Source organism: Lathamus discolor, chromosome 1 (genome assembly GCF_037157495.1).
Source record: "Lathamus discolor isolate bLatDis1 chromosome 1, bLatDis1.hap1, whole genome shotgun sequence".
NCBI classification, from domain to species: Eukaryota; Metazoa; Chordata; class Aves; order Psittaciformes; family Psittacidae; genus Lathamus; species Lathamus discolor.
In genome coordinates this window covers 54,164,461-54,235,855 of record NC_088884.1, presented here as the reverse complement: position 1 = coordinate 54,235,855, position 71,395 = coordinate 54,164,461, and the positions used below count along the sequence as shown (strand labels likewise).

Below are 71,395 nucleotides of genomic sequence, written 5' to 3'. Positions count from 1 at the left end.
GATGGGATATGAAAACCACAGTGGTTTAAGATACCTTAAGATATGGGTACAGGCAGTGGTCTAAATAAGTTATAGTTTAAATGCTTTAGTTTATTGAAATAATCTTTGTCTGAATGTTACAAAGGCAGTTATATTAAGATGAATATTCCTAACCAAAGAGAGTCAGTGTAAATGCTTCACAATGAAAGAATGCTTCTGTTTGTTCTGATGTACTCTTCAACATGAGAAGCAGCACTTGCTAGTCTGAGTACAGGAACACAGACGTGGAAACAAAAGTATCATTCTATGCACCTTTTCAAATTTAAGCCTTACATGACTTTCCATTCAGTACAGCCAGCCTTTCTTTTACAATCTGTCATTATCAAAGAGGTTAATTTCAGGATTAAAAAAACTTATTTGAGAAGCAAGATTATCCAAGAATGCCAACTGATGACCCCAAAACAGTACACTGTACGTGGCTCTACTAAACCCTGAAAGACAAAGTTCCTACTTAGATGGGAGAGCCTCCTGCACTACCTATGTTAAAACCAGCATAAGCTAGAAATATCTTTCCAGAAATCTTGCTTTTATTAAGTAAATCACTGCATCAGTGGATGCTGTTTTTAGGGTATACAATGCAGTAATCATACAAATGTTGTTGTTTTCCCCTTAATTTCTAAGCTTTCTGAAGAAATACTTGATCCTTGGTCTTTGCTATAACTTATGTGCCTATGTGTCACAAGTAATGTAGGCATTCATTGCTGGTTCTAATCACTGTTTTGGCTTAGGTAAAAAAACAGTGTCTAAAAAGAAAAGTCCTGTTGCTCTTAAGGCAACTCAGAAGTACCTTGTGTAATCAGTAAAAGGAGCAAAGCCTTTAAAGGACTGATTGAAACAGCAGGATATGACATTATTCCTTGGACTATTTCAGAGGAACATAAGTCTTGTGGGCACTTATGGAAATAACAGGTTGAATACAGAATACCACTTCATGCAAGCCACAAGAACTGAAAATGACACAGTAGCGATTCAATTCTAATCCATCTTTAAAAACCTAAGTTCTCAGGGTTTTGCCACACTGTCAGGATATTTCTCTAGATGCAAACTAAGTATCAGTTGTGGAAATGATAAAGGGTCAGTTACGTACCAATTCAACATACAATGCAGGAGATGGGGGAAGGGGGGGGAACAAACACCCAATCTCCTACAGTGAGTTTTCATTAACAACATTCAAGCGAGTAAAAAAAAACAAGAACACCTGGGACTCCTGGGTTTGTTCATTAGCAGAAACCACGTCACTCCTTAGCAGGCAATGATTTGCTATCAGATTTCTTCTACTTATTAAAAACAAACAAAAGGGGGCGGGACAAGGAAGAGGGAAAGCCTCACCAACTCAGAAGATGTGTTGCAAACCTTCTGATTCAAACAAATTTGTGACAGGCTTACTACATGGCGTTGCCACTTTTATCAAGCTACGGCTTTCACACCTTTGTGGATCACATCATAACCAGGTAATGAAAATGCTGAAGTCCATAAATGCCATGTGGGATGAAGATTTCAAACCAAATTTCAATGTTTAATTTAATAAGTTAAGAATTAGTAAGATGTTTATTCCAAGTATATCCATGCAAATTCTATATAAGCAGCTATACAGTTAAAGGGAGGAAACTTGGACAAGAAGTATTTGAGGTTCATTACACTCATCAATAATCCCTTTATATACATAAACCATGTTCAGAGATATTTAACCATGTGCAGAGATATTTAACAGTTATACTTCCTTAATTTGTACTTTTTTTCCCCACAACATTTTTGTTATGGTAATAGAGACACGTTTCTCACAGTGCTGCTGTAAGGACAGCAGCAACAGCTCCTATCTTGAAACTACCAAAGAAGTGTGCCAGCTCTAGCATGGCGTTGCTAAAAATGCTATGAGAGCCATTTTATTCTCAGTTTATGTATCAGTTTATATTGGGTTCAGAACAGTGAGCAGACAGTAACATATCATTTGCCTGAATTTGAACTTGTCTGCTTTTGCCTTTGTTGAGTATCAAACCCAGTTTCTTTCCTTCATTTAACTTAATGATCAGAACAGATGAATTTGATTTTGTTGTTCTCATCACAAGCAAAACTAAGGAAAACAGAATTTCTTTTTTTTTTTCTTCATAAAAATAATAACGAAATCTAACGACTTCGTTACTTCTGGGAGGTTATAAACACTATGGTTCCATCCATAAAAGAAGAAAACCTCTGGGAAAAGCACAAAGAAAACTCATGATGAATGCCTGCCACAGTGAAGCATGCAAACATGTCTGCAGCTGTGCTCCTGGTAAACCACTTTACAAAAATGTTTTTATGTAGGTGGTAAACACAGATTCAAAACTGGGGCTGCTGAAGGCATCAAGTTCAGGTTAACTTTCAGAAATCTGTTGTTATTCACTTTTCCCTCAACAACATGTTACATATGTGTGTGTTTCAAATTAGGTCAGCCAGCTGCAAAGCACTGTAATAAGCAATGCTGCTAATACATTTCACACAGTACAGTTTTGGCTAAACATACACTTACAATACAGATCACTTTCTGCTTACTCTGCAAAGACTTAAAACTTAATATAAAAGGTAAATTGTTTTGCCAGGACCCTTTAAGAATCCAGCACTAGACATGAAGCTAATTCCTCAGTTTCACACATCCAAGCAACAAAACACTCCCAAAGTACACTGAACAGGTTGTGCTGTGCTTTATTTGCACATTAAAATACAGCTATGCAAATGAAAGATAAAACTAACCAGGTTTAAAGAAAAAAAAAAGAAAATAATATAATCAGATGGCAACACAATTAAGAAAAATGGCAAATAAATTTATGAAACCCAGTAACTGGGTCCCATGAGTAACCCAGGCTGCTGTTCTGCAGTTGATTATTTGCATTCATGTCCCCTCAAAAAGTCTTGATATGACTTAGGAGATGAAAATTTCAGAAATAGTATCATCAGTTCCTAAAAGTCTGCTTTTATGTACGGAAGTATACCCTTCAGAAGCTTCATAATTGGACATTTTTAACTTCTGCACTGCTTGCACTGTCACATTAATAGATCCTCATCTTTCAAAAGGGGGCCATTTGTACACTGTGTTCGAATCAAATTCCCCTATAAAAAAAGTCACTGTTAAGGATAATCCTTTACGGTGATCCTTTACTTTGCTGTTAGCCAGGCACTTTCAAAGAAGGAAAGGCAGTATTGAAATTTATAAATGAAAAATATCAAAGGGTTACTTAAGAAAAACCCACAACAGACTATAATTACACATACAAGGTTACAGTAATGGCAGTATTATCTTATTTTTCTCATTTTTTTTAAGTTTATAGACTTTCCACCTCCTGAGGAGGTGAGCCATATGGCTGCAGTGTTTGTCTACTGCTTCCCGCCCTGCCTCTCCATCCCCTTTTGGTCTCTGCTAGTATCTTGTGAGCCACATGTGACAGTGCAGAGACTGTCAATGGTATTAAAGTAATATACACTGTTCAAAGTTACAGTTAAGTAAGAGACACTTATGCTGTACATTAGTGTCCGCTGAAGAAGTGAGTACAAAAGGTCAGCACAACAAGGAAGCACACTTGTATCCACAAAGAGCATTAGCAATATGCTGCTTCTTGCCCAGGTGATATTTGGGGGACTTAAAAGAGAAACAGGGCCAGAAATTGAGGATGCAAATGATTAGGCAGTGAAGAACAGTTCAGAGCAAAGGTGAAATTTGATTGCTGCTGCGTAAGGCTGAGATGGTAAAGAGTGCTATTTAGGGATACAGAACTCTAAGACCAGCTTTGCTAGTTCCGCTGCTCATAAAACTTAGTTTTAAGGGTTTCTAGCTAGCAACAATTAAAACTGGGGACCTGGTGTCACTACTGCATCAATGACTCTGGAGGTACAGTTTCTAAGCAAGAGATGTTGCCAGAAGACTTCTAGTAGTCCCATCCTTCAATAGTACTAGTACAAGTGTGCAATGAGCTGGATCAAGAAAGCAAAGTGTCCAAAATGAGGGGTGGGAATAAAAACCCAAAGTCATTCAGCTGGCTGAAGTGCTTGTAACTGGTTCAGTTCTTAATTTGGCTCACCATATAAATGAGTGTCAACATAATGATGTGGCAGGAACCAGTGCAACGTGGCAGGAGTATGTGACTGGTGTAAACTGTCCCATGTGGCTTAAACCGGCATGAAACATACCTTTTTCAAAAATCACTTTTGTTGCATCCTACAAGATAAAGCCAAGTTAAATCCTTATATTTACTTACTTCTGACATATCATGCACCAATAGGAGAGGAATACTAATGGTAGTGATGTCGTGTGTGCAGCAGACTTTGAGAATGTTTCTGAGTCCCATGATTGCAGGATCCCGAGCAGTTACGTTACCGGATCTTACATTATCATCCACACAGAGGTGAAAAGCAACATGAATTTCAGAAAGGTTTGAGTGGCGTGTGATGTAGAATTCTCCTGCAGAATAATATAAACCAGGAAAGCAAGATGATATGGTAGTGATCTATACTGACATACAATTGTTAGACAATGTAAGCATACGGTCAGTTAAGACAAAAGGCAAATACAAATACATAACAGAGATGAGAACACACAAATAAGGAGAGTAAAAAAGTTAGAAACCAACTGATCTAAAAATCTCCTGCAATATCATTGTTCTATAACATATCCTACACTCACTTTCCTGCTTTGATGGATTTCACTGGCATCATGGACACCTGGTGTAATAAGACGTAACAGTGCCAGTACAGGCGGATATGATCTATATATAGTATGAAACAGAAAAACAAACACAGAGGAGGTGTAATACTCAAAATATATAATGTAAGTACTGAATTGCAGACAGATGTGGGAGGCGGAAACACCAAAAAAGGATGGGTTAAAATAAAGGATGCAAAAATTCTGCGGAAAAAGATAGCAGGTTATATAACATGTGAGATATGTCCTAGAAGACAAAGGTATCACTGATCATTAGAATTTAAAATAATTCATAGGAATGGGAAGATTAGTTAGAGTTGTTTGGAAAAAGTTACCAAGACATCTCACTGGGGTATTTTTACACTTGGTATTCATTTACCACAGGTAGAGAAAGAGTAAGGGGCAGTGAAATGCAAGTCTCCATCTTACCCTTCTGCTTGAGATCAAAAAAGTAGGTATACAACACCCCTACTGTTTCAGTCAACAGATAAACATCTTTCTTCAAAGCTATTCTCACTGGTCATTTAAGATACTACCTTTGTATTGGGACAGCTGAAGAACAGCTATGTACTCCTTTCTGACAACAGCTAAGGAGGTAGTAATCCCCAGCAATGACCCATCTAAAAGTAGAAATACACAAGCCACTGCAGCCATATTCACCCTAGTTTATCTGTTAAGGACCCAAGTTGATTTATAATCCACTTATACCAAGAAGATCCAAAACAATCATGAAAGCAGTTTTAAGCCCTCTTACTCAGCCTTGAGTTGTATGGATTTAACTCCTTCCCCCCTCCCAACTGTGTATTCATCTTCAAATGCCACAGAAACTTAATAAAAATTGCAATATATACAGAAGACACTTTGTCTGAGAGGAATGGACTCATACTTCTCAAGGTTCAAAAAATACATTCTAAAATGTTTTGCTCTATCACAACAGTGACATATATATAATTATTTAAAAAAATAATATCAGTTGGTAGTATTTAAGTTTTACCTTTTCCCATACGGAAGTTAAGTTAGTTAAGATTTGCCCCAAGTCACATGATGCAGTGGCAAAGCTGGGAATAGAAACCAGATGTCCTGACACCTAGTTCTCTGCCTTAGCCACAAGAACATCCTTCTCCTCTAATTGAGGTCAACTTGGGTTTACTTTATAATTTATGTTCTGACTTTAGAGCTAAAAATGTGCATCTATAAAACATGATTTGCTTCAAGAAGAGGGGGGAAATGCAACAGAACTCACCCGGCAAAATGTTTGACTGGTTTCGTTTTATATTCTTTAATTTATCTTCGCTTCCACTACTTTTGTTTTCTGTATATAAATATATAGCACAAACATAAAACATATCTATTAGTTACGCCTTGCCATGAAAGTCTGATGTACTAAGATGATATCTGGCTTGATTTTTACTATAAAGTTACCATAAAGTCCCCCAAAAGGAGGGAGAAGGACAGGAAATGTTTTTGCTGTCTTCAGCAGGCACTGAAGTGTATCTTACCTCAAATCATAAGCTTTCTTACTTAATCATCCTACAGTACCTCTTCATAGTATTCTCAGACGTAAAACAAAACTTTCCAAATTGTCCCACAAGTGCATAGTACCTTGCTATTGCTTTTGAAATAACATAACTATTTAAAGCAAATTTGTTCCTAGTATTACAAGAAATAAATTTAAAGATATTTACGTAAATTAGGAATATAAAACCAGCTTTCAGTATTTTGCTCAAGACTACAGCAATATGCAGGTTCCAAGAAAACTTGTTTTTCTCTAATTACTCTTAAAATCTATTCATGTTACTGATGTATTTAAATCAAATAAGTAGTTCTCTGCAAGAAAAAACAAAGTTTCATGATATACAATTACTGATTATGGTCAGAAAATTTCACAGCCATTTGTAAATGCAACTGCAAAGTAACCTGTTCACAAGGATTTGGTCAGCACTAAAAAAATATACACATTCATTTATTATTCAGTTTTTAGCACTCACTTTTAAGGAAGGGGCAAAATCATAAATCTCTTCTGCAATTTTATTTCTATTTAAATGTAAAGTCAGATAAAGTCTCTGTTGCTGCAGGCAGTTTAAACTGCAGATGACAGCACAATGCCCTGCCCCTATCACTTCCCATGCTGTTAGAGCATCATCAGAACCTAAGGATTTACCCTTGTTTTTTCGGAAGGGTATTTCTGTTATGGCAGCAAAAGACACCATGTGAACATGGTGTCTGTGAAGACAATCTCATGCAGACTTCTCAGAGTTTATCAATAAACTTGAACATTCCATTTTATAGATAAGGTAACTGAAAAAAAGGGAAATCAGCTTGCCCGGAACATAAACATTCAGCTGACCACTATTCTATTTCAAGGAAAGTAATTTTAGTTGTTACTGACCATGATGTCTTTTCGACTTACTGCTACGCTGTGCTCTGGCCTTAAGTACAACCTTCTGGACAATTTCAAGCTGTTCTTGAATTCCAGGAAAATGGAAATCCGTGCATTCTTGGCAAACAGTTGCAAAATCTAGGAAAAAAGTAAGATTAAAATCCACGTCATAAGGCTGTGCTTAGTAACATTACATAATTCTGCTCTCCTGTTCAAGCAAGGCCAGTTACAAAGCCAACCCCCCCAAAACCAGAAGCAGCCCTGCTATACTCCTCTTTAAATTCTAAAAAAATATGTGTCAGATACAAAACATGTTTGAAAGAAATTAATTGCTCTAGGAAGCAAACAAACAAAACCAATCAAGCAAAACAACTCCACACCACACACACACACAACAAAATCCCAAGAACTGTTGCATGAGTGTTGTTGCTATTCAAACAAAATCACCCAGACAAAAAAAAAACCAACCCCAAAACACCGTCAACACTATGTACTTATTATGTGCACTAAATGTAACTGTGCTCTAAAAATTATGCCTTATTACTAGCAGTCCTTCAATCTGTGGTAGTTTATTAAAAGATACATAATAGATACTTCCAACAGCAACAACAGCATTCCAGGTGCTTTCTGAAAAGTGAGAGCTATTAATGAAGTTCATAAACAGTGTATTTGGAAAGCTGAAATTACAGTTCTTTCATCTTAGTTCTCAAAACACTGACCTGAAAGCTGAAGAAAAGTGTCATCAGCCAAAAAGAACGCAAGTTCATTTTCCTAATAAGTGAGCATTATGCCAGACTTGGAAACATTATACTGATAATAAGGATCATAAAATACTGCCTCTGTAACCAGTATTCTAAGCTCCTTACCCTAATGCCCAGCCTTCTCTCCAAGCAAGTCAGTGGAGACAAAATCAGCTATTAGCAAGGAGCTAGACTACACTAAGTAATTTCTACTTCCTCTTTTGAGGTACTGAGGTACCTGTTCTAATCCTCCTTAAAGTTCTTAATGTATTTTACCTTTTTACACAAAATTGCCACCACAAAATCTATTTTCAAAATAGATTTATTAAATTGTGGTGTTCAAAACCAAGGCAGAAAGAAGCTCATATTCCAAAAGATTGCGCCTTCTGTGTTTATGGAGATAAAACAAGGTCACAAGACATTTTATTTGAAACAAAGAAATCTCTCTTGCATTTAAATTAACTTTCATTTTAGTTTATTGTTTGTCTGAGTGTTCCACACCTACTCAAAACCCAAGCAACAGCAGCCCTACAAAGACCTAATATAAGAGACTTGAGTGAGGCAATGCATGAAGTCTATGAAGAAACTATTCATCTAGCATAGAAAAAATAGTCTGAATGAAATCAGCATGTTGAAAGTTCACACCTAAGTTCAACTTTCTGTTCAAGGCTGTTTTCTAGAGATGTATACAAATGAGGTTTCAAAGGTATATTTTGCTAGTTGCCATTTACACATTGTAAGACATACAGAAAACATTGCAGTCACAGTTTTCAGTCTTGCCTCACATGGTATACAAATTGAACCATTTTTGGATAACAGATTTACCCAAGATGCAGCATCAAAATGTTTGCCAGACCTTTGAAAATCTCATCAAGATTTGAGGGAGCTTCTAGCCCCTCATAAAATAAAGCCTATTAGGTTTGTATTTTTCCCCAGCTTTAAAACAGAAGCAGAAAATTGTTTCTATGCTTTTGCAATCCAGAAATTTAGACTGCACAAGCCATGGCATCTCTACTTAAACAACAGCATTAAGGCATTATTTAGAAGTCTTCTATACAGAAATTTTATGAACCTTTGAGACCCCTAATGTATTTATTTCTTAAAGAGCCTTTTAGGAAGGGGAATTGTTGCTGGCTAGTGCAAGGAAATAGACCCTGAAGTGTTCATTCCAACATGTTCCTTACTCAAACACAAACCCTAGGAAAGAGGTGAGAGAGATCAGCATATCAGAGCACAATTCTGTTCCCCATCCTTACCCATATCTCTTTGTGCATTTGTCACCTTTTTGCAATATCATGTCCAAAACATTCAGATCTCCATTAAATTTTAATTCTACAGGAAATATTTGTTGTGACAGCAAGTTTGAGTAACATTTGTCTTCACGGACACGATACACCCAATTAGAGGACTCACCTCTTTTGATGCCACTGTATGAACTGATACGGTTATCTACCAACAAAACCAGGCCACAGAGAGAAGTTGAATAGAGAGACATTGCAGTTTGAAGTCTGTGAAGTTTTACTCCACTTCGATGATTGCGCTTATGTTTACAGAAATCTAGCATATCAGCTCTCAGTAATCTCAAGTTATGCATGGTCTTCAACTGAGCTCCTGTAGGGAATATCAATGATTTGAATACATACAGTGAAAGAGGAAAATTGGGATTGTTATTAAAATGCAAGGGATTAAAGGGCTTCCCTAAGTTTTCTGATAAGGATCTATAAGGGAAATACAATCAATAATACTCAAAGAAAATTGTAAACCATATATTCGGTTTTACATGCATACCAGCAATTTACAAAGTAAGAGTAAAAATGCATTATTTTCACAGGCTGTCACAAAGCAAGGCCTTTTTTGCTATTATAAGGCTATGGATGAAATACTAAAGCAGACAAAACAGACAGCATAAGAAGCCTCTACTGCATAAACAAAAAGCAAAAACTTTAAGTATCTATTTTTCTGTTAATTGTTCATGGGAATTGAACCTAATACTGACATTTGCTTACCAAGTATAAGAATAGTTAAAATACAATTTTTAACCACTATACGTTTTGATGTTAGTGTACCTTGCAAGGGTGGATAAAAACTTGCTTCTAGAAAGTTTGCCATTAAGTATATTTCAGGTAGCTAGATACTGTTTGATACAGCTTACAGCATACAGTCCTCCTCTTATGTAAAGAACAAATACAGTTTGGTTAGTATATATTATGCACATTCATGGTTAATAATGCATGTCATACTGTAAATAATACATGGTTTAGATACATTATTTATTAGTGTTTGTCATGATGTTTCATTTTGGTGTCAGTTTACTTACCCAAGTGAATAGTAAAACTTTCTTCTAACAGCCTCTGCTCTTCATAAATTCTTCCGTTTCCTTCTACAGATTCTCTCAGTTGGCTGGGCTGAATATTAATTTCATCACTAAAATAATGAAAAATGTACTGAAAAGTTTGCCTTAATTTTTGTTCAACCCAACAATATCTTGTGAAAGCTATCCAAAGTTTTCTTGGCTAGTCTGTAGAAGCCAAGAGACTAAACCTATTGGCATGAACTCCACTTATCTCAGCTTTTGCCTTTCTGGCATGCAATATTCTAGGTGCACACTGGCAGAAAGAGCTAACTCCACCATTAGATTTACCTAAATAATTATAAAGCATTTTGAGATTGAGAAATAAAAATTAATCACTATACCTGGTTATAAGATAATAACAGAGGAAGGAAAAAAACCCAACAAAACATTCTTCTTAGCTTATTTATCATAGCCAAAACCTTATTTATGAAGTTACAACACAAAACATTTCTGTTTTGACCCATATACAAAATAGGATGCTAAGGAAAAAGATAAAAAAAAAAATAATAAACCTAGCCAAATCAAACACTCCATTGTATTCAAACTAGCTGGAAATATTTCAGTTACCAGGTACAATGATTAAAACGCTATCACTTCACATCTATTATGAGCATCCAAGATTATGACACCAAAACATCCTCACATCCTCACTCTCTCTCAGAGGTCCTTGCCTCTGGACTTTTAGCAGTCCTTTTGCTTCAACTGTCCTACTTAAATGGCTAACCTGAAATAAAGATTATGTAAAAGTGAGTACTTTGAACTATTACAGATGGAAGTAAGCATCACAGAGGAATTAAATACCTGACTGTGCTGTTGTTGGGATTCTTCAGGTCCTGATGAAGCTTTATCACCCATTCCTGATATTCCTGCTTCTGGATGGCAGTAGACTGTTTCAATTCATTGGTCCACTTGTTCTCCAAATCCTAACAAGACGACGGTGATAATTTGAGTAGTTTGTGTTGTCTTTTTAAACTAGTATTTGCTTGACATGCCTATTCTACTTCACTGAAGTCAGTTTACCTGCTGAGATTCAAAATGCTGAGCTGCTAATGAATTTACATCTTGGTCTGTTAGCGATTTCCCTAGCTCCTGCATCACCTTATCCATTTCAGCTCCTTGTCTGAAATAGAAGCAAAAATAGATTTGCAGCAAAACAACACTCTCGTGGTTTAAGCTCAGTTGTAAATCAGCCACGCAGTCCTCGCTCACTCCCCCCACCTTTCCTCCCCCCACTCCCAGAGGTATGGGGAGGAGAACTGAAAGAATGTAACTCCCATGGGTTGAGATAAGAACAGTCCAGTAACTAAGGTATAACACAAATCACTACTGCTACCACCAATAATAATGATAAGGAAAATAACAAGGGAAGAGAATAAAATACCACCTGCTGACCGATACCCAGTCCGACCAAGCAGTGAACTAGCCCTTCTGGGTAACTCCCAGTTACATCCTGGGCATGACGTGCTGTGGTATGGAATACCTCTTTGGCTAGTTTGGGTCAGGTGTCCCACCTCTGCTTCCTCCCAGCTTCCCCTCCTCCCTGGCAGAGCATGAGACTCAGAAAGTCCTTGGTCAGACTAAACATTTGAGCAGTAACTAAAAACATCAGTGTTATCAGCGCTGTTCTCAGGCCGAAAGTCAAAAACACAGAGCTGCACAAGCTACTAAGAAGGAGAAAAGACTGCTACTGCTGAACCCAGGACAAACACCTATCATAATGTCAATGATACAATGATCAGTTGTATCAGTCAGCTGGTCAATGCTCATCACAAGCAGAGATACAACTGAATGGACAGCTGAAAGCTTTGTCATGCAGTATTTTGTCCATCTGCTCATTTTGGAATTGGAATTCATATATCTAAAGTCTACCCTCGCAGATGTTCTAAAGAAGGTACAACAGTATCTCCAGATACTCTAATATAGTATCTAATTCACTATCTTTATCATTAGAAGAGGTTTTGAAATGGACCTATTCAGTCCCTTGCCTTCCTCCTGCCCAACCACACCACAGTTGATCCAGACAAGTAAACACCAGGAAGTAGGTTAAACATAACCATTTTTAATAGTCAGATGAGCTTCCAGCTCAAACTACACTCAACATGAGGACCTGGAGTTATAGTGCTGTCCTGCTATCATTAATTCATCCAATACCTTGTCCCTCCTTAGTCTTCTTAATCCCTGGCTTCACTTAATCTTTCACATTCAGCTCTTTCTTCAGCAAGGAACTGAATTACCCTAGCACTGATTTAGTAATGAATATCCCCCAAATAAATCTGAGTTGAGGGTCAGGGATTCCAAGTCAGCTCCTGTGTAAACAACACACCTACGCTTATCTGGGATAGTCTCAGCTGCCACCAACATATGGAGTTCCTTGTTTATGACAAATGGATATGACAAATTCCACCAGAATCAAAGCACAGCTGTATCACACCAGAGCTCTGCAACATTACTGCTCTTAGGATTAACTGTCCTTTCTCCTATATACTACTTGAGAAGAGTCCAAATGGTTTGCTAACATGTTATCGGCAACATCTATTCCCAAATTAGAAGTATGTACAATTCAGCCTATAAGAAACTATAGAAACAGATATGCATTGAATAATGTGAGCTTAAACACACACAACTCAAGAGTCATACTGCCATTCTGAATGCTAAAACAGACCTACTTAGAATATCCTGGCACTTCACAAGCATCTACACTATTTAGTATCTATAGTATTGTACGTGTTCCCTCTTGTGGACAAAGCAGCCACGTGCAAGCTTATTTAGAAACGCGGGATCTCACAGAGGACTTTCCTAAATTTCAGATTCAAAATTTTCTGATTTAAAGTTGGTTCAAGTCTATGCTCATCTTTTCATATCCTTTACTTTCATAAATCATAGAGTGATTAGGGCTGGAAAGGACTCTTAAGACCATCTAGTATCAATCCCCCTGCCACAGGCCGCCTCACACTAGACCATGTCACCCGAGGCCCTGTCCAACCTGGCCTTGATTTTCTAGATATCCTAAACACTTTATGTTGCTCTACCACTTAAAATGGGGATAGAATAATGGACATCAAACTTTCTACTACTTTGACGGCCTTAGCTTTTATTACTTTCAGTGTCTGAGGAGAATGTAATATAGCAAACCCTAACAGTGTAAGGCTAAGTATTATATAACTTTAAAGAGGGAAACCTAAAACTAAATAGGGCCCTACACAGATAAATACAAGTTGACACACATTGTCCTACAAGTTGTATACACCCAGTAACATGCACCCCTATTTATTAAGGGGGGGGGGGGGGGAAGAAAAAAGAATTAAAAAAAAGGAATACCTTTCCCGAAGTTTTTTCAGTTCCACATCTCTTTCACTTATTAATTCTGAGATGCTAACAAAATAATTGTGTTCCAGGTTTAACAGCATTTCAGAAGCTGGAGAATGTATCAAATCATGATAAACATCTGCAAAATCTTCATCCCAGCTGGTTTCTTCAGGTTTTGCATATTCTAAGATTGTCTAAAATTATAAAAGGCATTTTAAAGCATATGGTACCTTTTAGGACATACAAGGATCCCTCACAATGTTGGGGCAAAACCAACTGGGCATTCACACTGTTGCTCAACCTTAAACATACAAAAATTATCAAAAAAGATAATTTTTGTTTTAATATATTATTTTAATATTCTGGTTTAGAATATAGAAAGCTCGAATTTAAAAAATGTTTTAACTTTTTTTCCCTTCCCATAATCTCTTCTCTTTCAAAGCAACTAACAACAGAAACATTAAGGTTTTGGCTACAATGAGGAACTGCCAATTTTCAGCCATCCCCAAGTTGGAAAGAACAGTATCTATAACAATATTTGCAGTTGATGAATTTCAGACTGGGTCCAAAACACCAGCTGTGCAAACAAAAATGTTTTTCTAGAAAGGCTGACTAACCTCTGACATCACTAGAATTTGATCAGCAACACTGATTTAGGAAAAGAAGGGTTTTATTGCACAAAGAATGGCCCAAAGATTCCAGTTTTTCAAGCTCTTTTTACTGGAAAACTCCTTACATATGTAATCATTTCCACCAGATTCAGATGACGAATTGAGATTATATCATTAATGTGTAGGTTAGAAATGTCAACAAATGTTCTAATTTTAACCCTTGCACTCAGGCTAACCTATTTGTAGAGACCACTAGCAGAGAAGACTGTAAAGCCTTTCAATATTCTATCACATTCCTATGCTCACCCAATACAGATTTTTGTTAAGCTAATTTAGTTTTGTTGACATTCTTTAAGGCAGATTATTTGCTTCCAAGTATCTTTATAACAGAAGAAGTTTTTGGAATTCTTCACAACATTCTTCTACACTGCATGATAAGTAAATTCAATTCCCATAAACTTTTCCTCAAATGCTGCACTTTGTCATTTTTTGGTTTTTTTTTTTTTTCCTCTTTGCTAGAACTCTTCCAGTTCTTTTGCATTCTTCTGTTTTGAAGATCACATGCGAAACTGGATGCATTACTTCAGCTAAAATGTAAAACAGTTACATGAACACAGAAAATGAGCTGAAGAGTCTCCCCCAAGTATATACTATTTCTTTGGAGACTTGATTGTCACTATTAAGATCCAGGATAGGCGTATTAATTTACTATTTCTTGCTTTGATTCTAATGCATTATAGCCATTATGCCTATTTTTGTTTGACTATCACTAGCTATTTACCTGTCAATTTCCTGTCTCTACTAAATTCAAGAAAAACCTAATTGATAACTAACAGGATGAAGACTTAATGATCACTTTCAGATAAAAAAGAAAATTGTAAGAATTGACCAGTGAATTTCAGTGTAACTTTGCATATTCACAGATGTAATTGTCTGTACATGCACACACACTCTCACAAAGCAAGTCCTGAATATTAACTTTTTAGCCTTAATCTTACCTCTTTATAAGCTTTAGCCCAAGTATCTGCCAGCTGGTTTATGTCTACTTTTCCTGATTTCACTGCTTCCAGAGCCATTTCAGCTTCTCTATCATAATCTTTTAGAGTTTCATCTTCTACAAACTTATTAAGAGATTGCTTCAGGTCTATTATAACAAGAAAAGAATGCTCCATCAACAAAACATGCCAGCAGAAGTATCAGTAATGATCTGGGAAACACAGAAATAAAGTTTTTCTGAAAACCTTTTACTTCGGCACCTTACTTGCTACTACTGACAGTAATTTAATGTTTTGTTGTCTTAAAACCAAATTTTTTAAGACTATTCTAGCAAACACCCTTCTTTGGGTTTCTTAAAGTATGTTGTAAGACACTTGTGGACATGGACATATGACATTAATTTAAGAAATCAATTCTTACCATTTTCTATAAAGCATGGCAGATTGTGCAGAAGCATTAGACGTCCATGCAAATTACTAATATTCTCTTGCACAGGGAATTTGAGAGGCACAGTAAGTACTAAATGTTGATTTCCAGCATTGAATTTGTACATATAGTCTCTCTCTCTACTGCAGATCTTTCCTTTATTAGGCTTCATCTTCTTGAGTTGATTTCCTGCGTGAGAAACAAAAATAACATGACCTAAATTCTTGTAAAAATGTAAGCAAAATTGCTAACTAAAACCGTGGCTTTGTTAACCATTAACAGCTTCTGGTAAGAAAACATAAACCCCCAAATTTTTCATACTCATCTTGACTTCCAAATACATGGGTTGGAACTGTAACATAAATAGCTGTTTACAAAACATCGAATGCTTCTAAACTGTAACTGAGTGTATCATTTTATGAATTAGATATAAAGAAGATGTAAGTTGGATAAAAGGAAGTAGTTCTTCCCTGTGAGGATGATCAGGCACTGGAACAGGTTGCCCAAAGAAGTGGTGAACATTCCATCCCTGGCAGTGTTCAAGGCCATGCTGTGGAGAGCCTTGGGTGACATGGTCAAAGGTGAGGCTTCCCTGCCCATGGTAGGGGCTTTGGAACTAGGTGATCTTAAGGTCCTTTCCAACCCTGACCATTCTATGATTCTATAATTTGGGTACTTACTCTTACAAATTACAGAATAAGCATCCTGACTTAAAGGCAGAAGCAGGACAAAAGGAACAAACAGCAAAGTAACTAAGACACTGTAACTGCTGCCATGCACATCTCAGAATCTGAAATCCCTCACTGTACATTAGGATTTTATTTCCTCCTTTCTGCAGCTGGTAGGTTTGAATTGGCAGGGGGGAGGCTGTGGAAGTTTGCAATCATTTTTAGAAAAAGCTTATTTTTTCACCTACTTCAGGACAGATTGTCATTATTTCTAAATAATATAATTGAAAATAAGGCAGGAGAAAAGCAAGGTAACTGCTTACAGAATGAAAATAGCAGATGGGATGACGTAACTATGTCACTAATTCTTCCCTCTACTCATTTGCATTCCTCCTTCTTGAACATCACCTGCGAAGCAGGACACATCACTCCAGCTGAAACCTACGCTAAAAACTATGCTCCAAGCATAATACAGAAGAAAAAAGTCTTTTCCACGGTATTTCCCACGGCAAGATTAATGGGCCAGTTCACATTTTTCGTTTGTATTTGGATTTTTTGTTTGTTTGGGGTTTGTATGCGTGTGTGACCAAACCTATATATTAAACAAATGAGTTACAAATTGCTTCACTGTAACACCGAAATCTCCGAACCCAAAGCGACCCACACCGGTCGCCCGGCCCATCAGCGAGGGATTTAAACGGCACCATTTAGAAATGCAAAACTTACGAACTTTTTTCTGCAACTTCCCGACAAAGCAAGGCTTAGCGGGGAAGACAAGTGCAGCTGAGCAGCCGATGTGCCCCACCAGAGAGGCCCAAACCCGGCGCCTGTGCCCCCAGCCACACCAAGGGCTCTGATGAGCGAGATCTGCCGCTCATGCCAAGGGAGACGACATCAGCTCCCACTGCAGAAAACACATAAGCAAAGCTAGCGGCGGGAAAGAAACACCTGCAGGACCCCATCCACCTTTACCCCGCCGGGAAGGCTCCGACACCGCAGGGTAAGCACGGCCCCACAGCTCTGAGGAGGCAGCGCCCGCGGGGACTGCAGCCGGTTCCCCCGCCGCCGAAGGCAGGACCGATACCCTCCTCCTTGTGCGCTCACCTGGGTGCCAGGCGGGCAGGTGAGGGAGCGCGGCGGCCAACACCGCCTGGGCATGGAGCGCAGCGGAGAGCTTCCGCCGCTGCGGAAGGCGGTGGCGGGCGACTCCCGCCTCCCCATGGACCCTTCGCATCCGGAGCCGCAGATTCGCCGCCCACCCTCCCGCTTTGTAGCGAATGTGCCGAGCGAGCGCCCGCTCCCGCGCCGCTGAGTGCGTTGCCGGCGCCGAGGGAGAGGCGGAGGGGGCGGGACAGTACTGTCGTTAGCGGCGGGGCGGGTGTAAGGCGCGGCCCGGAGCCGGGATGGCGCGGCCGGTGAGGAGGTGAGGGCTGCGGCAGAGCAGGCGGGACCGACGGCGGTGCGACCGGCCACGAAGCGCGCGGGGCCCTGAGTGACGGTTCCTCGAAAGCGTGGGGCGCGCGCGCGCCGCCGGTGGCCGCCGTTTCTCGATGGGGCGGGGGGGGGGGGGGGGGGGGTTGTTTCGGGTCATCTCAGCCCTGATGGAGCCCTGTGCCTCCACACCGAGCCGCTTCGTGGCCCCTTCTAGCGTTGGGCCTTGAGGAGAGGCCTGCTCTGTTTTGCCTTCCAGATGGAGAGAAGCGCTGGGCTTCTCCCTGGGACGGGCAGCGGGAGCGGCTGTCTCGCAAAGAGCAGCGGAGCCCGGTCTGAGGGGTGGGCTTGGGAGCGCCGCTTGTGGCTCCCGCTGGAGAGGATAGCGCCTCGCTGCAGCGACGGCAGTGCCGCACGGGAAACGGGCTGGAAGGTGCGCGGAAAACGCATTTCAAATGCCTAACAGCGAGCCGGGAGAGGAGTGATTGCACAGTAGCAGCTCTGAGATGCTGTGGGCGTAAGCAGAATGTAGCGCTCCCGCAACACGAACGAGAAGCGCCGTTGTTTTAGGATTTGTTAAAAATCTAGAAGCTGTTCCCAATAACCGTATTGTACACACTAGCGCTGGTTGGTTATACATACATTTAAACGTGTGTTGCTTTTCTCATGTAGAACGTGATCTGCCCAAAAAGTGTTAGCGAGTCAAGATGCTCAGTCTGAAAGGTTTAATAGTGTATGGGTTTTTTGCCACAGGAGCAAGAAAACGGTTGATTATTCACAGTTTGGGGATTTAGAAGATGACGGTAAGTAACATATTCTTGTACGTAACAAAAATGCCAAACACTAATGTAACCACCCAAAATGTCATGAGGGTGTCTTTAATGAATTAGTTCATTGAGAAGGCTGTGACTGTTTTCACTGGAAGTGATCTGGGCATGCTGCTGAATATCCTAATTCAACAAGAGTATGACGGCTGTAAGCCAGAGTATAACAACAGTATGTCAAGAAACTGGTGAATACACTGTGTCTTGTTGCAGGAAAATCAGTTTCTCTCCCTGCCTCAGTTTTGGGTGGTAATTTGTTACCCCCTGTTCTGATTATCAGTTCAAAGGGATTTCAATGAACACAAACAAATTCTGTTTGAAAAAAAAAAAAAGGAAAAAAGTAATACCTATTAGGGCTTAGAAGCAAAGGAATCTTGAAAACAAATAATCTACAATCTATTTTTCTTATCAATGTAACTTGACTGCTATGTCCTTACCCTAAACCCATCAAGACAGAGCTGCAGCTTAGATCTACATACAAAACTGTTTAATGACAGTGATTGCTATTAGAATTGATAACTCTTCAGCATATCAAAAGGTGAACTTACTGAAAATCCAGTAATATGTTGAACATTTAAGCTTTATTGCCTTATTGATAACAAAAATTGAATACAAGCATGTGCAAAAGAGGTCTTGTTAAGTTTTCATTTAAAATTCATTTAAGTAAGAATACTACAGTTCCAATTGTATCCTTTAAAAATAGAATTAGTTTTTAAAAGGTTACCTTTGGTATATTTTCAGTCTGTGGTGAAGTTGAATGACTTCTGGCCATGCAGAAGACTATAAGAAAACTCATTAAAGCTTGTTGCTGTTTCCCAAACAGATGAAGACTTCACATGTATAGCTGCACCTTCAAGCAAAAAATCCAGAACACAGCTCAAGGAACCAAAGGAGAAGAAGGAGAAGCAAAAAAAGCCACAGAAAGAATTGACTCCACCGCCAAAGCAGACACCTAGTAAAAGGTAAGAAACACTGAAGTATGGTCAACTCTGTGTAAAGCTGGATTTCAGTAATAGTTTGGTGTCATGTTGCATCCCACTCCCCAACCCCCCTAACCCCCTTGAGTTTTAAGCAGCTGAAAATACACAATAGCATATTAGCATAATAAAAATATTTCAGCTTTATTGATATAGTTGCATATCAGGGATAATGTAATTATGCATAGAGTTGGGAAAAGTTGCCTGAGTTCAGTAGTGAGCTGTGTCTGTTGTGTTACAGCTCTAAAAAGCTCCAGCAAGCAGCCTGCATAGGTGCAGAAACAGGCTTGCATGTCTTGATCATGTTTTGATATTTCTGCAGCGCATGATAACTGTAACAATTCTGAGTTACTTAAGGACTCCTAAACCTGAGAAATATAAAGGCATTTAAAAATCTACTCTTTAAAAGAGAACATACTTAAAGCTTGATATATATAAAAAAGTCAGTGTCTATGAAAAAAGGAGTCTGATGATTTTGGTAATAAAGTTGTATATAAATACTACATTTCAGTGTGTTTTTTCAAGGAAACATAACATTTTCTCTGATAATACCAGTTACTAGTTTATATATATATATATATCCATACAATATTTTGCAATCATAATACCTTTATACATAGTGTGCTTTAAACATTAGTGTGTACTTTGTCTAAATCATTTAAGGAAGTAATATTCATAATATGCTGTACATACGGAAATATTAATATCTTTGCAAGCATTTGAATTTTACGAAGTTCAGTGAGTCAGAAATAGATCTCTAACACTCATGCCATTGTTTTATTATTTAGCGTGTTTCGTTTGGTTTTTTTTTCAGGATATCTTTGGATGACAAACTTTATCAAAGAGATTTGGAAGTTGCTTTAGCCTTATCCGTCAAACAAAAGTCTGCAAATATCGCTGAGGTGCAACATTCAGAACAAGGTTATTTTACAGTTCATTGCAACACTATTTATATGTAGTCAATTTGAACATGACAATTTATTTTACAGTGAAATAGGTTGAAAGTCATGTTTTATTTCAAGAGGTCATGATTAGGAAATGAGAATTTCTAGGTAGTCTCTCTTATGTTTTAGGGTTTGGGGTTTTTTTGGGGTTTGGTTTGGTTGGTTTTTTTTTCTGTGTGGAAAAATAACTTTTCTGTAAGAACGTCCAAACATAGTTTTCTTAATATCTTAACCTTTTACAATGTGTTTTTTGTGTACTTACGTTTTATATTCTTTTTTGTTTGTTTTCTGGATGCTAAAACAGGTAAGTATTTTGAATTGGAAAATGTACAAAGGAGACCCCTTTTTTCCAACTGCAGAGTAGACAGTGAACTTTTAGGTAAGCTGTTCTCATACTCTTGTCTTTTCAGATACAGAATTTCAAGATATATTTAAGTATTTTAATGTCTTCTTGTTTCCATTGGTTTCTGGTTTTCACTTACATGGAAAAAACTCTTTATATTAAACAAAGACTGAAGGATGCAGCAACTTTTTCATACAGTCTTAAAATGGGAAGACGTGGATTGCTGAATGAGATTGTTACAGATCACTAAAAGTTTGTTGGAAAAAGAAACAGACGTGTGATGGCTTTAGTTGCTGAGTTGATTTACTTCTTCAGGAAGCTGCACTTGCCCTCAGGTCTGGAATGGGTCCATAATAGCTAAGCATCAGCTAAACATAACCAAAACATTCACTGTACTGTTGGAAACTTTTTAATTTTTCCAGTTTTATTTTTGGTCTCTTGTCCTTTTGTTAGCTGCATTACAAATAAATATTGATAACTTTCACAACCAGAATTTACAATTTGGTCACTTAAGAGAGTAAAATGTGAATCACATGAAAACAAGTGCCAATGATACACTTCTATATAGTATACTTCAAAATCACAAAAATAAACTCTGGGGGCTCAAGTACCTGCTTCTTTTTTGAGAAGAATAATAGTTCTACTGTGAATTTGAATTAAACCAAGTTCTGCTTTCTAGGTCTCAATCAAGTTATGGATAATGATGTACCTAGGGCTGATGGTATACAAAGGACAGCAGCATCTAACGTTCCTGCACATCCAGAGAAGCTACTAACTGTTGACAGTGATGACAGAAAGCATGCTACTGACTCTGAGCCAGAGTGTGTACCCAGTAAGGTCTCCTCTATAAAATCCCTTAGATGTGTTTTGAATGTAGTGCCTTAAATGTGGTTAATATTTTCAGTGAAATGCATACTGCTTCTATTGTATATTCCCCCTTGACCCCTTACTGAAGCATTACCTTTTAATACTAGTGACATCTCAGTTGCACTTTGGCACTAAACATTGGAGCTTGTTCCTGCACATTTGCCAAACTGGCAGAAGTTATCCTACTTCTCTGCATTTGCTGAAGTGTGTCAGAACAAATTCTTCTACCATCTTTGTCCAGAAAGGTTTCATATCTTTAGAGAGCCTCTTAATTTTTCCTATTGTTGTCTGGGGTTTGCATCAAAACATTGACTCTGGAGTAGTATGTGGTATTCGTGCTCCTAGTATTTGCTTTGTTTAAGCTTATTGGAAAAAAGTAAGTAGTCTTCCTTATTTCCTTGCTTCAGTCCTCAACTCTCAGAAGACAATGCTCATCCGATTGGAGGTCAGGGTAGTCTCATGCTCTGCTTCTGGTAGAAGTGTTGTATTGAATGCCGGCAGAGTATGACAGTCACCGCATTCCCCAGTGGTTAACATGTCTACCCATTCTTTTATTCCTTACTTCAAAGATTATTGCAATGTGTTTCCAGAATTGCCAGTGCAAAAGATAGATCAGGGAAATCATCCAGATACTCCTGTTGATAGAGAACTATTTTTAGGATTTGCTAATGTCTTTTTTTTTTTTTTTTTTAATAGTGAATCTATAAAATGTTTCTTGCAGCTGAAATTAGACATAGTGTTTTTCCATTTCAGTCATGACTAAGAATATGTAAAAATCAGAAGCCCTGCCAAATGACTTTAACATTTTTATCTTGCACACATGGAATATTGGTAATTCTGCTGTTAAATTATTACTGTATGCAGTTTATACCAGGGTGTTCTATTATTAAAGTTCAGAGCAAGAATTCTGTAAATACATAATGTTTTATGGAGATTATTTCTTTCTCAGTTCAGCATATAAATATGTTCAAATTTGGTTTATTGTATCTTTAAGGTAACCTGGGTTTTTATGTCCAGAGTGTGATTAGAAGGCCCTGGAGTAATATAATAGTAGATTGCATTTCATGTAGAGAGATGACATCCCTTTTTCTTGCTGTAGGTGAGGAGGAGTCAGAAGAAGATTCAGATTATAGTGAAGATGATGATGAAGACTTTGCTATGGAAAAGAAAAAAGCCAAAGGAAATAAAACCAGACAAAAGATGCCAGCAAAAAGAGAGAAGAAAACTTCCAAATCCAAGATTAATACTACAGGTAAGTTTGCATGATGAATTTGAAATAGACTTTTTTATAATGAACGTCCCTTTTATTTTCACTGAAGAAATAGATGGATCTGGCTGACAGCCTGACTGTGCAGGGTTATGATGAAAATGAACGACTATATGCAGAGTAAAAGGAGGAGAGCAGAAAAAAATCCTGAAAGAAAGAATATTCTGTAGTAAACTAATGCTTCTTACAAAGAAAAGCAGACAAAAGTGAATAGGCAATTAATTTCTATTTTTGTAACTATTGTCTAGCTTTTAAGAAAAGACGTGAGTGATCTGAGGATTATTATTTTTTTTTAAATTATAATCTCAGATCTTCCTCTTGCAGTTGCATTTATGAGTGTTTAATTCAAGGATAGCTAAACAAAGCTAGTCCTACTATCCACTTGGCGAAAACTTGTAAATAGTCATGCTCTTCAGAGTAAATTGTTCACTGTGTCATTAGTGTAATTTATTTTAAATAGCTTAAGAAATTACTTAATTGTGGTGTTAATTTTGTTCCTGACTTGGTAATGTGTTTTAGTTTCAGGCCTAAATTTAAAACATGTAATTTAGTTTAAAATTAGTTTTAGGTATAACAAAGAATGGTTTGCTTTGTGTAGCTGACAAAAGAATCTTTCGTCTTAGAAATCCAACATTTAGCAGGTCTTCAAGAAGGAGTTGTCATACTGCTTACTTTCAAACCAGGTTTGAAATTCTAGAGTATAACAAGACTGACTTTTTAAACATATACTGATAAAGATGTGACGATGTAGTAACATTATTTCACTCAGTACAGAGAGCTCATGCTGCACAATGATCAATCATCTTATGCAGTGTGGTGATTTCTCTTCCAAAGAGTATTCTTCTAAGGTTGCTTTTTTCATTTCCAACGAAGTATCATCTGTAGTTTCTCCTTTTGGGAGAACAGAACAAAAATCTGAGCGAACACAAAAGATGATGTCCAATTCTTCAGGCCCAGTTGGAAGGCCTCTACATACATCGAGTCCTGTAACAGATAAGAAGCCTAAATGGATACCACCAGGTACCTTTAAGATTGTAATTATAAACAGATAGGTTAGTTGACTTAAGCTTTTAGCAGTCTCTCTTAAAAGCAAGCAAACAATATTTCAGAAAAATGACTGACCTCTTATAATGAAAGTTATTCTTTTGAACTTATATTTAAAACAAAAGAAAAAAAAAGGCTATCTCTGTGCTTCTTTTTCCTCTTACAGCATTATTCTTAACTGCTTTATGTGGGGAGGTTAATTAAATGTTATCCAGAGTGTGGATCAAATCTTAATCCAGGATTGTTTTGTGGCCATTTCTCTCTTAGTAAGAGCTTTCTTTATCTCTGGTATGTGCTGCATTCTTATCTATTCTAAATAAATAATGCTACCAAAACGTTGGAGTGTTTTAACTGCTGTAGTAAAGCAAATGCTTTATTTTCTTAAGGTGTTTGAGCATGATTCTGCTGACTCCTGCCTCTTACTTTGATTTTCCTTCGTATTTGCTCTTCTTTCCTGTACATGTTTATTTCTGTTTGGCTCCTTTCTCTCAAGTCTTTTTTTCCCACTTGGACTTGTGTTCAGTTGTGTGATTCTCTGTGGAGCACCTCAAAATGCATAGTACTCTGGAAACAATATTTGCTTGTCCAGTGCTGCTCCAGTGTGTTGCTGGTTAATTAAATTGTACACCATACCTGCTGCACTGGCTCCCAAATAGATTGATTCGCAGACCTTTTTGCAGTATCTTTAGAATACTGTTTTTGTTCTGCTGTGACAACTATAAAAAGCAGTCATATAATATCCCTCCTCCCCACCTCCCCAAATCTCCTGAGCTTTCTTTTTGGTTTGTTTTGTTGTTTTTTTTTCAGCTGCATCAGGAAGCAGTAATAACTCTATGAGATGTGTTTCTCTTAAGTCACCTACTCAGAGTCTTAGACTCGGCCTCTCCAGACTAGCAAGAGTCAAACCACTGCATCCCAGTGCTGCCAGCAGTTAAGTGGTCAGTGACAAGGTGGCATGTGACAGAAAAGACTTTGGAAAGTGTTTTGCTTATAAATAAGCAAAAACTCCACGGCATCATCTGTGTTGGAGGACTGTTGTTTATATATGTATCTTATAATGATTTTTTATTCTGCAAAATGCTAGGCATCCTTAAGTGCTACTGCATAATAATACTATTTAATCAAGGTGACATCTGGGTCACCAGCTCTTTCATGTATTATATTCTGAGATGTGGGTTTGTGGTAATTTTAATTCTCTGATATCTAAACTCCTGGCATTAAAATAGTCTACACAGCATTATGTCAGTTATAGAATGTGATATCTTAACACAGTGAAAGTCACAGTTTAAAAAATATTTCTTGGAAGAGTTGCCACTTTCCACCCCCTTCTTGGGAAGTATGTCACCACTCTCAAAATCTGTTAATGTTTGCATATCTTACATGTGGATGTTAATTATTTTGAATGTATTATAGGTATAAATGGGAGGTTGTATATTTTAATAAAATAAAATTCTTTATATAACCAAATTAATCATATTAATTGACTTCATTAATTTTGAAAATCACTTATTGCTTCTAAATTTTTTCTGTGGTCTGGCAGATATTTTTGCCTGTGCATACTGTTAACTGGAAGTCAACAGCATTAGCCAGGCTCGGACAGTGAGACTTTTGCTCTGAGATCCTTGGTTTTCATTGAAGACCATGATACTGTGCATAGTTAGATTTTGTAAAGCATTGAATAATGAAACTGAGCTTTCAAACTTGTTATTCACAATGTAAATGATTTCCCACCTAAGCATAATGATTGTGTCAGATGACACAGCAGATGCACTTCCTCTGTATTGCTAAAGGGATCTGGTTGTGACTTAGTGAATTGCATTAACAAAGGAATATATAGCTGTATTCAGAGTAATTACACAGACAAAAGCATGGTGTTTCCTACAGTAAGATTATGGTATGACAAATTTTTAACAGTATAGTACTTACATTATTAAAATAAGATACATGCATATTTATTATATTTATCAAGAACAATGTACGGATTGCCTTATAGAAGGAATGAGAAGAAATCAGTGGATGATAATCTGTTTCTCAGAAAAAAAAGGAAACATAGGCATTGTGACATAAAATCTCCACATTTTGGATTCCTGGCATGGAATCACATAGCCCAGTGAAGTGTGATCCCGTGAGCTGGGCTAAGTGAGTTAAGGAGGGGAGGCACAGCCCTGATGTGCTCGTCTGATTCTGTCACAAGTCATCCTGGCTTGCTAAAGTGACACATTGGTAGACTAGAAGTTGACAGCGGATTGCCATCAGATGAGCTTGAAAACTGATTCCAAATGAGGGTGATGCAGGAGCACCCATAGGAGGAAAGGTAGGTATCCAAAACCAATGCTTGTGACAACCAGTATGTTGTATGTATGTTCTTTATTCCTCTCCATTCCTTTTCTTTGTGCTTACATGCACAGCCCTTTTCTGCGATGTACAGTGGATAAGTAGCTGCTACAAAACAGGAGCCTCAGGCCCAGGGTGGTTTTTTGCAGCACCCCATCCACGGCCCCCATTCATGCATCAGTCCTTTTCTTTCCACGGGAGTTGTCATGCAAAAGAACAGCTCCCTCACTGCATCAGGCCTCCTTTTGAAAGTAAATGGTCATGAGTTGTTTTGCTTTTATGGTTTTTTTTCAGGGATAGTTTTCATGTGGTTGCACGTTTTCTTGCTACAGGGAAATATATGTAATGGTGCAAAGTATTTTCTTAACTTCAGGAAAATACTTCTACAGCTGGAAGTTTTAGTAACCATATTGTCCCCCCACTCTACTTTCATCCTTTTTTCTTTTTTGTATGCACAAAACATACATTTGAGATTTGTGTTCCTCTGGTTTCCAGCTTGGCATCTTTCAAAACCGATGTAATTTTCAGCCTGGCACCTGTCCCTAAGCCCCTCCTTAAGTTTGTGTGGATTTCCCATTCATGAGGATTTTCCAGTATTTTCTGCCTTTTTTTTTTTTTTCTGAGTGAAAATTTGAACCATTCCCATATGTTCTTTCGCTGAATGCCACCTAGAAGAGATCAGCACTTCCCTCACCACTTTGCCTCCTCAGGAAGCTGCAGAGAGCACTGAGGTCCTCCCTCAGCCTCCTTTTCTCCTAACTAGACAGACCAAGAGTCCTTTAGCCACTGTTCACAGGACATGCCTTCCATCCCTTCCACCAGCTTTGTTGCCCTCCTCTGGATACATTCAAGGACCTTCACATCCTTCTTAAACCATTGTCACAGAACTGCCCACAATACTCGAGGTGAGGCAGCACTGACTCAGTACAGTGCAGCTCTTGACCCTACTGTTAACCAGCACACCCAGGTCCCTCTGCACGACTGCTCTCCAGCCACACCTGTCCCAGTTTATACTTGTGCCCAGCATTACTCCACCCCAGGTACTGAATCCAGCATTTGTTCGTGTTAAATTTCACACCACTGATGACTGCTCAGTGCTCCAATCTATTCCGATCCTTCTGCAAGGCCTCTTGAATTCAAGAGAATGAAAACCAAGCTCTTGGACCCAGTTTCCTCATTTACATTCACTGACTCTTATCCAAGCTCAAGCTCCAATGTACAATCTGCATTCATAGTCCATAGAAAAGTCACATAGTCATATTTACAGGATGCACTATCTCTAAGCAGATAAATATGAGCTGTCTTCCATGTTTGATCACTTGAGTAAAAGAACTCAACTTTCTTTTACACAACAGACTAGTAACGTGCCAGTGTAAACCACAAAGGTTAAAACCCTATGTTACCACTTCCTGTGTTCCTCTGGGCAGAAACCTGCTCTTTGCATTTTAAAACACTCCTGAAGTGTTTACACTTAAGTCCTGCTACTTCAAAGAATAACTGGTCTGTCTTCACTCATGTGTGGCATCGTTCTCTTGAGAGGAAGCCAAAAAAAAACCTGAGAAAAGCATCTTACTTAAATTGAGGCTATTTCTGCTGTGCTGAATCTTTCAGTCTTCACGCCAAATATTCACAATGCATGTGTATATTTTAAACAAAGACTTTGAGCATGTGTTATTCCCATACATTTAGGATATGTAAAATCTGAAATTTCATTTGGGTTTTTTTTGTGTGCGTGTGCCTCTGTCTTCCCCTCCATTTATTGGTTTTCTGTTTGTGGTTTGGGGTTTTTTTGGTATTTTTTATTTAATTGCCTTTAAATATAACTAATTTCTTAGAAGTTAAAGATTAGTTTTCCCTAATCTTGACTGAATAAGAGCACAAAAAGGCTTAAAGCTTGACTAATTGGCATTGTGTGTAAAAGACAGAATCTACATGTTCCTTATTTAAGCTTCTTTTTGTTTAATACTCAGGCACCACAATTACTCTCACCAAATTCCTTTTTGTAATTACAGTCCTTGGTCCAAGGCAATCATATTTATAATGTCATTAAATATTACAAGACTCTGATGAACAAAGAAATCATCTGATATATGAGACAATAGAACTGATCAAACATGAAAGACTATCTGCTTGTAGATAGACCATCTTGTGAAGTAGAGCCAAAGATGACAGATTATCTTTCTGTGTCCCTCGAACAGATGAGAGAACTCACCCATATATTTCACATTTTTTTACTTCCATCTAGTAAATCTGTGTAAATCTTGCTTTCATTCTGTTAATTTTGAGGGATTAATTAAAGTGAAGGATTCTAAAGAGTTGTTATCAAGTAGTTCTTCTAGAAATACGTGTGAACCCCATCTCAGCAGAAAAGTTGGAAGATAGGTGCATACCTTTCAGAATGCAAACAGAAGCTTGTAACTATGTAGGAAATCAAGAGCAGAGACCAGTACATTAACTTATTCCCGTACAGTAGAGCTATATGGTTGACATTTGTACTTGCAAAGTGTACACATGTCAGAGACTTGGATGATGAATGTGAGCACCAAAGGATGTAAATAGAAATAATGCACTAGAATTAAGGAAAAAAAGAGCTAAAAATGGACAATGAGACTGTTAGGTGGTAGTTGCCAGTGCCATTGGCTGTTCCTCATGTCTGCTGTAGATTTTTTTTGAAGTATATGTAGTATTTGGCAGAAGGCAAAATAAGAGTGAAGTTATTCAGATATCTGTACTGTGCTTGCATTAGTAACTTTTCAGGTATTAACAAGCTTGCATTTGATTATCTTTTGATTAGAGAAGTGAGATTCTACTCTAATTCCTACAGAAAACAAATACACACTGACATGAGGATTAATTTATAAACCTTTTCCATATTTGATGTCTCTGATTCTTTGAACACAAGTGTTTTATAAAAAAGTTCGAATAAGACTTACTAAATAAAATATTACAGTCCTAATGTACCTTGCAGCTTGAGACGCATAGTATGATTTGCCAAACAGGGAAAAAATAACAAGAAGGTATTCCAACTATCTAACTATTTCCCAGCTATTTTTTATGAATCCAAAATATCTAGAATAGAAAAACAGAAATAGAAATTTAATAAGTACTAACCTCTTACCTTTAGTCAAAATATATCAACAACACAGTTTTATTCTAATACATTTTCATACATGAGTAATGCTAGTAGGTATTTCCTGCATTATTTCATTCAGTTCTAATCTAAAAAATTTAGTTCTTTTCTGGATGTTTGCTGTAATTTTTCTAAAGCATAGTAAGTCAACCCCTATTTGGATAAAAAAATAATTTAGATGTAAGTTGTGAGCTAGTTCAGTTTCTTTGTCACCATTTCATAGGAACAAAGTTACCTACAAGTCAGAAAACAGATCTGTCATCTTCCACAGTAGAGCTAAGTTGGGAAAAGGAATGCATTCAGCACAGCCAGGAGGAGGAGAACTGCACAGAAGTTGGAGGCATGTATTTAAATTACCATTAAATTCAGAATGTCATAGTGCTTCCCTGAATTGAAATTCAGTAGCAGTTGGCAGTTATTGCCCAGGTCCAGATGGTATGTAGTCATTGAAATCCTCCTTCATTCTCTGTGCTCCTCTCACAGAGGCCAGTTGCAATTATGCACTTGAAGCAGTGCAGGGAAATCTATCTTCTTGTGCCTTAAGACAAGCCTCCCTCTAAGGAGTCGGAGAAGACCAAGGCCCCTGTGGTGGCAGGGTAGACTGGATCTTAGCTTGGCTTGCTGCTTTCGCCTTATGCATTTGACTGCTATCTCAAGAAGCCACTTCTCTCCTGTTTTGCCTGTGTAGGATGTTCGGAAGAGCATAGCAGGAATCTTTGCAGCCTGGCACCTTGTGTTCTTCAGTGCATTGCACCTTCCAGCTTCCTCTCTGACACAGCTGATGTGTTCTTGACCACCTTCCACCCTTGTTGCCCAAAACTTTCAAACGACTACATGACTGAAGGAGACCCAGAACTCCACTGACTAGGGCAACTGCTAGCTGTGGTTTCCTGGGGTGAAAACATTGATAGTAATAATGCAAGATTCTCAAATAATTCTCTTTTCCAAAATTGATAGATTTTTCTAACTCTGGATTGCAGAAAAAAAACCCAGAAAAATAAAGTTGTTGCTCTATGCTATAATTTATGTATTTTAACCTATGCTAGTAACGAACCATGTTGTGCCACGTGTTACACGTCTGGTATTATTATAAAGGGGATTGGAAAGATTGTGTTTTGCTGGAGGACCATGAGCAGAGTCATGTTGCATATGCAATATGTGGAAAGTAGTCTTTTTTAAAATTTTAAACGACAATGAAAGTGAGAGAATCAGTCACTTGAGAGATTTGTGGAGGTAGCAACAGGATCAAAATGAGAGAACAAATCAAAATAATATCTTTGTATTGCATGTTTGTTCTGATAAAATTTTGCATAAGGGATGACTTCTGTACATCAGTAGTTTCACACATGTCTAAAATGCTCAGACTACAGAATAGCTGCCTTGCTCTTACATGAACCCAAGTAATCACAGTACTTCTGATGCTGTCAATTCAGTCTCAATATTAAGTCATTAATAATTCATAGCTGATTTCATGATACTGTGATTTCTGTTGGGTGCTACTTGTGATTTTCACTTTTGCTGAATTAGTCATGTCCTGATTAATTATTCAAATTCTGATGATTTTCATCAATAGAAATAATCTATGCTTGAGTGTTGGCAATTACTCTTTTAACTATAATCAATGTTTCAGCGTAGATTTCAATATGATATTTTGGTGCTACCAGGGAAAATCAGTGATCCGAAGAACTGACTGTTGGACATATTAATGTTTATGTGGACCTTCTTATTGAATAGCTACACGTTACAGAATATGAAAGGAACAAAACATAAGAAAGAAGAAGCCAAACAAGTTCCTGCTATATATAATATGCTGTACAGTAATTTCAAAATCAAATAAGAATGAAGATTGTTAACACTGCCTCAGCTAATGTTTCACAGCTCTACAGAGCAGGGACACACACCTCTACTTTCTTCCAAACATAATCACAAGACGGATAGCACTTCAATATTTAATGTAAGTCCATTTTAAAGTAATACAGTGGTCCAGGTTTTTAGGTTGACACAGAATTCATGGCTAAGAATTATTCATAAGCTATAAGAAAGTATCTCTTTTTCCCTCCTGTCTTTCTTACCTGATATAGCTGTCTTTGAGAATATGAGCTCTTACAAATAAAAAATATTAATTATTCTACTTTTAAAAATCCCAGGAAAAGAGGCCCCAGCTTGCTGAGATATTTCTGTGCTCCATTTTAAATGTCAGACAGTAATGGCAGTGTCAAAGCACAGCAGAGATGCTACCAACAGGGTGATTCTATCAGCATGGAAAGGCATGGCATGTACCTCCCTGACCCTGATCACTTGTCCTTAGCAGCAGGGATCATTTCTGCCACTGCAGGGTGAAGTGGAAGAGGACTGATGAGGTTAAAACTAAGCTGAGTTTTCTTTGCTGGTTTAATTTTAACCTGAGTTATTTTTTGATCCAATTTATTGTAGGATTTCATGAACATTTGTGCTGGCATGAAGAAGGGGACACCTGAGGATTAAGAATAAATAGCAAAAGGAGAAGCAGACTTCTCCTCCCACCTCCCCAGTCCCCTTTTAGCAACAGTGCTGGTTTAAAATGCTCATGAAGCTATGGTGTTGTTCTCTGTCCTGCTGTGGTCTGTTTCATAGGTGAAAAGATAAATCTTGGCTATCTCCTTGTTATCAGTTGTCCTCAGTTTGGACTCATCCAGACTACTATTATTAATTCTAAATATTAGTCTGGTGTATGAAAGAGCCTTTTAAAATGTGTGTTAATTAAACTCGTGGTGGTGGGGAAAGCAGACAATGGAAATGTTGGATATATAGTTTCTTCTGTGTAGGGCATTTTAACTGCGATAACATGTCACAGTAGGAGAAGTGGTATGTGGGGGATATCTACCAATTACCTACACTTTATCCTTGCAGAATATGACACTGAGTATCAACCAACTCATTTTGGGAATTTCACTCTTAACAATAGCAACATGATTTATGCCATGTCCAGGTCCAGAACTTTGAAGTTTGCTTCAAAGCCATCTGAGGTTGTGATCAGTCTTGTTGTCAGAAAGCTTTTGGTCAGGTATTTTGAGAATAATGCCCAGTAATAACGAAGATTGTAATTTTTTGGGTTTTTTTGGGGTTTTTTTATAAATTAATAAATTATTGCCAACAGAATTCACTGAACAGAGCAATTCTGAGTCAACCTGTGATGAATACTGTAGGAAGAACTGGAAGCAAGGCATCATCGTAGGCTCTCTGCTTCGCAAATAGAGAATTTTATCATGGATCTTTTGCACTCGTTCCTTTTTTTTTAACAGGGTGGATAATTTCTCTTGGCACTGGGGAGAACCAAGTTATTGAGAGTTGCCTTTTAGGGAGGCTCAGCCATGTTGTCTTCAATGTAGAAGATTTTGGCTGAGCATTGAATATATCTTTGTTTAATTGGGTTATGGCAAGAGGACACAACCTTACTAATAGCTAATAGTTCTGTAGTGGTTTTGGGTAGAACCCAATTCCCATGTAAAAGATGTTCCCTTTGTCTGTGTTCACACTGCTGTGAAGAAGTAAGCCACTGCCAGCCTGCAGGTTTTGGAAAGGCAGGCCAGCTGCTATGCTTAAGAGAAAGATCCGTAAGTGAACACTTCTGAGCTCATTTTCCTGCCACGTGGATGGGTCTTAATGCTCTTGTGCCTTGTATGGCTACTACCTATTCCATCAGCTCTTCTGACAGATTCCTGCAGCCAGCACTGTGCAGACACAGTGGCCAAAAGCCCTTTCTAGGAAGGCTGAGGTCTGCTCATAAAGCAAAAGCAGATGAGATGTATTTACCAAGAGCTGGCTGAATTTAGGCTACCTGCAAAAGAACTGTCGATGTGGAGAACTGCCAAAGTTCCTGGCAACGTTTAAATCAGCAAAATACAGATATAGCACTGAATAGTTTTGAAATCAGCATTTAAGAAAAACATGGTCTGTATGGGATATATTTTCCACCTCTAATTTATGCAGTTACGTATAGAAAGTGTGGTTCTCCTCATTCATCAGCTTTGTTCACTGTATCTTTATTAGCCCCAGTGAGGCTGTAATAATGACAATAGAGTGTATATTCTCGGCTGAACTGTGTGCACTTTGGAACGTGAGTGAATTTGTCTGCACCGAGATAGCTCCTGCTTCCCCTTTTTCATTTGCTTTGATTCATCTTTCTTGCCAAAGAAATTTGGAGGCAGATTTTTTCCAGCTGCTCCTGCAAGAGTGGGGAAGTACGTATTGAAGTGATGTGAAGCATTCTGTCCTCCACACATCACAGCCAGCCTGTTCCTAGGTGGGAATTGTGCCTAGCTAAATTTTGATCCATATCATTCCTGAGACATGTTACGCAGCACATACTGCAGTAGCTCCTCTGTACACTCTTTATGCTTTCTGAGCTTATTCCTGTAAGTGAGAAAGGATTTATGAGCAAATTTGTGTTAACGTGATAGAACGTATTACTGTTCTGGTTATGACATTATTGTTTTACGTGCTGTAGATGAACATGCAGGGGATGTCTTTGACACAGGGTAAGAAAATGAGTGTTACTGTCCAAAGTGTGAGACAAGACTGCAGTAACACCAGTAAGAAGAAAGGTAAGCACAACCTTAATATGTATGGTAGGCAGTGATACTGCGCTATTACACTCACAGAGCTGTTTAGGTTGGAAAGCACCTCTTGAGATAAGCTACTTCAAACCCAATTATTCTTTGTACAATAATATGCAATGGTTAAGAAAATAGTTCTCCTTTGAAATCTCCCTAATATTCTCTGTACTTATAATGCCCACGAAGAGCATATTATTAAAATATTTTCCCTAAATAATATGAAATCTCCTTTAATAAATACATGTTTCTCCTGAAATGCCACTGGGGCATGAGTTCTAATACATTCCTCCTCTCCAAGGAGGAATTGAGGCAAAATATCGATTTAAAATCTTTTATTTGAATGAACAGTAACAATACGCATGTGCCAGGTATGGACTCTTGGTACATCTATACATTGAGATTAATGTATTAAAATTCAGTATATGTACTGAGAATGTGTTAAGTGCCTGGATCTAGCAAATACTGTAAGCACTCACATTTGAAGTACATAGAACCGCTTGCATACTGTAAATGAACTTCATGCTGAAATACCTTACTGAATCAGTGCCTATTCAACTCGTGTCCCCCACAGAGGTGTTACCTTAACCACATTATTCAGGTCACTGCTGAATATGCTGAACTGACTGCTCAATTCAGTAACAACAGGTGAAATGCAGACTGCAGGCTGGATCCCAGGGGTTTCCTGTGGTGTCTAGGCACTGAGAAGTACCTGGCTAGACCAGTGGTTGCCACAGATCAATAGCGGAGGTGAAGCAAGAATGTCTGCCAGGCTTGCTAACTTGGCCCCCTTGCCAAACACACTGCTGCAAGGAGCTGTTAACTCCCCAAGGAGGCTGCAGTGAGGATGGGAGTGCTGCTAGTATGTGCAGCAGTTTTGACCCTTCCTCCTCATGCTATAGCACCTCTGTATCTCTTGCTGCAGCCTTAGTCCTGTGCCTCTACAGAAGCTCAGTGCTGCCGCAGGTCTGGGGAAGAAGGTGGACATGGACTCCTAAATAAGGCATCACGTGAGAACAAGATGAAGTGGACAGCAGTGAACCACTGCACTAAGCATGCACCTGTGTTTCTGACATTCTTAACTGCCTAAAGCGTTTCTGAAAATTGGCTTTTGGCTACTGGAACCTGTGCAGCCAAGTGTAGATATCTCGCAGTATCTAAAAGTAGGCAGAAGTAGACAATCCAGACTTCACACGAAGCCCTTTCAGGAAGGCAGAACCATTCAAAATACACAAACAGAGTCACTTAGAGCAAATCAAAAGCAAAATGTAGTTGAAGGGATGTACCTGGAATTTGCATCCTGCCTTTATATACTTCCACTTAATCATTAGATCTGGTTTTATTCCTAATAAAAAATATATGGAATGAGCTGTCTTTATTTTTTAGTAGAAGCCATGTAATTGCAATTGTGATGACTAAGGATGCAAGTGAAGTAAGGCTTGGAAAGAGGTAATTTCTTTCATCAGCCTAATTCAAACTGCTGGAAAGTCACACTTTGTGCTTGTTGTTGTTTGTTTTGTTCTGTTTTTCTTGTTTGGGTTTTATTGTTTGGTTTTGTGATGTTTGGGTTTTTTTTTTTTTTTATCTGGGTTCTGTTTTGTGGTAATTAATTCATCTGCAGAGCTGAAGTTTCTTCCTGTACTTATCCACTCATTCAGATTACATTTGCCGTGTCTGGCAGCCATGCTGCAGTTGCCCAGAAAAACTGTGCCATCTGTTTTATTGACTGGGACTTGATTTCTCTTAGTTTAGGAGTCATAGAAGTTTTCACATTTTCGGATGATTTCATATACACCATTACAGCTGCCTTTAAAAAAAAAAAAAAGAAAAGTTATCTGCTTTACTTGTATTTTGCATTCAGAAGTGGATTGTCCAGTTTTGGAAATGTTTTTTCTTTAATTGTCCCTTCTTCCAACATTTTTCCCAGGTTACCAACTATCAACCTCTGCTGCTTAGCTGGAAAAGCCTGTGACTGCCTCTTTCGTTTAACAATTCACTGTTCTGCAGTGCTCTTCTCCCTCCTTTTCTGCCTTCTTGTTGGCTGTGACTACTGATGTCAGCTTTATGTGAAACCACATTTTGTGGGCCAGCCTCTACTTTTATATCATTAACAGCACAAAATTCTCCTGACACCTGTCTGATAATTCCAGTCAAATAATGTACAAAAATATTAACCAAGAAGATTCCTTATATAAAAATTCCTCAAGGAACCCCAAGCCTGGCCAGCAAACAAATGCATCTATGTTGATAAGTATGCGTTAGTTTTTTTTGTCATTTTTACATATAGGTTTGTTGTATATAGCAAAGAGTTTTGCTCCATGCAGATAGCTGCAAGACGTGTAGTGAAGCAGTGTGCAAGCATAGAGGAGGGTCTTGAACTGTTACATGTATGGTTTTAATGAACCAATAATTTTATTTTACTTTGAGCACCCTAAATGAAGAAATGAAGGGGAAGTTCAAGTTAGATATAAGGAAGAAGTTCTTTACTGTGAGGGTGGTGAGGCACTGGAATGGATTGCCCAGGGAAGTTGTGAATTCTCCATCCCTGGCAGTGTTCAAGGCCAGGAGCCTTGGGTGGGATGGTTTAGTGTGAGGTGTCCCTGCCCATGGCAGGGGGGTTGGAACTTCATGATCTTAAGGTCCTTTCCAACCCTAACTACTCTATGATTCTATGATTCTGTGATGACCGTAGCAGAGATGTGGCCTGTGATTAGCAGCAGGTCTGTAGAAACTTCAAGGGAAATACACTAAAAGATTTGCAAGACCAACATGAAAATTTTAATATAATGTAAATGGGAGAAGTATGGGAAGACACTTAATATCAGTAGCATTGTTGCTTGAGTAGGTCTGTGCTCTGTTCAGTAAAGAGTCAGGTATCTGTGGTAAGGTGGGCAAACATTTAATCACTGAAGTAGGTGCTGCAATGGCAGGCAGCTCTGTGAGTTTTAACTTGCAGGAAGGTGGTTCAGCTCTCAAGGGTCTGGCAAGTGCCTGGTTGGGAGATCCGCGCTAAGAAACTGGGAGTCATAGAATCATTTAGTTTAGGAAAGACCCTTAAGATCATGGAGCCTGACTGTTAACCTTGCACTGCCAACTCCACCACTAGACTACACCCTTAAGCACCACATCTACATGTCTTTTAAATACCTCCAAGAATGGTGACTCAACCACTTCCCTGGGCAGCCTGTTCCAATGTTTGGCAACCCTTTTGGTGAAGAAATGTTTCCTAATATCCAGTATAAGCCTCCCCTTATGCAGCTTGTGGCCATTTCCTCTTGTGCTATCACTTGTTACTTAGGAGAGGAGACCAACACCTACCTTGCTCCATCCTCCTTTCAGGTAATTGTAGAGACTGATAGGGTCCTCATAAAGCCTCCTTTTCTCCAGACTAAACAACCCCAGTTCCCTCAGCCATGCCCTGCTTAGACTCCCATTTGCAGTATATACCCATTCATTTTTTCACAAGTGCAGATCAAATTATACCCTTACAGGATATAACAAGTTAAATTTACACACAAGCTCGGCACTTCTTAATATCTGTTATTTTTCCAAATGTCAGTAATACTTGCTCTAACAGTATACTGATGTCAAAGCACTGCCATGCACAGGCACTTGTTGAGCTGTAAAAGGAGCTGATGCAGATTCATTTTCTCTCCTCCAAAATAAACCTAGCTTTTCCAAGTATCTAGAGTCCATTTGACCCCTCCCAGCACCTCTAATTAATCTGGCATGTATCATAACCTACTCTAAAATTATCAGAGTTATTTGGCACCTTTTGATCTTCAGGTTCATAAGTATTGTGTTTGTGAAAACTAGGGGAGTCATGACAGGTTTCTCAATGCTTAAATGAAAGCTCATATGTCTCATGGTGGCTTGCTCAGTTCATAGTGACTATGGTTTAGGAGCTGGGGAATGATCCATTTTCCACTAGACTTCACACAAAGCTATTTGACTTTATAAATTTTCTCTGTTTTCCGTCACTTTCCTTGTCTTTTTTCAAGCTCTAAATTTGACTCTTAGAAACAGAAGAACACTTCAGTGTTGTGAATTGGAGCAGAATAAGAAGGCAAAAGCAGAATTTGTTATAGTCTTTATCATGCAAGTACTTCCCTTTTTTATTTTATTGCTGTATCTAATGCCACATGGGACAAACTCTTTTCTGGTTTTCTAAAATCTTTCTCAAGGTTTGAGATTCTATTTCTTTTGTAAGAAAAGTTATGGAACTCAGATTTTATTGCTTGTTGCTTTGTTTTTTCTTAATTAAAAAACCAGTTTTGCATTCTGACTTTTTGCCATTTGTGTTCTGTCATCCAATTGTCTTTTATTCCCTCCCCTTTGTGTTTCAATTTTACAAAGCAATTAAAAAAATAAATAATAAGAATATATTAATTCCAGTCTTTTCCAAAAAGCAGATTTGGAAATTTCTTTTTTGTTATTATTCCAAACCCACTATGGCCTTTTTTTTTTTTCATAAAGCTTGTGTTGCTGTTCTGCTTTTTTAAGTCTTTGGCAAAGAGTGTGTCTGCATTTTTCTGCTCTTTATGAATCGTGAATTGCTTTTTTGTTCTCAGAAGGAAAGTAAAGAAAATAATGAATTGAGACTAAGTATTAGTTATACCCCACGGAGTCTGTCAGAAGTGGAGACCAGTAACAAGTGGTGTCCCTCAGGGATCGGTGTTGGGACAGGTTTTCTTCAATGTCTTTGTTGGTGACATGGACAGTGGCATTGAGTACGCCCTCAGCAAGTTTGCCGATGACACCAAGCTGTGTGGTTCGGTTGATATGCTGGAGGGAAGGGATGCCATCCAGAGGGACCTTGACACGCTTGTGAGGTGGGCTGATGCCAACCTTATGAAGTTCAACCGTGACAAGTGCAAGGTCCTACACCTGGGTCGGAGCAATCCCAGGCACAGCTACAGACTGGGCAAAGAAGAGATTCAGAGCAGCCCTGCGGAGAAGGACTTGGGGGTGCTGGTCGATGAGAAAATGAACATGAGCTGGCTTCAGTGTGCGCTTGCAACCCAGAAAGCCAACCGTATCCTGGGCTGCATCAAAAGGAGCGTGACCAGCAGGTCGAAGGAGGTGATCCTGCCCCTCTACTCTGTTCTTGTGAGACCTCACCTGCAGTATTGTGTGCAGTTCTGGTGTCCTCAACATAAAAAGGACATGGAACTGCTGGAACAAGTCCAGAGGAGGGCCACAAGGATGATCAGGGGACTGGAGCACCTCCTGTATGAAGACAGGCTGAGAAAGTTGGGGCTGTTCAGCCTGCAGAAGAGAAGGCTGCGTGGAGAGCTCATAGCAGCCTTCCAGTATCTGAAGGGGGCCTATAAGGATGCTGGGGAGGGACTCTTCATTAGGGACTGTAGTGATAGGACAAGGGGTAATGGGTTAAAACTTACATAGGGGAAGTTTAGATTGGATATAAGGAAGAAGTTCTTTCCTGTTAGGGTGGTGAGGCACTGGAATAGGTTGCCCAGGGAGGTTGTGAATGCTTCATCCCTGGCAGTGTTCAAGGCCAGGTTGGACGAAGCCTTGGGTGAGATGGTTTAGTGTGAGGTGTCCCTATCCATGGCAGGGGGGTTGGAACTTCATGATCTTAAGGTCCTTTCCAACCCTAACTATTCTATGATTCTATGACTCTAAGTGCAAAAATAGATTATGGTGTGCTGAATAAAAGATCACTGAAGACTATTCCCTTAACATTCTAAGCTAAGGGTGCTCTATCTGCAAACATTTGTTTTGCTGAAGGAGTATCTGAAAGGTTGTCAGGGCGCATAGAAGGTTAAAATTTAAGCAGAGACAGGACTACCTAGAAACAGTAATTCCAAGACTGCAAGTAGTTTTGAGGGCTAAGAGGAAGCTTCGAGTGAAACACTTGGAGGCACCCCTTGGATTCTCTGTGAAACTCTAAATTACTTTTGAATTAGTTAATGAGACAGTTTATGTTTACAGCGATAGAGCTAAAGCTACGGTCCTGTCTTTGGAAAAAAAAAAAAAGAAGAAAGAAAAGGAAAGCAAATGATGCACCTTGTGGTGCCTCAAGGGACAGTTTTGCAATCATGCTGAGCCTAATTGATGAACATGTTGTGCTTGTGCTAAGTCCTCAAAGATTTCACAGCACGTCAGCAGATATTCTACTATTCACAGTTCAGTTTCATATTACTTAGTTTGTGTCGGTGCTGTGGAACTGTGCTAAAACATGTGATTTCATTCCAGCCAGTTCCCCCATAAAAATCATCCATCAGCCCATGGTATTCATGGAGGGACACCTGTGTGGCTGGGTTGGATTAGATGAACAGTAACATCAGGTTTAAATAACAAGGAGACCAATTTAATGGATACTGATTTAAAACATGGAGCTTTGTCATCATGGGGAAGGAAAGCAGCGAGAGATGCTGTGATTTCAGCTTCTTCAATAACTCTTGTTTACGAATGAGAAGAAACAGGAGAATCCAGCCTAAGGTAATAATGCTTGGCATTTGTTTTTCTTGTTTGATGTACAAATGTTTGTATTAGATTATGGCATACCTGTTGTGTGGAATGGAAAATAACTGTTAGAAAATAGAAGGAAGACAGTTTGATCAGTTCTACCATTTACCATCAATTTCATATGATATTGGATTAGTCATTATCTAAATTTGTTGAAGTGGAATTAAGATGACAATTTTTAATGAATGCATTAACATTATTAATGCTACAAAGCAAATAATTAGTCTGTAGAATCCCAGAGCACCTAGGGTTCTGCAAAAGATTTCAGATTGACCTTTAGTTTTACATGAGAGGATTTTTTGGTTTGTTAAAAATATATGTATATTGTAGACTACGTAGATTGTATATTGTATGCATATTGTAATATGTATTGTATATTGTAATATGTATATTGTAGAATATGTATATTGTAGGTCTATTTTTTATATAGAAATCCCAGTGAGTTGTATTAATCTGAAATCAAAAGTTCTGCCTTTTTAAAAACATGTGTTTCTCAGTTTAACATTGGGTCATTTTGTTTAAACTGACCTATAGGAAAATCGATTTGAGGTGCTATTAATTTTACATTAGAATAACCCTTCTGAAGTAATATAGTTGTGAAAAGATGCCCCTGGTTTTCTTCCCCAAGAGGTCACTATTTAAGAAGTATATCTGAATGCGTATATGAATGTCTGATGTCAGTAATATTTGGGAAGGTATTTAGTAAGTGTGGTTCTGAACTATACAATGACTGAGACACCTCGATTCTTCTGGACTAACTTCTCCAGCTTCCACTCCCAGTCATCACAGGGGTGACACAGGCATTTCCCAAGATTGGTAGAAACAGCTGGAGCTCTTTCTTGAAAGGAAGATCTTGCAGGCTTTCAGGGCTTGACAGGAAAGCTAAAAGTTTTTTTCTGTCATGATAATGATCTAATTTGCTTATCATTTTTGTTTTGCCTATGACTTTCCAACATATCTAGAGCTGTGTTTCATCTGTGCCCCCCACTCAATTTAAATCAGCTTATCTGGTCTTTGTCCAATTCCTGCTTCTCATGTGATTCCTCTTTAGTTTGTGAGTCCAGGAGTAACCATATTTTCTGTTCTTGGAATAGTCCTAAGAACAGATTGATGCTTTAGAAAAAACTGTTTGAGCCCTGATTTCTAGGCTGTCCTTTGTTTGCCTAGTCAGTTTCCTAGAAATGATGATGTTGCTAGGGTCCTGGTGGCTTTGTACAATCAAAGAACTGTTTGGAAAATCCCCAAGTACTCAAATTCTGCTTGAATTCAGTTGTGGACCTTTGCTCAGACACTGGGAATTATCTCTCAAGGTTGTAATAATTACATCCTTAGCTATATAATGCCTTAATTTCCTCTTATGTAAAATTGCATTTGTATTTCTTACCTAGCTTTTGATCTCTTTTAGAACTTAACAGCATTATTAACTTTGGGTGGGTTTTTTTTGTTATTTGCTAGGAGAAAGAGCAGATCCATGGTAGGAATTGTTAATAAACTTTAAAGAGCCAATATCCTAGCAAGTAATTCCAATGTCAGAAACTGGACTTTATCATATCCCAAGCTTTTGCACTCTTCTGTGGAACACACACACAAAAGAAGACACATTTCTTTTGTGTGTCATAGTCACAGTAACTGGCTTTTCCATTTCCAGTAGACTTGGAATAATTGGTTCACCTGGTAGAATTTTTGCCCAAGTAAATGTATGCAAAACTTTAAATCAGCCATTCCCTTTGCACTGGTTTTGCAGCAGTCTTATTGACATAGTTCATATGCTTTATTACAGCAAATAGAGCAGGAGCGATATAAGACATTTTCTGGCAATTCCACTCACATTATACTTTAGGGATTTTAGGCACCTTCCCTGCTTCAGCCTGCAGTGGCAGCATTTGACTTTCTCCATGCTACTGGCCAAACCTGTACATATGCCACAGCGCAGGGCTGGAGACAGCGTTCAGTTCATTGTTCTTCTGTATCTTTTATCCTTGCTCAGATCAGGAGCGCTGAAGTGCAGGAGGAGGTCAGTAAACAGCACAAAGAGCAGAATTAGTCTAATCGAATTTTAGGGATGTAAAAATTTGGGATAGCTAGTCTACATTATGTGCATAGGCTTGTTCTCAAGCCAAGCTGATAAAAAAACAGGAATACTTCCACAGGGAAATTCATTTACCTTGAATATTTAGGCTAAGATGAAACAAAACCTCTTCTCACTGCAGAATGCCTGTTCCTTTACAGGAGAAGTTCTTTAATTTCCTTCACGCCTAATAGTATTCTACCTCACAGAGATTTCGGCAAACTGAACAAATTTATAGTTAAGTCTTCGTCTGTGTGATCACAGCTAGTGATTGCATCCATGAGGAATTTATCTACCGTTGGATTTAGCTCCTTTAATTAAACATATTTCAGAAACAGGTATTAAAAAGAAATATAGTTACAAAGTCCATAAATATTTTTGTCAAACTTAAAGAAACCTTTTTGTAATTTATAGCTGAAACATTTTCAGTGTACCATGACTGAAGCATAGTAATAATCCTGAGAGGTTTCTCTTGCTTTGAAAGTATTGCTGAGAAATGCAGGAGAAAACTTTATACAGTTTCTTGTGTTGTCAAAAATGGGTTGGTCCTCTTCAGGTATGAGGAAAGAATCACCCTGAAGATGATTTTTATTCCTGCATGGCATAACATAGCAAATTTGAATGTTCTTACAAGAAAGTAATAAAATGAGAATAGAAAGCATTACAAAGAACAGAAATAAAATAAAATAAAGTTCAGTGCATTCTTCTTAATGGGGCATAGTTAAGTCCTTCAGATTTGTCCTTCACTCCTTTCTATGTAGACTATCCTGGGAATGCTAACAGTTTTTCAACAGAGTCAAAACCTGTGTAAAGCTGTATTATAAATCTTCTGATTAAAAGAATCCCTGCACTGCAACAAGCCAAGGGAATGCAGTGTGCCGCTTTCTGCTACATACCCCACCTGGTGTACCTAGCACAGCTGGTTGAAAGATGAGCACTGGGTGTTATTAGCAAGCACCAGTTGTGATTGTGGTGGTGCTTCATCTATGTAGTACATAAATGTGATATCAACAGTGGACTGCACTGATATTTTCTAGTATCACAGATCTATATTTTCACAGAATATATGCCTCACACTACATTAATTAATTCCCTTCTTGTGCACCTTGGTGGAAATTGCTCAGAAATGCTTGATATACCTGTGGGAGAGAAGAGTCAAGTGTAACTAGCTGTATGTGCTCACACATGGTGGTTTGTCTGTACAAGTTTGTGTGGGAGCGGTTTCACTTAAATAGAATTGATGTGTGTTTGTACTGTTTAATTTGTGTTCCAGCACATGGCATCTCCACGCATTGCCAGGGCTAAACCTGCCCTGCTGGTGGGACAGTCTGGTGTTTTGGCCAGTGAATGAGAAGTTTCTCTTGTATGGGAGCACTAATACTGATACAAGAGAGTTGCCAACAAAGCCTGGAAGAATGGAAAAGTGGTAGTGATGGAAATGGGAGCGATGTGCCTTTTAATAGGTGCCCCTCAGCAATTATATTAGGCAAAGGCATTGCTGGAGCACCATGAATATGAAAGAATAGCTGTTTATCCTTTGACTACACTGTGAAAAGTGGTGCTCATTCAAGGTGCATCAGTAAAAGTGGCAGCCTTCTAGAACAGTGTCTGTGGGTGAGAATGTACTTCTTTGGAAGCCCTGGTTTCTGAGTGAAAGTAGGACTATTCTGGTTGTTGACAGATTTAAGACCAGCAGGGAACATGCCATTCCTTGGCTGTATGAAGGAGGAGAGCAAATTGTATTTTCAGGTTTAGATACTCCCCTAAGATAGTGGGGGGATTAGGGATGCCTCCATCAGTGCTCCATCACACATACAACACCCAAAAGAGGAATAGGAAAGACAGGATGGCAGCTAAGCTCTGTCTCAGTATCTACACCGAAATGAGAGCCTGTTTATCTCACAGGGCAGAGCAGCTCTGCACTGATGCCAACAAGAACCACAGACCAAGGTGCCATAATTTGGTCCTCAGTAAATGACACATAATGTCCAATGAGAAATCAACCCTTGAGGTATTAATTTCGTTTCCCAGGTTGGCTGTCTTGGTGAATAGATTTTGCTCACTGTATAGCAAGGTCGCTGCGACAAATTTTGAAAAGATACAAGTTCAAGTGTTTTTTGGTTTCACAAGCGCATGAGCTCAGTGAGAAAGAACAGACTGCGACGGCAAGGAGAACAGCCAATCCTGTTATAGTTGTCTTTCCTATTACTGACTTGCCATGATAAATATGGAAAATTATATTTGGCTAGAAGGAGGCTGAGAAAGGGAACAGATGGCCACCAAAAGAATACTAGAGCAGCTAATAGTCACTGGCATATTTCCGGGATAAAAATTTAAATCTGAAGCCAAGCAGAAGCACTATCCATTTTTCTCTGATCAGGGTACTGTATGAAACTGATCTTGCTATGCTCTGACTAGATGAAGGTGGGCTTCCTGAAATGCATTCGCCGAACGGAATAATCAACATCTATCCTGCAGTTAACGGCTCTTGCAGTTATGCTGACAGAAATAGTTGACAAGGTGGGGAAAGTGTTTATGTTCCTTCTGTATTTTGAGTGTGCGAGAATGCATTTGGTATGGCTTTTTAATATATTGCACGATCTAACACCTACATTGCATTCTCTCTATGTATTCTACAGCTTGATTCAGTTTTGAATACAAAGAGAAGACAGTGCCCATTTAAATGAGGAGACAATGGAGTCTATATTTTACATAGTTGTGCATTTAATAATTTATAAAATTTTAATGCATTTCTGATTTCTGTGGTCAAGTGGGTACTGAAAAAATTGGCTGGCATTTGGGGAATTACGAAAATGTGTCACAGTTTCTGATTTTGCAGAATGCTGTATGCTCGGCTGTAAAACTCATGTCTGCAGACCAGGTAGTAAATAAGGACATTGTTCTGTTTCTTGACTGATAGTTAGAACTAGCAAGGTAATACATGATTTGAAGGGCTGGAATAGTAGGAGATGAGAGCTTGGGATTGAAGTGCAATATTGCAGCTGTAGGACAGGTTGAATGTTATAGGAGTAGGACAGCCAGGAGTGAAATGCACTGGGATAGTAACAGTTGATGCAGTTTTAATTCAAACTGCATCTACAAGAGTTAAACTAGTCATAATAGCTCAACTGTAGATCCCATTTTAGATGTACAGGATTATGCTAGAGCAGCAGCAGGTGGGTCATGTGAATCAAGACCATTGAATAAGTCACTGTGTGGACTAACTGCTCAGCCACCAGCAGGACTACTGTAAGCACAGATCAGTTTTTCCATGGATAAAATGTTATGGCATTCATTTATTTGGGGGAATGTTAGGAGAGTTGATCAGTTATTCTTTTTAAGGTGTTTTGAATAAATTTCCCAAAGAGCACTGAGTAAGTGAGTTTGGAGAGACAAAGAATCACAGATTTCTATGATTAAAAAAGAGGCACAGCCATGGCCTGATGGACTGATATTTTTGCACTGTAAAAGGAGAAATGTCTGTCTCAGTATCTTGTTTATCTTTCCCCAGTGAAATGGATTCCAAACTCTGGCAGCAAATGTTGGAGCTCACTCAGCCTGCTTCCTTAGCTCTTGCTGAGTTTTAAAAACATTCTGAGAATTGTTCATGCTCTGCCTGTATACACAATATATTTTGAAGTTTATATTCAGTAATGTAGGCTTCACTGCATATCTATTCAAAAGTATTGCTGAGAAATAAAATGCCATTTTGGAGTGAAGACTGCAGCCTGTACAGGTCTGTGAAGTCCATGGTTTCTTTGGGTTTCAGTGATAACTGCTACTTTCTAAAATCCTGGCTTTATATTGACGTGCAGTTAGAAAAGCACAAAGTGCAAAGAAACTGTCTTTAAATGGTGTGTATTGTTTTCATGAGCTCCCAAAACTGAAAACTAAAAATAGCTGAGAATAAAGTGGGAAAAGCATATCATGCACTAAAATTAATAGTCTTATTAAGAACTGAGTTGATATATTCAGTACAGTTATGAATGTGGATTGCACACTCACCTTCATAATAAATATGATTCTCTCTTCAAACGCAGGATATGTAGTTTGCATGTGAAGTGTTTGTCTGTAAAAATCCTCTGTCACTGGGCTTTCTGTGTATCATCTATGCAAATTCACATTGAAGGATAGCCAAACCACAAGTATATTTGGTGCACTGGGCAAAGTGTATCGTGCTCTAGGAAATTCATACGTCTGAATACAGTAGTCCAGTGGTTCTCTTCTGGGGGCATTTGTTGTGGTGGCTCTGGGAATGTATTGGATTTACAACACATAATTCCTTACCCCCAGCCATCAGTTCTCCCGTTTCAAAGATGGGAATTACTATGTCCTGCAAAGACAGGTCTTAGTACCTTTCCCTTTCCTAATATTCTCCTCTGCTCCACAGATATCCATGATCTTTCCTTGCAAGCTGTACCGATTAACATAAGGCTAAACCCAGAGCTGTTGCTTTCAGCTTGTTCTGTATCTGAAGTTTACCGTTTAAGTTTGCAGAATGACTTATTTTTATTATATTATTTTATTATGGGTTTTTTTTCTCACAACTTTTCAAATGAAAACAAAAGTACCTGTCATGGACACTAACTGCACTCTTTTCTAGTTGGTCTGCCTAGCTTTAGTGGTGTCTTCATGGTTGACAGTGAGACAGTTGAACCTTCATGTCAAAGGGCAGCATTTCCTTCGTGTGATCAGTTAGGTTTGTACATAGAGTTTTCTGTCCATATTTTCTTAGGATGTATCTTCTAGAGGTCTCTAATCTAACCTCATCTCCAAGGATGGAGAGCCCATAGCCTCTCTGAGCAGCTATTCCATGTTAACAGAGCAGGATGTGTCAGAGCCATTGTACGTACCTTCAGCTTGATGTGCACCTTTGTAGCAATGCTGATGTGTCCTGGATATATTGAAATCACTGTACATGTATGGATCAGTTTGTACATAAGCATCCCTCACCCACTACAGGTCATGTGTATATATATATATCTATGTATGCAGTTCATTGGCTCAGATGCAGCGTTGTATTCTGAATTGTCCCTTCTGCTTTCAGGCTCAGTCAGAGGCAATTTCAGTGTGGCTAGGCTGCACCATGACACTAGCCAGTACAAAATACATTATGCATACTCCTCCAGTATGTAGGCATATTTTCAAGTGGACTAACTGTAAGTCCATGACAAAGGCTTTTAAAAAGTGGTCCCCTGGCACCAATACAGGCACTGGATAGACTAAAAGTCATTGCAAAAAGCAAAGACATCATCAGGTAATGTGCCCATTTAAGACTTTGTGACAAGTACAGGCCATGGAAGCCCTGGCTGTAAAACAGATGAAGAAGAATACCATGCTGATTTATTTAAGAGTTTTTAATCTGCAGCTCACATCTGTAGGATAATTTTTGCTGCAGATTTGTTATTTGGAAACCAAAGTTCCTTGCTCCGAGTTCCTCTGCTCCTAGAGAAAATATTGTTGTTCTGCAACTTCTGAACTTCTGTAGTGGAGCTGATGTGTCTACTTGGAAAAAGATGACTTTTTGACTGTGAGTGGGATGACATTGTATCTCGAAGCCCAGGGACAAGGGAGCACTTTTGACCAAACCCCGCGGGGTTCACTTCAGTCTAGAGAGCAGAGCTCCAAGCTGTGATAGCCACAGAGTTTTCAGTATCTACAGGTTTCCGCAGTTCACTATAGCCTGTTATTGGACAGAAAGTGCTACCTTATTGTGTTAATCTTTATAAAAAACCTGCTGAAAACCACCACCAAAATCTTAAAAATGATGAGCTGCTTAGCACTTTCCCCATGTTTCTTTTTTATTTCTTTGTATTTATTGCTAATATTACCTGTCCATTGGAACCAATGGGTTTTTTTCTGTATCTCAGTAAACTTCAACGTAGCTGTGTTTTCATTAAATCTGTACCACAAGTTGAATCAGCTTAGTGATGCTCTTGACAACGGATGGACACACAATCTACCTTGTGAGGCAGTTGAAAGCTGTCCTTCCAAGCAGGCCCACTGTTGGCTTTTGAGCACATATTTAGAGATGGCAAAAGCCCCCCACCCGCACCCCTTCCCCTGCACTGGCCACATGGGCATATGAAGCATGCCGAGAGGCATAATGGGCAAAGCAAGCTGTCTCTGCACCTCCCCACTAAACAGCTGTTTGACTGGGAGAGGTATTGCTAGACCATAGCCTGTTTTCAGTAGCTTTTGTTGTCCTCTCTCATACACTGTGCTGGCACAGACGTTGCCACAAAGAAAAGGAACATAAAAACCATACAGAGATTTCAGGATTATTTTTATTTTCCAGAACCATTCTTATTAAAGCATCATTTCATGTTTGCAGTCTTCCCATGTGGATGCATTTTCTCAGTCTCAGCTGACTGTTCAAGAGAGAGATCATCTGGGATCAAATAGAGTCTTCCATCAGGTATGTGACTCTTCAACTGGCTTTAAAAGTATCTGAAGGCTTGTTTTCTAGGGGACCCCTATAATAAATGAATTTGAGCAGAGGTAAATCCTCTTCCTTTTCCCCTGTAGCTGTATGACTTCCTATCCCTAATGCCTGTGAGTATTTTGGGTTTGCTAGCTGTTCAGTAGCATTTAAGACATTACTTATGTCTAGTCACTTCTGTCTCTTGAAGCTTTCATAAAAAGTCCACTGGACTAAGTTCTAAGGTTTTAAAGACTTTTCCATAGTATTGGGAAATAAAATTTATTCACTGAAGTTGGTTGGATTGAGAGCTTTGTTTCTTTGCTTTTCGATGAGATATCAAACCTCTTCTTTGTTGTTAAAAGCCTGACAAATATGTTTCTATCCTTCCCTGATGACGAAAATGTTGCAGACTTCTATGTGTTGTAGCCTTAACTCTAGTCCTTGTTCTGCCTTTGAGGAGGCATGGTTGATCAGTTTCAGATCCATCTCAACTTTTTTTTTTTTTTAATATTTTACAAAGAAATAGTCTACCACAAGAATTTTCTTTGCTGCTGAGAGTGTGATTTCTCTCACTTAGATATCAAAGATTATTAGAGGTTCTGACATTCATAAGACAACATCCTTAAATGACTGACTTCAAAGAATGAATGAAAAGAATTTAAAGAATGAAGAAATGTTTTGCAAATAACAAATAGAAGAAGTCTAAAGGAAGAACTAAAAATCCTGGAGTTTTCAAATTAGTATATGTCTTTATTTTTCAGTAAATTTTGCACAGGACTTGCCCTTCCCTCACCAACAAGCAGTACAACAAAGGGGCCTAGTCAAAGCATGGGAAATGAGGGGGAAGGAAATACTGAGAAACCAGTGCAGAGAAGACCTTCTCCCACTGTCCCCACTCCTGATGTTTGGCAGCATCCCAATCCCAGTTTCTTTTCTACCATTGGGAAGAGCTAATGACATTGCCTTGCCATTTACAACTCATTCCTTTTTCTTACCCTACATATGCTTTATTTTCCCCACTCAAAGGAGTTCTGCTGGAACAGCTCTTTAGTTTCCAAGACCAACTGCCTTTTCCAGCTGAAGCAGTCCTTGCTTTGATGCTGAATGGAGGTGTCCTTGTGGGAAAATTTTCATGCCCTAAAATGTGCCAGGCTGCCTGATTCCCTGGACAAACTTCTGCCCATTAGTACAGTGGAGCTGCAGGAGAGTCCATGCTCTTTTCCCCTTTGCCATTAGGTGTCAGAAGTGAATCATACCTATTTTCCAAGGATTTAAGTCCCTCTGCATTACTCAGAATTGCTTTTTAGATCGCTGTGTAATATTTACTTATGCTTTCTATTTAGAAAGTCAGTCGTGGTGTTTTTTCCCTCCCTCATCTGGAAGGTCAAGCAAAACATGGTTTGGTGGCAGACACTGCAAACCCTCTCCCCCTTGAAAACAGCCTGCCTCAGATAACAAATAAGAGCTTGCAGAATGTCCTCTCCTCTATTCAGGTGAGTTGTAAAGCTCTTAGAAATCTTGTGTTTGCCTGGTATATCAGCTTCTCTCTAAGTACAGCTAAGAGAGTGTCACAAGTGTGTTTGTGTGTGGGAAGAGAGAAATAATGTAGTGTCAGCATTTGTACCAGTTTCTGTTTCCAGCCTTAGTTAAAGAGAAAACAAAAGGAAAAACTGTAAACAATCAGATGGATTACTTACCAGCACTGCTGTATATATCTCCAGATATTTCCGACTGGTTAGTCCATATCACATTGCCTGGATTATTCTTGTCTTGACAACCATGTGCTGGTTATTTGAATACGGCTTTTGTGCCCTCCTGACACTGAGCCTGATCTTTTGTGTCTCCATCCTGCCCCAGTCTTGTGAGTCATCAGGACTTTCTCAAAGGATGAGAAATTATAAATAAATTAAGGAAGCATTTAAGTTGGAAGGCTCATCTGGAAGACATCTAGCCCAGCTTCCCACTACAAGCAGAGCAAACTTGGAGCAGGTTGCTCAGGGCCTCATTCTGAGTATCTCAAAGGCTGGAGAGTCTACAGTTTCTCAGGGCAACCTGTTGCAATAGTGAACTACTTTAATGGTAAAAAAATTTTCCTAATATCTAATTTCTCCTACTATCTAATCAGCATTTCCTGAGTTGTAACTTGTGTCTATTAGACACATACCCATCTTTTCCTAGAACCATGCACCTCTGAGAAGAGTCTGGCTTTGCTTTCCCTATACCATCCTGTCAAGTGACTGAACAGCAGTAACGTCACTCCTGAAGCTTCCTTTTCAGCAGGCTGAGCAAACATATTTCCTGCAGCCCTTTCTTGAACATCATATGCTCCAGGCTCCTAACCAGTGTGACCTCTCCCTGGCATTCACTCCAGTTGGTTAATGTCTTTCTTGTGCTGGGAAACTCCAAACTAGATGCAGTACTCTCAGCATGGTCTCACAAATGCTGAATAGAGGGGGAGATCTCTGGCTATCCTCTTGCTAACAGAAGCCAGGATGTGTTTGGCCTTCTTTGCTACAAGGGCCTGCTGCTACCTCACATTCAGGCTGCTGTCAGACCCACGTTCCTGCAAAGCTGCATCCTTTCTGTTGTCCCTCAGCCTGACCTGCTGTATGGGTATATTCTGTTCCAGGTAGAGGACTTCGAATTTGTCTTTGTTCAGCTTTAGAAGATACCTGTAGCCCTGCTGACATCCCTATGGTCTGCAGACTTGGGGTGAACTTGATCTATTGTCCATGCCATTAATAAAGACACTAAAATGTTCTGGAGTTAGTATAGATCCCTGGGGGATGTCACTAGTAACCAATTGCCGCTAACCAGTCCTTGGAACCTGACCAGTCAATTTTCCACTCATCCAGTTCATATCTCACTGTTTGGGTTTCAAGCATACAGTGGGAGACAGTGTCACAGGCCCTCCTCTGGACTTGTTCCAGCAGTTCCATGTCTTTTTTATGTTGAGGACACCAGAACTGCACACAATACTCCAGGTGAGGTCTCACAAGAGCAGAGTAGAGGGGCAGGATCACCTCCTTCGACCTGCTGGTCGTGATCCTTTTGATGCAGTCCAGGATATGGTTGGTTTCTGGGTTGCGAGAGCACACTGAAGCTGGCTCACATTCAATTTCTCATAGACCAATAGAATAGACTATGCTTATGCTTTTAGGAAATTGATTTTGAAGAGCAATGAGCTCTCCCGATTTCCTTTGCCCTCCGGGGCAGTCTTCCTTGGGTTTATGATGAGAAGGTCCCTGAACAAGCCAAAAGGTTCTTTCCTGGAGAAAAGGGCTTGTAATTCCACTTGTCTCTTTTCTCTGAGGATTTTAAACCCCACAATCACATGGTCACTGCCTCCAAAGCTGCCTTTTCTTTGATCTTCACATCCTCAACCAGTTGTTGCTTATGTTTGTGCAACAGGTCTAGTGGTGCCTCTCAAATCACCTGCCTTGAGAAATCTCCCCAAATGCTTTTGCCACTTCAGTGAATACTGGGGTGACTGAACTACCCCATCAGTATCAAGGCCTTTAAGTTATGATGACTCTTCCCTGCTGTACCTAATTCAAACCTGTCTCTTTGCAGACAATCTTGCCCTACTTAATCATATAGATTCTATTTCTCTTCAGCAGTTCTTGTTCCTCATCTTATGTTCACAGAAGCCATATCCCTCTCTGTAACTTCTGCCAGATCCACTGGATGCCTCATCTCTGCTGAGTCTTTTCCCCTCAGTGAAGAGATTGAGGATCACATGGCCTGGGACACCAAACCTTACATCATTGTCCTAGAGTACAGTCTCCTGTCTCCTTATCTGGTGCTCTTTTGTCTCCAGCCCTTCATCATCTCTTTGTGGCTTGATTCTGCAGTCCGTGCTTTGTTTTCCCATTCTGGAAACCCTGAGAATCTTCATGTGCTGTGATCCTGATCATCTGCTGGTGTATCCCTTCTTCTGCAATGTCTTCCTTCTAGTGCTTCTGAACCCACACATTCGTACCAGTCTTGGTGTTCCTGTTATACACATGTATGTGTGCAGACCCAAGCTGGTGTTCCTGCAGTTCATAGAATCGTTGAATGGGTAAAGTTAGAATGGACCTTAAGATCATCTAGTTCCAACCCCCCTGCCATGGGCAGGGTGGATTCAGTCCTGTGAGTTGCACAGGCAATCTTAAGGGTTCTAGCACAACTCTCCAACAGATGCGCCCACATAGAAACCTGAGGTTGATAATGCCTATTATACTCTCTTTCCTGCTCTCTGTGCTAGCATGTGGGTTACTGCAACTTAATCAAGCCATAGCGATTTGTAAAACTTACAAAAAGTGAGAGCCCATGTATTAAATGAACCTGGAAGATGAACTTCCTTCTCTTATTTAGAGATTTGCCTTTATGTGGTCCAATAACTTCTAGTGCTATTGGCACAATTAGCTCTCTGGGTAAGTAGGGTGTTCTAGTCGCCAAACATCCTTGTTCCGTCTCAGCACAAAATTGACATAAAGTTCACTGAACAAACACAAAATAGATATCTTGCAGGTTTGCCTTTGGGAATGTAGAATTTTTAAATCTGGTTTTGCATATATTTCTATAATTACAGATCAAACAAAATTCACCTTTTTGTTTGTTTGGTTGGTTTTGCTTGGCAGGAAAATGGAACACAAGGGAATTTTTCCCAATTTAACCTTCCAGACAGTCTTCCTGAAAGTGATACCAGAGCCCAGACAAAGCCATCAGAACCGGAAAGCACCAGCATCACTGTCAAACTGCCTATGACAGCTTCAGGTAGAATATAACAGAACTGAGGTGACAGGCTGCCTGCATTGATAGAGTGTATGTAGTCAGGGCACTCAGTGACCAAAAGCCCCATGTTAAATGGTACTGAAATACTGAACAAACTATTTGGAGGACAGGGATATGGATGGTGTCAGGGATTTCCAAAAATCCTACTTGGGGATGTACACAACAGGAGAATGAACAGACTAACACAGATATATAAATGAGAGAAGTATGCATTATACAAAATAATGTAGATTTGTCTAAGATTTATGACAGAACATGTAGGTGACAGCACTATTTTGTTACAATGATCAAACACTTTTCCCACTTGCTTGTAGCTGTGACACATTTTATCTCTGTGGGCTAAATTGCATTTTGGGAGTTCTCAGATCTAGAAAGTTCTGACAGTTTATCTGCTTTTAGAAGGAGTCTAGGAATAATAATAAAAAAAAAGTAGTGGCCTTTTGTTTTGAAATGATTTAACATGCCTGCATTAGTGGATTAAGATCTGCCAGTGTTTAACAAAACACCCACATGCATGCCTAAAGAACATGTTTTGTAATGCTGCAGTCTGATTATTTATCTAGATTTAAACGATGCAAGTGGAGGTGTGAGGGTAGCTCAAATGTTTCCAGGCAGAAAGAATCAGAACTAGGGCAACAGCACATTTGGGCCTCATTTGATTCCAAATCTGATGTGTCTGAACTTACTTGACGTCTTCTATCACAAAAACCCCTTTGGTTAAGCAAAGCTTACTGCCATTTTTTAAATATGATCATCAAACCAATTAAGCCATCATTTTTTTTCAATGCATGCTATGAAGCTTGCTGGAGCGGATAGGCAACATACGGTATTTGCAAAAATACCTAAGTAGATAAATTTGCTCAGAATCAAATAATTTGTACCTGGGCTCTCTTAAAAGTCTTGCTGACAGATGATGAATGCTTTGTTGCTTTGACCGCTTTAGACATAATACCGTAAGTCAGAAAAATAAAAAAGAAACATAAATTTGTGCAAAATGTCAACATTGTAGAATCATAGAAATGTTGTTCGGAAGGGACCTCTAACAGTCACCTACTCAGCCTCCTGCTCAGTGGCGTGCTGTACTGTGAAATATTCCATGGTGAAAGCAATTTGCCACCAGGTTTCCAACATTTTATTGATTGTTGGTTTTACATTCTTGTTTTCTGATTTAGAAGCCTTGAAATATTTTAGAAACCATTTAACAGTCTATGAGCAAAAGGAAATTCTCAATTACACGGAGCTATGGTTTCTTGGGCTGGAAGCTAAAAAGATTGAAGGTTTGCCAGAAACCCAGAATAATAATTGTTATGATGATGAGCATGGTTCCTACTTAAAGGTAAGTGGAAAAAGTATGGTATTCATTTTCAGCTGGATAAGTTTGTAGTGACTGTATGCCAGCTCTTAAGTGATATATGTGAGATAAATGTTGCTTCTAGAAGATAAATATTCACATAGTGAAAACATCAGTACCAATCCCTTTAAAGCTTAGAAGAGAATCCTAAAGAGAGGCCCACTTTGCATCTAATTTGGGATTGACGCAAGGTACGTGGTTTAATAAAGCATGCACTTGGTATTTTCTCTGTCACTCTTGTTTAACATAAACTTAACATGAACTACTTTAAAGCCTGATCTTTGTAGTAATATTTGAATCTGAACTGTTTGTTTTCTTTTGAAGGTTTTACATGACCATATTGCATATCGATATGAAGTGTTGGAGGTCATTGGGAAAGGGTCATTTGGGCAGGTGGCTAAATGCTTGGATCATAAAACCAATGAATTAGTGGCATTGAAGATAATAAGGAATAAGAAAAGGTGAGACATCTGTTGACTTTAAACCAGTATATTCAGCTCTTTGTTATATAGGCAGTGACAATCTGGGATAATGTGAACAAGGCAAAATCAAACCCCCTCTACATCAGACCAGCCCTGCATGACTGAAAGCCAAGAACCTACATTTCCCCCCAAGACTCAAAACCCACAGGAATATGCTGGGGTGCTCCAATTACTCATTTTAACACAAAACGTTCTACACTATGGTCCTAAGCAACCTCTTCTTATTATGTGATTGATTGGTTACAAATTTTCAGTTGAGTCCAGCTTGAACCAGAGTCAATGGAGCAGATGGGATGAAGCATCAGAGTTTTGCTGTTTAGTTTTCACTATCAGTGAACACTAAATGTAAGGGTGCTCTTCAAAACTATCTTACTGTGATAGGTGTGAAATATGGCCTTGTTCAAGTAAACGGAAGCATTCCTATGGACTTCAAAAGCACTAGGATTCTACTCTGGATGCTAATTTGAAACTTTTTCATTAGAACATTTTTTCAGACAAGTCAAAAATAACTACTCTTAAGTGTCATGTAAGGCCAGTTTATTTAGACAAGGAAACCAGCATAATGAATCAAAGTTACAGCAGTTAACGGGTGAATGGTAAATTTTTAATCATTGTCTGACATGTTGAGTTTACAGAAAGATTATAGTGTTCATAGCATTTGTATTTCTACAAATGCTTGACTAAGTTAATGTTATCATTCCTATGTCATGTGATATTTCAGATTTCACAGCCAGGCTTTGGTAGAAGTGAAGATCCTTGATGCTCTCCTGAAGAAGGACAAAGATGACACTCACAACATCATCCACATGAAGGAATACTTCTACTTTCGTAATCACTTCTGTATCTCCTTCGAACTGCTGGGGTAAAGTGTATTTTCCTTTACACAAATCTTAAGGAGCATTGTAGATCTTCTGACTTACAAGCATTAATTTTTATGTCTTCTTTAGAAGAATTTGCAGCTGTTAATGTTACAAGAAAGGAATACTGTGTAAATACAGACTGCATAACTGAGCCTTTGTTCACCAAAGGTGAACAAGAAAAAGCTCCATTCACAGACTTCACACAGATAATGACATGATCCATCCCTTATTTTTTTGTGCTGTATATTGAAGTCTTCTTCCCTGAAAGATCTATGGGGAAAAGAGTAAAACAGTGAATGCAGGACTGTTAAACCTCAGGATATATAAATACAGATAATATTAAATAATTTAAAAATATAGCTTTTTCCTGCTTTCTATGAGCCTGTGCTGCAGGACACATCTTAGGAGAAATTTGAGAGAAGTAAGATCATTTTATTCACCAGCACCCTTATAATCAGGGCATCAATTTGGAATCATGGAGGTTACCCACAGTTCCCCATTCCTTAAACTGAAGCCCCCATGGCTGCACATGTTACAGTCCTTGCTGAATATTCATTATCGTATGGAAGACTTAATCTCAAAGAGACATAAATTCACTGTGTTGCTGCTTGTCAGCCTGTCACTCACAGACACACAGACACAAGAGCTGACTCTTTCCCTCCACAGAAGACACAGACCACTCTTCAGAAAGCTACTATGGAAACTCATAGCAAAACGTTCATGGGGTAGCTGGAGACCAGCCCTGCTGTGGTGTCACTGGAGTCATGGGGTGCTTGGCTGTAAGCAGGTGGGGGTAACCCCAGGCTACTAGGGACAGTCATCAGGGCTGCTGGTGTCCAAAGTGCCTGGGTAGCATTCCCATGTTGCAACGTCACTTAATGACCTACTGGAAGGAGATAAGATACAATGGTCACAGGAGAGATATAAAAACCTAACAAGACCTGACTTTACAGGGGTATTTATCTATAAGGATTTACTGCTGATTAAAGACTCTTCAGGTGAAAAGGATTTATACAAGCTGCCAAAGCAAAGACAAATGAGAGCAAAAGGAGACTGAAGAAAATTAATTTCTCTCAGTTCCTGAATGATGGTTGTTCTTAGTGAAAATCAGCACAGGTGCATAACACAGAACTGAGTTTAGCAAGCAAGCAAACAATTCAGTGACATTATGTCTTTAGATCTGGAGGATCAGGGAGACTTCTGGGCATATTACATGCAGAACAGCATTCTCAAGGAAGAAAAGAGCTAAGTTATTTTCTTCTGCTTGAGTCCTTCCTCATGTAGGAAGAGAGGCTAAATACTCTCTTGATGCACTGCAAGCAATCATGCCTTTAAAAATAAGTTCCCTAATCTCTTTTCTGCTTTCTGTCTTCTTCCACCCCCGCAACCCCCGCAGAATAAATTTGTATGAGTTGATCAAAAAGAACAATTTCCAAGGTTTCAGTTTGTCTTTAATTCGACACTTCACTCAGTGTGTGCTGAGATGTTTACAAGTGCTCTACCAGGAAAGAATCATTCACTGTGATCTGAAGCCTGTAAGTACAGTTATTTCATAACCTGTTATTCTGCACAGAATACATTAGCTTCAATTTATTTTTTATTGATTGGGAGGGAACTCTCAGAAGAATCTTTAAAACCCAGTAGGCTATTTGTACTGAAGTTATAGTTTATTCCAGACTGTGTTAGTACTAGACCCAAGTAATTCTTTCCATTGACTCAGTTCATTCACTGCAATTATTATACGAGTTCAGCTGGTTGCCAAAATGCATGAAGATATGAATCAAATTCAGGTAATAACATTTTGCTTAGAGAAAGAAAAAAAGTACTTGTGGAATTAAGTATTTCAATATAAGGGACATTATAATTTAAGGATATATGGAGATATTCACAAGGCATCTATTTCAGGTTCTCCTGTTCAGTCTATTTAATTTTGTTTACATAACTGTAAATTAAGCAGCCTAGTAGATGGCAAAGGAATTCTACGGTACAAAGTTTAGGGTACTCACCTATTTCTGGAGGAACATCTGTGATCCAAGTCTTGCTGCTATATCTGCTAAGCATTCATGCTAGGTGAAACATTTTCATTTTCCTTAATCCCCAGTCTTAGATCTTTCAAATTTTCTGACATTTTCTGAGTATTTTAATTCTACTTTAATTTCATGTGAATGTTTCTCTTGATTTATTTACAAAACTGCAAATGAACCAGTAAATCAGTAAATTAATGAGCTCTCAAGTAAAGATGCGAAGGATTAAATTCTGCTCTCACTTTGCTTAATGTATGTTGACTCAGAATTCTGAAGAGTCACATACAGTCTGTACTCATTGTCTTGCCAGCATCTTTGCCAGACCAATTTGCAGTGAGAAGTGAGACTTGCAAATAGCTAAAATAGCTTAATCAGAACAATTAGCCCAACGGGAAATCTGTTTTCAGGAAGCCACTGACAAGGAATGAGGTTGGCAATATCAATGAGTGTATTTAAATAGAGTAATATATTAGTGAACATCTAGTGAGTTTGCTAAAAGAGAATTTTGTTCTCATTCTACAATTGTACAGTTTTGTGAATTTATGTGCTTGAAACTCACATCTGTTACTCCATCTGCCTCCTCTGATATTTCTAAATGTAATGTAGAGTATGAAGTTTCTCTGGACTTAATGCTAGGTAATCCCTGCCCCAGAACCTGGTCTTGCAGTTAATCAGCTCACTTGCATTGTGAGAGATTTAGTATTAGAGACAGAGTTCTACCATGAGCATGAAGGGCAGAGGGAGGATGCTTCTTCCCTTAACAGGACCAAGAGCACTTTGGTAGTGGAAGTCAGTCTTTGCCTTGACTTTTATAGTAGCAGCTTCTCCCTCTTGTTACACAAAGTATTTCCTAATGAGCTTACTAATTAGCTAAGAAACTACTTTCTCATTATTTGGCATCAACCTGGGAACTGCTCAGTGCTTCAAAGCTTTGACATATAATAACTTTAAAACTGGTTGATAAAGGTAGCCATCTCTCCACTGAGAAGTGGAAAAGACTGCATGACCCGAAAGAAGTCAAAGAAAACCCTTGATTTAGGTAGATTTTTAATGAGGATAAAAGTCAGCTATGCAGAAGAGAGCTAATAGGCTATGTTTACTCATTGGTGCAAATATTCCTGAGCTAGCTGTTTAAGAATCACTTCTCAAGCTGGAATTGTAGGGAATTGCAGGCACACAGTGCTGTACCCATCTGCACCCAGCTAATAATCCATAAGACCCTACTGTTTCCATCCATCACTTCCTGGGGATCCCAGAAAGCCTTTCTCGTGGGATCACACTGTTGTGAGATGGAGAGTGGTATGCTTAAAGACAGTCTGGAGAAAATTGAAAGCAGTGGATGGAAAAACCGTGAAGCGCTACTTATTCATGGGACAGGGATGGTTACAGGTTACAAAAGGATGGTTCTGGTTAATATAGCACAGCATACAACCAGATGCAGTTTGCCTTTTACTAGGTTAACAAATAATGAGGTTTGTGGAGCCCACTCTACTCACACAGCAAGCATTCTTGCCGTCTGGTACCTTGATAACACCGCACACTGCACAGTGCAGTGGCTTGGATTGTATGACGTGGACTAGAGTCCTTGTCTAGCTAACCTTAAACTGCATAACTCCACAAGTCTTGCCTCTTTGGTTAATTTCCCACTATTGGATGCTTACTCATGTTACCAAATACATTCCCAAGAAAGTTCTAGTTTGAAGCTTTCATTATGCAGATAAGTGTAAGCCTGATGTGTTATGCATTGATTACTTTCCAAAGTGTTAATTAATCAAATGTGGTGTTAAAACCCCTTTTTCCCTGTGATTCTTTTTTCTCTTTAGGAGAACATACTATTATACCACAAAGGCCAAGGCTCAGTTAAAGTTATTGACTTTGGATCAAGCTGCTATGAACACCAAAGAGGTTTGCAGAAAAGTCAAGTTGATGTAATTTTCTTAATAAGCTTTCTTAATTTTTAATAATGTGAAAACTACTTCTTTGATTGAGCTGATATAGTGACCTATGTCCTTAGTTAGAATCTGATGAACTATTCAGCTACTGGTGGTACAACAAATACTAGTTGGAGACAAATATTCTATTCCCATGCTTTTTCTTCATCCCAAGCCTGATGACTTGGGATCTTCTACTCCTGTTGAAATCAGAATTTCATATTGCAAAAGTGACTAGCTCTTGCTAATAGGCATACGAGTATAACCTCAATACTTAGCAAGGAATTTATCAGGTGCAGAGAGCCTTTCTCAGTGGGATGGTTATGTTATAATTGGTACTTTTTGGATTAATACAATGGGGGGAATGGAAATTTTGGGTTTAGTCTAGAAAATCTAAATTTGGTTGTTTGTTGGTTTTGTTTTTTTTTTATCATAGATTTAAGTAGACTGTGCAGGAGGTAACAAAAACCAAATTAGTAGAAGAGAAATGAATGCAAAAAAATTTACCTAATAATAAATCTTAATATTAGTAGACATATTGTAAAGCAAGAATGATATCATCATCATCAGGAATGCAAATATTATCTGTTAAAAAAAAAAACAACAAACACAACAATGAAACCCAAAACCCAAGAAAGAAATCTGTACTTCATTTCATTAACTTAGAAAAACAAAACTAGTCTTGTATGGCTCATATTTTTCCTATGAATGATGGATATTTAAACTGAGCCAAACTTTTTCACCTATATTTGGGGATTCAGACCACTAGATTCAGACCACTTGCATCCCAGTTTTGTAGGAGTGTGTAATCATTTTAAGTTTGCCCATATTTGAGTAGAAGGTAATCTGAGATGCAGCCTGAAATATTTGGGCAGACTAACAAACTTAAATGCAAAATAAGGGAAAGGAAAGATGGAGCATGACTGAGGAGACAGTCAGCTGAAAAGAGAATTGGTTCAACCCTCAAAGCGGTATAGGCTTAGAGAGTGGAAAGCAAAAAGTCAGCAATTTCTTTGGAATGACAAAAATCAGACAACAGTTGCGCAGTCAGTCAGATGCACAAGGGTGGATTGCCACCATGGAACTCTCTAACTGTACAGATTTGGAGGAATCACATATCATGCAGCACTTACTTTTCAGGGTGCTTTCCTTCCAGAAAGATGGAATGTGGGATGCAAAGAAGTGCATAAATACAAAGTGATGATCAGAGAGGTAGGAATAAGAAAATAACAGAAAATAACACATTAAGTGTGTTGTCTGAATGACAAGAGATAAAAGAATTAGACCTCCCACTATGATGAGTCCTAATTTTGGAATGAGATCTTTTGACATCTGCTCTGGGACGGTAATGCATTAATAGGGAAATCAGAAGGCAGTAGATGTTCCTTAGGTGTCAGTGAAACCAGTTATTTCCTACAGTGCAAGCCTGTAATAATGAAGAACTGTTGGTTGATGGAAAGCAAAGACGTCCAGATAGGAAAATGAACATGGAGTAAGTTGAATCAATACTAGTAGAATAATTTCCTTCAGTGAAATTTGTTGAAGAACAATTTCCAGACAGAACAGTGGAAAGTATATTACCTACTGATTTTAGGATGGGATTAGAAAAGGTTTTTAGAGCCTGTGTGAGCAATCCCTTAATGTTATCTAATGGGTAAAGGAGATTTATGATGCCTGAACATGTATTTCACTTTTCTGTGAAGTCTGGAATTTACATTTCTGTCCCAGTTATGATATTTTGCTTCTTGTCTAATTTTCTATTTTGATATAGTGTACACCTATGTTCAGAGCCGGTTTTATCGCTCACCTGAAGTGATTCTTGGTCATCCTTATGCTATGGCTGTTGATATGTGGAGTTTAGGCTGTATTATAGCTGAGCTTTACACAGGCTATCCACTGTTTCCAGGGGAAAATGAAGTTGACCAACTTGCCTGCATCATGGAGGTAACTTTTGGGATTATATTTCTAATTGTATATTCACCTGATAAACTACATTGCCAGAAATAAAGAAATCTCAATAGATAACGAAATATAATTGGCTATAGGCTGGCCATTTAGAGGGAGTTTTATTACAGAGCCAAACAGCTCTTTGAGATGATGGATTTTAAGGCAAAACTGTTATTTCCATTTCATGTGCCAAACACCACTTTGTACACTCACTGTTTTGCTTTTGAAGGAAATATTTTAATCTGGTCAGAATTTGTATGGAGAAGTTAGAACAAAAGAAGTGTATCTAAGGGGAAGAAAAAGCAATCAAAATGGTAACAGTCTCCTTCTCTCTTAGAAATCTAGTATGTGTCAATTGAATCAGATCTCTTTTGTCCAGACTCCTGCTGAGTAAGAGATTTTTGCTAACATTTGAGTAGTCAGCTGTAGCTTTGTCTAGAGATCTTGAAAACCTCAAAGTCTTGAGTAGAATCCCACTGAGTAGCCTGCTCAAGTGCTGCTCTGCTCTCATGGTGAAAAAGCTTTTCCTAATAGTCACCCTGCACTTCTCAAGCCACAGTTTGTGGATGCTGCCCCTTCTTATACTGTCTGTACATATCAAGGGGTTTGGCACTATCATCTTCATGTTTTTCAAAGAGTTTTAGGAATGTGCTGTGACATCTCCAACGTCAGATCACCCACCCAGTGCAAATCTTAGAATAGGTGCAAAACTGAAAGCAAATTGCTTAGTTACTCCACACCAATCACTAAACTGCAACCTGATACTGAACTCAGCGCTGAGTTCTGATCCTTGCCATGTTAATTTGTGCAAGACTTTTAAGAGACAGCATCTCTCCATGTTACCTTCTACAACTGCTGTCATTAACAGATACGTGGTAGTGAAGATCCCAGTACTATCCTTTATAAGATCGCATTTTCTGTGTGCCGACAGCTTTAGGGAATCCCTTAACTCCTTCCACAGTAAATGGCACAAGAGGAAATGGTTTGCAGACATTTCACAGTAAATTGTGGCATTCAGCTTCTTTTCAAATGGAGAGTGAAATACCACCTCTCTCCTGATGCTTAGTATGCTTAACATACTTGTTAGGTATGTTAATGACATGAGGAGTAACTTCATTAATTCATTTTCTGTGTTGAAGGTATTGGGTCTTCCACCAGCTGATTTTATCCAGGCTGCATCAAGGAAGCGAACATTCTTTGGTAACTGCTTCTGATTGTCGTTGCTGGATTCCTCCCTTCTAGTTAATCACTAGTTAGTAACATTGGTAAAGAGCAGGGCCAGATAACCTTAGCTAATTCTTATCTAGCAAAACTTTTTTCAGGGAGAGGTACTGGGGAGAAGCAAAGGTAACATGAAGCTTACAAGTGAACCTGTCGCTTTCCTCTTCATGTCTTACGGGCCTTTCATTGCCAAGGTGATAGGGAAGGGGTTGAGAAATCCATTCCACTGTTACTCCTTAAAAATGCTGCTCAAAGGAACACAGTGAGCTTTGGGAACTGATACACGTTGAGTTCATTCCTTTATGTATAATTTGGGTTTGGAAATTACACAAAACCAAAAAAAACACAGCATAGGATGCAGTCTGTAGGATGTGTACAATATTGTTTGCCACAATGCTGGCAGACTATCAGTCCAGCAGGGCAAAACTGGTGTTAGTGGGATGGATATGGGCACTTTTTTTTGGTGAGGAAGTATAGCATTTTTTTTTGAGCATTTTTTTGAGCATTTTTTTTTTTTAAGATTCCAAAGGTTTTCCTAAATCCGTAACTAACAGCAAGGGGAAAAAAAGATGCCCAGACTCCAAGGATCTAAGCACAGTACTGAAAACCAATGATGCTGGTTTCTTGGACTTTCTGCAAGGATGTCTGAGGTGAGTTCATAATTTTGACTTACATGCAGCAGGCTAGTTCTGACTTTGCTTTCATTCTATTGTTCATTTAAAACCTTTGTATCTGCTGGGTTGGTTTTTTTTTTTGGTAGGGTGTTTTGGGGGTTTTGATTTGGTTTGGTTGCTTTGGTTTTGTTTTCCGTAGTAGCATTCGCATAACTAGTATTATTCATAGCTTACTCCAGAGAGAAATCATTGCACAGAAAGCCTATATGGGATTGGTCTAAGGTACAGAAGAAAGCTGACATCATCCTGTCTAAAAGCAGATCTTCTGATGCTGAACACTAAACTCCAAAAGCAGTGTTTTTTACTCATTGAAAACTTTTACAGTTAAACCTTTCTGTTTTATCAGAAAAGGTTCATTCAGATAACATAGATAATGGTAATGCACTGTCCCAAGGCAGTGTGCATATGGACACCAAGGTTTGGTTTTGTACTTCAATCTAACTCCGGCTCCTGGGAGAAAAAGTCTTCCTGTTTCCTCCAGCAGAAGTTATACTTGGAGCTGACTTAGGTGGCTTGAATGCCTTTATGGAATTTTCTGTGCTAGGGCTTGGAAATGGCGATCAGGTGTTACACTGTAGTATATGAATGAAAACAGTTCTGCTTCTTTGAATATGTGCTTACAAAGATCTTGCTCTGCATGCACATACCCTCAGATGAGGTTAGACTCTTTTTAGTTCCAGTACACCATATGACATTAGCAGAGGATAAAAAGGCATTCAGCCATGTCTCTAACCCAGAATCAATGGTATTGATTGCTTCCTCTTGATTGTGGTAGTTAGTGTGGAGAATTACTTAGCATAGTTAGCACAGTGTTACCTTGTAGTTTGTATGCTGATTTAAGACCTTTTTCTCCTTCTAATAGCTATTTCTCATTGATAGCAGTGGCATTTCACATTTCAGGAATTAGTTGATACACTGCATTTTTCTATTCTCTTGTTTGGAATAGATTTTTATAAGTCACTGGAGCTCACAGTGTGAAAAGAGTCTAGTATGTCTCAGAACCTATAATTTCTAGGATAAACTGTTGACTTTAGTCAAGGATTTTGCTACTGAATACCTAGTATGACAAGTGGTCCACAGCTTTTTTCTTAAAGGAAATTGACGATTTGCACATTTTTGTATGTTGCTAAATGCAAACTGCATGTAACTGCTAACAGCCTTCGGACAAGGTAGAAATTCTCTATACAGAAACTTTTTACCTAGTATCACAGAATAATTTAGCTTGGAAGGGACCCCTGGAAATCATCTAGCCCACCCTCCCACTCAAAGCAGAGCAAACTTGGAACAGTTTTCTCAGGACCTTGTCTGGTCAGGTTCTAAGTATTTCCAAGGAGGAAGATCCACAGCCTCTTGGGCAACTTGTTCCAAAGCTGAGCCTCACTCATGTTGAGAGTGTCAGTGGCAAAGTGCCTATGTGTTTGAGTGGGGGAAGAGAGACATGATTTAGTATCACCAGCATGTCATCTGTTATCACAAAATAAATGGGACTTTTCAATAAATGAAGTACTGTGGGAGAAGCTCAAACATGATCATGTTTATTTTCCAAGGTGGTCATGTTACTAAGCATTTTACAGGGTGGGACTCCACAGATCCTGCTGATATGAGGTGCTATTTTACTAATAGGTCTTTTTGCTTGGGAGATGGTTACTAATGGGGTTTTACTCATCCATCAAACTAAAAGACTGACCATGCAGGAACAAACTTTTGTCTGTTTGTCTTAAATACTAACCTCTTGCACAGGGGCACTAAGGCTTTCGGAATGAGCTTGGATCCCAACTTGTATTCTGTACTGGCAGCGGAAGCTGGCCTCATACCTTTTCCAGTGTTACTTCTGTCTTACGCAAGACTAATATTTTTTGTCATTTTTAGCACTGACTGCAGGTTTCTTTCTAGCAGTTCAGTAGTACTTTAACAAAGAAATCCATAGGGTTACATGATAAAAAGAAAATCAACCCTCTCTGCTCCACGAAGAGATTGCTTTTGATGTTCTCATTTTGCTAGATTTGAATGAATCATTGATCCATTTTGTTTTGATGGCTGAATCATAACATTTAGAAAATAGTTTCAGTGAATCAGAAAAAAACCCAACCTCGTGAACAAGTATTTCCAGGTCGCACATTAAAAATACTGTGTGTTGGGATTGTTTAAATTTTCAAAGGAATGAAGTATGGTTTGAAAAGAAAACTCTTTTGGAGACAAAAAGAATTGAACTGTCTGGTCTTTTTTGTTTGCAAATCCGTGTCTGTCCAAAGCAGCTTGATACATTTGCCATAACTTCACAGATAGTTTTGTTCAACTTGTATATAACTGTTTTGCAGATGAAAACATCAAACAAACAAACAAACAAAAAATCATTCAGCTTTTGTGATTACAAGAATCTGTTTGTTTTCCTACATTATTTCTGTACAGTTCTGGACAGCACTAAGATGAGATAAATCAGAATGTAACAGTCTGCAACTGATACAGAGATTTGTAAAGGAAGTATTAGGACTGACAGTAACACAGTAAGAATGGCAAAGTGAAAGTGTTTGAGCACTGGAAAAAACAGCAGAAAAGGGGTTGAAAGAATGGTATGTATTGGTAATGAAGGCCATTGCTCCTGAAGTAAAACTGGGGAGCATATTGTCTGTCACAGCCAGGAAGCCTGCACTCTGGTGAGACCACAGCACAGTGACAAATGTCAAAGCTCACAGCCATTGCATGGCGACAAGGCTGCAGACTATCACATATGCTGTTCATTTTCATTTGTCTGTTAGCCTGAAAGTAAAACAAACATATGTTCCAAACGGAAAAATAGATCATGAGTAGCTACCTTGCCTAACATTTATGGAGACCGATGTTAGCAAGGCTCTGATCTGAAGGAACATGCCCAATGATGGCTCAGTAGCTGTCAGCACTTGTCCTCTGTGTGACGCATAAGTGCCCTTGTCCAAACCACTTGGTACTTGTGAGTATGGGGGTGTGAGAGCTGAGTAAATGAAAACTGTGAAAACATAAAGTCAATGTAGAGATTTTGAAAAAAAAAAAAAAAGAAAAAACCAAAACCAAACAACACCTTTAATTTCCATAATAAGATCTCACATGAGTTTTGTTACACTCTCTACAGTAGTTTCAGTGCAGCTAAATTAGGGAAGATGTATCTTTTAGTGAGTCTCATTTACGTTGCCTTTCTTGGAGTCTGCATTGACAGAATGTGAAAACCATGAAACAAATATTCAGTAGGGTCTCTACCCTATTAATACCTTGAACTGTGTATTAAAAGTGCCTTGATGCAGCAGAGGGGCTGATCAGCAAAGCACACAGTGCTGGAGAAAATAAAAAGTTTTGAAGGATGGAAGAGATCACATCTGATTTTTCTTGATTTTTCAGCTAAAAATCTGTTTCACAAATATCCTCATGACCAGACTTTCAGAAGATAATACTGAATCTTTTGGCTTAAATTATTTTTCTGTCATAAATAGTTCAATAATTATTTGTCTACCATGGATTTAAGGTGGGAACCTGCCCTGCGCATGACTCCTGATGAAGCAATGAAGCATGCGTGGATCCAGGAACCAAAAATATACAGAGCAAAACAGAATTCAAGAGTGCTGAGTGATGTCTCTTTCTCTACACTGGAAAAGAAAAAAGAGAATATTCGTAAGCATGTGCTACCTGGAGAAATAAGTGCATTTATATCAGTGTTTCGTATTTCTTTAGATCTGAAGTAAGGTGAGGTGATAGCACACAGTGTGCAGATAATGGATGGTCACTGGAATGTGGTGGTTAGAGCCACTCTTTCTCACTTCTGTGGAAAAGCATTACTTACATTTTATAGCAGCTGCCAGCAAGGAGTCTGGCAGACCCAAAGATTCACATAGAAAGATCTTCTCCCTGTTGACAGCAAAATAACAATGGTATCTGACACCCCGCTATAATGCACTTCACTTTCAGAGGAAAAGAATGCACCAGTACTAGTTGTAAGATCCAGAGAAAATTTTCAACTGTTTTTTCTTTTGTGAATTTGTGACAGTCGTGTTTACCTGCTGCTAAGAGCCTGCAGTCTTACCCTATTATTGTATTTATTTCTTATTACAGAAAATATCTGGAAAGATATGGCTGACAATGTGGAAACTGAAGTGGAAAGTGAACTGGCTGAAAGACTGACTCCTACTGTGCCCTCCGCAGGCACAACAGAAAATGATTTGCAGAACGCAAGGAAACATGTTCTTCCAGAGAAACATTTGGAAACCCAAATGGAAAAGCCTGTAAACAGTAATCAAGTAGAACACAGTGGTGAAACAGTTCTTCCAAAACATTCTCTTTTTTTCCCACCAATTAAGTAATACACTGCACAAGCGATGATTAGTTCAGTTGCATACCTGTTATATTTTGTAGGTATTATTTGTACTCAGGAATATAAGCTGTATCTGTCTGTACATGAGCTGTGCACATTGTAAGTATGTTTAATGTTTATTTTACCCTCAAATAGTCCAGGCAAGCAAAACGGAATTTGAAAACCGTTTCTTTTTCTTATCTATATCCTTGTGATCAGAGATTCTTCACAACCAGCAGCAATAAAATGGAGACTGTAGAGGTGGAGAGTGGCTTATTCTTGATGTTATAATAGACTTCTGAATTTTAGGTTTCCTGGATCTAAATGAAAGAATGCATTGACTGAACAATCTGAATCCTTTCACTTACTTCAGCATAAATCAGCAATAATTTATGGATAGGATTACTGGATTTACTTCTATATATAAAAAAAAAAGAAGATAAATCAAACACAGCATCTTCACTTTCCTCCTCTATCTCCTTCTTCTTTATAGTGAAGCACTAGATGAAAACTGTTGTCACACCTTCTTAGCAGAAGAAGCATTTAGAAATGCAAATTATGTTCTTTAGCTCTTTAGCAGCAGCAAAGAAGAGTGATATTCTGGGCCCACTGCTGCAGAGACTCCACTCAGTATTCATAGCAACAAGAAGGATGGATTAAAGCAAGCTGTTTTGATTCAGGAAAATTGTCCTCCATGGGAAATTTAACTTAACTCTGGAAAAAAAAACCCACAGATTTGTATGACTTCTATGTTTTATATGTTTAATTAGTTTAAACATTTAACTCTTTGGACTGTCTTTTCCCTGCATTTGTAAAGCATCCATCTCACTGTGACACATTTTACTGTGGCTTATGGATGGTATCGCAGTTTAAAAGGAAATAATGAGGAAATTGTCCTATGAAATGCAGCTGCTACTGTAGCAGTAATATTGCAGTAGTCCCAAGAGAAAACAAGTGTTCATAGGTGTTAAGTCACCATAACAGCAAACTCCACAGGCTCTTTGTGCAAAAGGAAAGCCCAAAGGATATGAAAATGGTCCTCACACAGTTCTAATGTAATAGTGAGTAAACAAGCCATCTGACAGCATACAGAGGTGACAGCACAACAAAAGGCCTATAACAAGTGTGTTCTCCTACTTGAATAGAAAGTTGACAGTAACAGTCGCCTCAGAAAAAATGTGCTGCACAATGCATCACAAGAATTCTCTTGGCTTCAGGCAAATCCCGGAACTCAAGAAGAAACATTGGGAAGATGAGTGACCCAAGGAGGGGAGTAGACCATTACTGAGTGTAATTGAGCAGTGAATCACCAGGGTATTTTGGCAGTCAAATATCACCCTACTGTGATGCAGACACTACTGACAAGCAGGACAACTTGCAGCACCAGAATTGTCTGTATCTCTGGCTTCAGAGAGACTCCTTTGAAGCTGAGAGACTATAAAATGCTCTCATTCATCACCAGAATGATGTACTGGGAGAAGTGAGTTCTGTCTTGTGGTGGCATTTAGGTGATGGAACAGAATACCCAGGGTGAGTGAGCATCTTGTAGAATGTGGGCCAAGCCCTTCTCATACTTCACAGAGAATTCCCACCCCTCGTCAGAGCTGAATGAAAGAGTCAAACTCATCATCAGTTTTAATGAATATTCACATAGGTTTTTGCAGATATTTGGAAAATAATTTGGCTGTTTGTTACAAGTCAGACAAAAGATAAGAAGCAAAGGATTTATGCTTAAGTGCAAGGGTTCAATGTGGACTAAGAACAGCAAAAACACTTGATACACCTGATACCACGTAATATAAAAAGTCATATTCTTATACCCTTGCAACTATAATTTGTACTGTTTTGATTCAGTTGCTGCTCATTCTTCTTTGTTGTGGTACATTCACTTGACTGCTTAGAGTGCTCCAAGTTAAAATACCTGTCTTAGAATTAGGCATTTGTGTATTTGTCTGCTTTACTTCAGAGGCAAAGTTTGGGGCTGATTATACCAGGTTGCTACTGATAACATTGCCTAGTCTTAATGAAGCTCTAAACCTCATTTGGTGTATGGGCTTGTGTGCTGGAGCCACATTTTCTTCGCAGTTAATACATTTCAATAGCTTTTTGTAGTAAGCAGCATCATATCCTCACGGCATATGCTGATTGGTTTTTCAAGGCTTTCAATGTTGAGGGGAAAGTGACAAAGCCACCTGAAACCACAGTTCAGTTAGATTATCCTTCTATTCACAGAAGACAGACAGATGGCATTTCACTGTAGCTGACTGCCATGTTTTTCCTGTCTTCTCCTCCTTGCTGACCTGCTGGGGTTTTTTTAGGTCCTTCAGCCTCCACAATGATTTCTGTCTTCAAAATCTTTCCTAATAAGGGCTCTCTCAGATAAGTGTTGATTTTTTTTTCAGATATGACAGGAATAAATTGAAATTACTTAGCAGAAAGATCTATCCCCCAGATGTCATCACTGCTTTCACATTCCTCTGCAGAAACAAGGAGATCCATCAGATCCAGGTAGCATGTTCACCCCTGTGCTGTAGACAACAACCTTCAAAAAACTTTGAGAAGTTGCTGGAACCAGTACTACTGCAACAGTGGGTATTTACAGGATGTGAGACACAAATCTTTAGGAAATAAAGCTGTGCAAACACAAAGCCTCAGTGAACAAGCTGTTATACCTCTTCTGTCTTTGAAACCTTGTTAAGAAAACATTGTCTTTAAAAAAATAATGATAGAACATACTCCTAACCCTGCTGTCTTTCTGGATCTGAATTAACTTTGCAATAATTGCATTTCACCACCCCTGATAAGAGGCTGCCTTAAGTACAACTGCTGTGAGTCAAATACACAGTCACTGCCAGAGCCCAGACAAGACCATGGGGATCTTAACTC

The 71,395-nt window shown here is 38.8% G+C and overlaps 3 protein-coding genes across 6 annotated transcripts in view; 2 read left to right on the top strand and 1 right to left on the bottom strand.

Moving 5' to 3' along the window:
• FERRY3 (FERRY endosomal RAB5 effector complex subunit 3) overlaps positions 1-17,453 on the bottom strand; it is a 20,633-nt gene extending 3,180 nt beyond the window's left edge. The window contains exons 1-11 of one of the 4 annotated variants that reach the window (XM_065671889.1): positions 17,293-17,453; positions 15,515-15,709; positions 15,097-15,242; positions 13,500-13,681; positions 11,202-11,301; positions 10,983-11,104; positions 10,146-10,252; positions 9,242-9,439; positions 7,119-7,226; positions 5,952-6,020; positions 4,266-4,468 (exon numbers count right to left, since the gene is read on the bottom strand). In XM_065671889.1, coding sequence (XP_065527961.1) covers positions 4,266-4,468; positions 5,952-6,020; positions 7,119-7,226; positions 9,242-9,439; positions 10,146-10,252; positions 10,983-11,104; positions 11,202-11,301; positions 13,500-13,681; positions 15,097-15,242; positions 15,515-15,709; positions 17,293-17,422 — 1,560 coding nt within the window. In that variant the 5' untranslated portion in view covers positions 17,423-17,453. Of the gene's footprint in view, positions 1-4,265; positions 4,469-5,951; positions 6,021-7,097; positions 7,227-9,241; positions 9,440-10,145; positions 10,253-10,982; positions 11,105-11,201; positions 11,302-13,499; positions 13,682-15,096; positions 15,306-15,514; positions 15,710-17,160; positions 17,241-17,292 lie in introns of those variants that run through there. The other 3 variants (XM_065671881.1, XM_065671901.1, XM_065671897.1) reach the window with 3 other exon arrangements.
• Positions 17,454-17,510: 57 nt separating this feature from the next.
• On the top strand, positions 17,511-25,356 carry RAD51AP1 (RAD51 associated protein 1). Its single transcript, XM_065671912.1, has 9 exons — positions 17,511-17,611; positions 18,373-18,422; positions 19,267-19,405; positions 20,235-20,341; positions 20,669-20,743; positions 21,387-21,539; positions 22,674-22,826; positions 23,715-23,861; positions 24,693-25,356. The coding sequence occupies exons 1-9, from the start codon at positions 17,592-17,594 to the stop codon at positions 24,818-24,820; spliced, it is 972 nt and encodes a 323-aa protein (XP_065527984.1). The 5' UTR covers positions 17,511-17,591; the 3' UTR covers positions 24,821-25,356.
• Positions 25,357-40,065: 14,709 nt separating this feature from the next.
• On the top strand, positions 40,066-68,769 carry DYRK4 (dual specificity tyrosine phosphorylation regulated kinase 4). Its single transcript, XM_065665059.1, has 14 exons — positions 40,066-40,406; positions 48,836-48,919; positions 50,269-50,418; positions 53,551-53,686; positions 54,877-55,040; positions 55,380-55,516; positions 56,259-56,399; positions 57,794-57,932; positions 60,245-60,326; positions 62,124-62,296; positions 63,439-63,499; positions 64,041-64,170; positions 67,688-67,833; positions 68,272-68,769. Exons 1-14 carry the CDS (start codon positions 40,314-40,316, stop codon positions 68,517-68,519), a joined length of 1,884 nt encoding a protein of 627 aa, XP_065521131.1. The 5' UTR covers positions 40,066-40,313; the 3' UTR covers positions 68,520-68,769.
• Positions 68,770-71,395: the final 2,626 nt, after the last annotated feature.

What these genes read in the sequence shown, in the direction of transcription:
- RAD51AP1 (XM_065671912.1), top strand. Translation starts at nt 17,592, where the DNA reads ATGGCGCGGCCGGTGAGGAG. An exon ending in AAGCAGACACCTAGTAAAAG is followed by an intron (nt 19,406 to 20,234) that starts GTAAGAAACACT and finishes TTTTTTTTTCAG; the next exon opens with GATATCTTTGGATGACAAAC. An exon ending in AGTAGACAGTGAACTTTTAG is followed by an intron (nt 20,744 to 21,386) that starts GTAAGCTGTTCT and finishes TCTGCTTTCTAG; the next exon opens with GTCTCAATCAAGTTATGGAT.
- DYRK4 (XM_065665059.1), top strand. Translation starts at nt 40,314, where the DNA reads ATGGGGAAGGAAAGCAGCGAGAGATGCTGTGATTTCAGCTTCTTCAAT. An exon ending in ACAGGAGAATCCAGCCTAAG is followed by an intron (nt 40,407 to 48,835) that starts GTAATAATGCTT and finishes TCATGTTTGCAG; the next exon opens with TCTTCCCATGTGGATGCATT. An exon ending in ATAATAAGGAATAAGAAAAG is followed by an intron (nt 55,517 to 56,258) that starts GTGAGACATCTG and finishes GTGATATTTCAG; the next exon opens with ATTTCACAGCCAGGCTTTGG.